The 72,089-nt window shown below is 38.7% G+C and overlaps 1 protein-coding gene, 1 long non-coding RNA gene and 1 pseudogene across 3 annotated transcripts; 1 reads left to right on the top strand and 2 right to left on the bottom strand.

Annotated features, from left to right (window-relative positions):
- Window positions 1–14,446: 14,446 nt before the first annotated feature.
- On the bottom strand, window positions 14,447–19,237 carry LOC146460295 (uncharacterized). Its single transcript, XR_014857670.1, has 3 exons — window positions 18,823–19,237; window positions 17,649–17,758; window positions 14,447–14,725 (listed from the first exon to the last, which is right to left on the bottom strand). It is a non-coding gene; the product is annotated as an uncharacterized LOC146460295 (long non-coding RNA).
- A 14,917-nt stretch (window positions 19,238–34,154) lies between these two features.
- Window positions 34,155–36,365, top strand: LOC146460296 (uncharacterized). The gene is made up of 2 exons (XM_085088466.1): window positions 34,155–34,847; window positions 35,337–36,365. Exons 1-2 carry the CDS (start codon window positions 34,348–34,350, stop codon window positions 35,776–35,778), a joined length of 942 nt encoding a protein of 313 aa, XP_084944592.1. The 5' UTR covers window positions 34,155–34,347; the 3' UTR covers window positions 35,779–36,365.
- A 30,428-nt stretch (window positions 36,366–66,793) lies between these two features.
- Window positions 66,794–70,452, bottom strand: LOC146460297 (uncharacterized; annotated as a pseudogene). The gene is made up of 5 exons (XR_014857673.1): window positions 70,406–70,452; window positions 69,012–69,219; window positions 68,424–68,597; window positions 67,659–67,780; window positions 66,794–67,302 (listed from the first exon to the last, which is right to left on the bottom strand). The product of XR_014857673.1 is annotated as an uncharacterized LOC146460297 (transcript).
- Between the last annotated feature and the right edge of the window lie 1,637 nt (window positions 70,453–72,089).

A 72,089-nucleotide genomic window follows, 5' to 3' on the forward strand; every position in this document is an offset into this window, starting at 1 on the left:
GTTGTAGAGCCACAACGAGAAACAACTGTTGATTTGCTCTTTTTCTTTTCCAGTGGAATGAGCAGCTCCCTCTTTCCACCATCCACCCAAAAGTACCTAAGAAGGAAAATAAACCTACAGTCAACTCCCCATAACTCGAAACCTCGCTAACTTTAACCAATTTTCCCTTCCTTTCAGGTCATCTCACCCTCGATAACTCAAACTCCCGATAACTCGAACCTTTATCAATTTGCCTTAAGGGTGCGGGTTATCGGGAGTCAACTGTAATTTTTTTTAAAGGTTACAACTAACAATAAACTAAATGTATTAATATATAGGTATGCATGGAAACGACCAAAAACAAAACCAGAAAAAAAGGTGAAATATTTCAAAAGGTGATAGAGTTGTGAAAGAAACAAAAGATTAACAATGGTCCTATTTTGTTTGCTGATGGTGTAGAGGCAAGTAGTTTGGTATGTGCCAGATATTAACCACTTCACTGTGAACTTTCTTTCATGAATTATTGTTCTTCTTGTTACAGTCTACATTCTGTAGCTAAATAAATGTGTGAATCTGTAGACATAAATTTAAAACTTTGAAATTTTGTATGGATTGTTACCTGACAAGACCAGCTTTGAGCCTTCCCGTGCATCACTGACACTGCTGGCTTCATAGTGGAAGCAGTGACAGCATCTTTTTTCCCTAGCCAAGGCCAATATTTGCAAACAATATCTTGCCAGAAAAAAGGTTACTTTCCTGGGAATCATATCTTGGACTTGAAGATAATGGGCGTAACCATATATCTCTCCATAGAACATGTTGACTGCTCTCTCTGCTCTACCTGTTTCATCCAGATGTTTCTTCTTTTTTAGGGAATTTCTTACTGCTTGCCAGTGAGATTCTCCACATTGGCTGTTTGAGGTTTACTTCTATCATAATAAGAATAGCAACAACAGTGGTAACATTAGTATTAGTAATAATAATAATTTTCTTCGTTTATTGCATGGTTTTATTGTAAATTTAGATGCAGGGCTAGTCACAGGTGGCCCCTTGCGTGATTTTTGTTTTATATCTGGCATTCAGATGTTAACACACTGCCATAATGATAATGATAACGATAACAATAATAATAATAACAATTATCATAGTCATTTCTATTTCATCTTTCATCCGCAGTTCAAAATATATGTTTCATATATTTACAGTCATTGATCATAATCATAACAGTCTCAGGAGAACTTGGTAAATGGTCAACACTGCTGTAGAGGACTTTTATCCCCTAGCCATGCGAATCAGCACAATGGTCCCAAAATACAGGAAAATATTTTGAAGGGAAGGTCATGAATTCATTAGCTGCGTATTTTTTCTTCAAATAATGTTTCCACTTTTTTGAATTGGCTACTGGATTAGTGTCTTAAAAATAATTTTTCAACGGTAATAATCACAAAATATGCGCTTCGCAGCATTAGAAATTTAATCAAGAGGGCTATTCATAGTTCGTCTTTAAGTTGTTTCAAGAAAATCCTGACTTGCGGCTGGAGATGAGTGCATTTGCCAGCAAGGCTCTCAATAGAAAAGTCACGTTGTATAAACTTACTTAACATGTTTTGGAAAAGTACACCCAAAGAATATACATCACTTTCTTGTGACTGTGCGTGTGTACCTCTGATAAGTTCAGGTGCAATCCAACGATTCTTCAGTTTATGAAATGCTTGCTTTTTCTCTGTTAAATTGTACTTCTTCGTATTTACGTGCAGCCTACTCTTTCCAAAGTCAATGACAACCGGTTTCCACCCCACGGTTGTCTTGTGCATTAATACATTGTTTTCCTTTATGTCGTTGTGGAGCCAAGCGGCTTCATGAACGTACAAAAGGGCATCAACGATTTGTTTGAAAACATTGCCAAGTTTATCAAATTCAATTATAACATGCTCAATAGCCTTACCTAATGAAAACGACCTACTACCCTTCCCATAAAACTGTGTTATCATGAAATAAGGCTTCTCTTTTACACAAACACCAAAAAAAAAATGGAGATTGGGATGGTGTTGTCGCTCAAGCTCTGAAATAACGCCTGCCTCCTTCTACACTTCATACAGGTCATTCTTGTTGTATTCCTTTACTGCGACAAGACAATAACTTCCATTGTAGTGCATGAGGCGTGTCACTCAATACGTTCCTTTTCCCAGCACAATGTCTTTGTCATTAGGAGGAAACAACAGAGAATGATTCAGTTCAGGCACTGTTGGCATCGTTTTACGGGCTGGTTGTAGGCCTACCTTTTGAAGTTGGAAGGACAGCACCGTGTGAGCATAAAACCTCGGTGCAGTGCGTAAAGGGTTAAAAATGCCATCCCAGGTGATAAACAACATGCCTGCTAAATTACAAATCAATGGCTTTCAACGGTACTTTTGCTCTCAACCTGTTAAGTTGAAGGGAACATGCTTAAAATTGCTGTAAAGTACCTTTATTGGTTAGGTTTTTGAGTAAAATTTTCACAGAAACCTACCTTTACTCAACCTCCTTGTGATATTAAAATGCTGCGAATGATACGGGTGAGTTGTTGTGCCCAAATTCAGTAACGATTTGTTTCACCAAATATTCAGTTAAAAGTGAAAGAGATGCCATTTCTTATATTACCTACCATAAATGTCTGTTGTGCCTGTGTGCTCTTCTCCTTTTTCTTTCCCCTCAAAAGAAGTTCTTCCTGGTAAATTTTTCATTACCGACCAAAACTTCATCTTCGTTCGAGTTTGCTTCCCCATACGTCCCAAGCCCGACAAGCTGGACAAATCTGCCACAATGCAACTTTCCTGTGGCTTTTCACCTGTTAATTGAGCTACAATGCTACTTACTCAACAGAAGGACGAGCCATTTTTTTACGAACAGAACGATGGATGTTGCTGAAAAACAATGATGTTGGCTTGATAAAGAGGACAGAGTTAAATGGAAAAAAGGCAGCAGTTGATTGGCTTTGTTGTGTAAATAGTGTGAAAAAAATGAACCTTGAACCTTGACAAAAAGCCTTTATGCACGGAGGGATTCGATTTGAAAAGAAGCAGGAATAAACTTGCGTTTCAGTGTTGTCGCATGTTTTGATCTCGAACTACCATTGGACAAACCACCTCCTTCCCAGGGCTCCCGCTCAAATATCCCAAATAAACAACTTCTGTGCAACTTATCTCTCGACAAACAATGATTTCAGCACAAGAAATCAACAGAAAGCGAAAGGACAGAGAAAGAAAATCAGCACTTGTACCATGTCATTGCCATCTTTGTAGAGGAAAATTGTGTTTGGCGAAGAAAGTCCGCTGACACAAGACCATTTTTAAACGAGATGCAGACACTGGTGTTGGGGATTCTAGTGCCTACCATACGCTCATCTATAGCTAAATTTTGTCTAGGTTGATACAAGGTAACACATCTAGATTTTATAAATGACTCCACATTACGCAATTTATAAGATTTATCCTCGGTTGCTGGATCAACAACATGTAAAAGGGCCATAAGGGCTTTGGATCTAGTTCTGGACATGAGTGCTCTTGCCCAGAGACCATGATACAGGGTCTTTATGCTCCAATACTTGTCTACATCACCCATAACCTTGACAAGACCAAAATAAATGAGAAGCGCAATCAGTTGCTTGATCTCGTCAGCTGTAGTGTCTTGCCAGCTACCATCAGGTCTTGTATAACTCTGATGGGACCCCGAATAAATGTGCTCATTAGCATGACTATTAATGTGGTCATCTATATTATTTATCATTTCTACGGTAAAAAAAGGTAAAAAAAAACTCAACAGCCTTTGTCATGGTGCCCCTGAGTAGACGTTGTCCAAAGTGAATTCCAGCTGGCCGTGAAGGGGTAAAGGGAGGAATGGGATTACCGGCATCTGGATCATTATAAGAATTGAAGGGAACCGGATAACCCAGAGGGGATTCAATTTGTATTACTCTTCGTTGCAGCTGAAGCACATGATGTTTTTTGGTCTGCATTGGTGACCCCTAATACATCCTTTAGCCTCTGTACATACGACACAGTGGCTGCTAGCTGCAGGTATATATTGGCTTTCCAGAACAGCTTTTAGTATTTTACTTCTGACACTTGCCGAGCCGTGGCCGAAGTTGGTTATTCTCACAGTCCATGTCTGCCGTGATGGCTGAACAAAGAAGGCACAGTCTGAAAGAAGGTGATCTAAATCTAATGCAGGACAAAATAAAAAAAAGATGTTAAGATAATTTAAAGTTATTCATCGTTATGTTCAGAAGAAATGAACCCAACTCAACACTTCCAATAACTTTCTTATGCTCGGTGTTTGTAACTTTCCACTTTGTCAGGTGTAAGCATACCGGTATTTATAATCCATCAAATACTTTCGCTTGCATGGATTGGTTTTAACACGACTCAGGACTGAATAAGCCCCAGTAAAAATTGGGGAATATCCCGAAGTGATTTTCTCCAATTTCCAAAACTTTAAGGCTTCAAGTTTGCCAAGATGGGGGAAGGGTTCGCTTTTGTGTCGGAAGAAGAGGTAAATCTGCTGGTCTATAAAGCAGTACCATTAAACACAAAAAAATCAACTTCATACGCCGTAAATGTGTTTGGCAGAAATCTGCTCATAAACATTTTGTCTAATTTGTAACTTAACACACTGTTCAAATACTAAAGCTCGTTGCGACATTTTTACTTTGAACCAAGTTTTACTCTGTTCAACAGTCCTTGAATTAAAAATTCACAAAGAATATAAAAAATGAAACAAGCTTAATTTTAGCCCATCTCATTCTACAGTATTTTTAATTTTCTTTCAGCCTGGCGAAAGGAGAAATTCATCAACAAGCCGTTAAAGGAGTTTACAAAGGAAGAGGTTGTAAATATTTTGCGCCGATTTTATGGCGAAGCTCGCTCACACGTTTATCCTCAAGGCAAATATCCTTAGCCGGGAGTTGATTTAGCTCTTCTGTTAAAAAAAAAAATTGAAGGGTATTCATAGAAAATATTGCAGAAAGCTTACGGAATTGTAGAACGCTAAACTTGGAAGAGATCATGATCAAGTCTGCTCTGCTTAAAAGAAACTCTCACATGATTCAGGCTCAACTATAGAAGTTTTACTGCTTTTTCTTACATGATGTTTTGAATGGGTTGTTTGAAGTCCTGTTACAGGGTTCTTCCAAAACCAGTACACCTGCGTCTTTGCCTTCGTTTTTTTTTTTTTTTTTTTCTGCTTTGGTGAGGAAAGAAGTTCTTCTGCTTCCGATAGAACACTTGCCCAGCTGCGCCTTTTGTTGTCTCTCTTTTCACTGCTATATTTACCTCGTTGTTTGGGAAGAGTCATTCTCTGTTTTGTAGATGTTGAGATGCCACATTGCCAGACATCCATTTACTATGTCTCCTTCTGTAACATACCCTGGTAGTAAAAATTTGGACTTTTGGTTAATATGGGTCCTGTCTGATTATGTCTCCTGGTTTATACTTTAGAAAAACTGCGCACAAAATGGCTGAATAAAGTACAGCTATGAAATGCACTCAATAAAGCCAGCTTTAATACAAAAATTATTTGTTTGCAAAGAGGCGCAGACTACACACCTGTTATTCGTACGGTGAAATTGGCCATTGGATAGAACCTATCGTTCCTTTCATATCCAATGCAGTTATACTTTTCAGTCAGTTTTTTAGGGTTGTTTGCTTGACTACCATTTTGACTTCAGTCCTTGACCACGTCGATCTGTGAAATAAATTCTCGCCTAAGGAAGAAAAATTATGCACAAAGTCAACGTCCTGAGACGTCTTGCATACAATTAACTACAGTCTACAGGAAAAAGAGGTTCCCATCCCTGGCTTGTTTCAATTGCACGTCTCGTATTTCGACTGTGCAAGAAAAAATCGAACAGGGACTTGCAGGTTTCAGATGGTTTAATCTTTTGTTATCTAGCGGTAAACCCATACAAAAGCGCTTCTGCGGTATCTCCATTGTGCCCCCGTTCGGTAATTACAATAGGCATTTTTATAGTTCCCAGCGCCATCTTGGAATAGTAACCGCGCAAACATCATGTTGCGGCTCGTGTTGACCCGGGAAGTACAAACGTAGCAAAATCCCATTTGATACTAACCTGTTTCGTGTCGTCTGTTATATTTTCGCTTAAAATGGTCATAAAATATACAGACAAGGAAATGTTGACGTTAGAGGATATTTTTGGTTTCACGTGACGTCACCGAATTCTACATTGGACAAAAAAATGGATTTGGTCCAAATTTGCACTTGGTAAATTTAAGCAAATTTGGTAAGAAGATATAGTAAACTAGTGGCAAAGGTAGTAAATGCCGCATTTGCAGACGCATTTACAACCCCGTGCAGAAACTATAGCAAATCCGGCATTTACCATCATTGCTACTTGTTTGCTGTATCTTTTCACCAAATTTGCTTAAATTTGCCAAGTGCAAATTTGGACCAAATCCATTTTTTCGTCCAGTGCTAGAATCCAAAACCGGAAGGCCTATAAAATTTTTACCTTCATTTAAGGAAAGATTACCTAAAAATGTCTTTTCATAGTTTCTTAGCTTCATATCGTACTTCCTTTTGAAAATAGAACAGTTTCAATTTCCGAGTTTTCATTGTGTGTGACATCAGGAGGACGGCCGTGACAGAGCTGTTCCGTATCTTAAAAATGCCTCAGTGGGTGATTTTCAGAATTCTAAACAATTTAAGTTTGAGGAGAAATATTTATCTAAACATTCGAAAATTCACAAGGGAAAACAAACCTCTTTTCTGGGAAAAGTGAACGCCAAATATTTTTTCCTATTTCCGGCTGCCATGTTTGTGCCCCTTAGAGGGGCGCCCACGTCGCTTTCGGAGCAGAAATTTAGTCCACTGACACCCCGCAGTCATGCGAGGCAGCGCAATTCTTTATTAGCCTAGCAACTCCGTAGCAGCCCAAGCCAGCGCCTCTGTTTACGATTCATCAGGCAAAGGGCCCTTGTGTTTAAACTGATCAAATTCACCCATTTTGACAGATATTTCATCTTCCCATGAGTGAATATGCCGGATCAAGAAGGCTTCCATCTGACAGCAATCGAAAACCGCGATCTTTTCCTTAACCCAATGCGGTCCTGGGGCCAAAATCGCGCGTGACACCCCTAAAGCCGGCGATTTTCGATTCTTGCTTGCGTTACGCGAGCGTTAAATATTAACCATATGCGCAGTAAACACACACACAAGATCGGGTTACAAGACAAAGTTTATTCAAAGCACATAACTCAAAAGGCCGAAATATGCCAAAATATCGAAAGAGAAAGGCCGAAAGGGTGTTCAAAAGCGAATGTGAAAATCAAAAATCGAAAATTTAATTCGCCGCGCGACATTTTCCGAAATGAAATAAACAACGCGGACAAAAGACAGTGAAAAGAAAGCCGAATTATGCATAATTAGAAGCCAAACAAGACGGCTAATAATAACCAAATTATATTTCTTTGAGTATTTTTCAGGATCACATAGTGGATTTTACGACAGTCGAGGACTCAGGAAACGAAGAAGTTCAACCCAAATTTACCGCATGAAAGATCGCAAAACAATTCACCTTGCACAAAGCCACCCCGCATTGAACGCATTCAGTGGAAGTTTCGACAGGCCGCCCAGAAGGAGTCTTAATTCCCACCCTCTTACACCTGACACATTGTCTCTTCCTACCCTTAATTTTGTCAATGAAATGCTTACCTGCATTTTCCTCCCCGAGTGAAAGGGTCTGAATTTTTTTGCGCTTTAGTGACTGCGCGGCCGAAACGCTAGATGAAAACCCCCCGATAAGTTGCTTCGCAAGCCTAGTGCGAAAATCAACCTGCTTTAATTTAGCCCTCCCTGCCCCGGTAAGAAAATGGTTCTGTAAAATAAAAGCATTACAAATTGAAACATCGATAGAGAACCAAAACAAATACTTATACCATTTCCTAGAAGAACGACCCACAGAATAATACTTACGGAATTGATCGGCGAGGTCAACTCCCCCCATATTTTCATTGTAAAGGCCGATCACGGCTGGCTTGCTGACCTGCTGATTGTGTCTTCGAATGACAACATCAGGGGTATCTGGACTTACATTTGAAGAAATGACACTGACATCCCGTTTGTCATGCCATTTCGTGAAAACTAGCTTACCTTTTTGCCTAACAACCTTTTGTCCGGGACGCAATTTTTGCCGAGCACATGGCGGCAAGTCCTTGCGATTTACCCGGACGGTCGCGCAAGCGAAAGTCTTCTGAACCCGCAAATGTTCCATCAACCTAACTGAACTGAAAAAATTATCGAAATATACATGGTGGTTCCTGTTCATAAAAGGGGTGATCATCTTGGTGACCACATCATAACCCAACCCATGGATGCGCTGAAGCCTGGGGTCCTTACCCAAATAAACATCAAAATTCAACACGTACCCGTTGCTTGAGTCTGCGGCGATCCAAACCTTGATCCCGTATTTCGTTGGCTTTGCCGGCATGTATTGTCGGAAAGAAAGCCTACCCCTAAATGGAATCATACCCTCATCGACTGAAAGATTTTTAGTGGGGCTAAAACTAGTTTCACAATTTTGCCTAACATAATTTAGCACGGGTCTTACCTTGTAGAGACGATCATAGCCAGGATTTCCACGGGCCACTTCTTGGGTCGCATCGTTGAAATGGAGGAAACTACTTAATTCCTTAAACCTATTCTTAGGCATTACTTTCTTAATCCCTACATTACCAAAAAAATCATCAGTTGACCAGTACTGATCTAAACTGGGCAGCCTAACCATACCCATAATAATATTTACAGCAAGGAAAGCTTTAAGTTCAGCGAGCGTAACCGGTCGAAATTTAGCGAGGCGCGCAGGGGAATCGGCAAGCTTTTGGCGAGCGTAAAGGTTGGTTTCTTGCACTATTTTATTCAACAAATCTTCCCCCACAAAAGCTGAAAAGAAATCTACGGGTGTGGGGTTATCTGGAAGCTGGAACTTGATGCCGGAAGCCTCAACAAAATCGGGAATACGAAAGGGAGAAAGTTGATCGGACCACCGAAGTTCATCGGGATCTGCGTCTTCATCACTTACCTCTTCTTCTGCGTCTTCCTCACCTTCGTTTTGATCCTCTTCGCTCTCTGACTCACTGAAATCGAGATCGGAGTCACTGTTAGCATTTTGTTCGTGATTTTCAAACCCATAGAAACTTCCCTCGTCCCCTGAGTCCTCGAAATCTGACGCGCTATCGGATACGTGATCAATGTTATCAGCCATCGTAATTCGATCGCGCAAGCCAAAGACAAAGCGGCGAAGTCAAGACCTCGTGGCTCCTCTCATCACCTGTCAAAAAATGCGCAAAACACGTCATCTGATTGGTCAATTCACCTTGTTGGTATCTATGACAACAAAACAGGACAAAAAAACTCAGGGAGGGTAGGGAGGACTCGTTTATTTTCGTGCGCTTTTACGGCCGGTTTTGGCCGGCATGGCCTTTCATGGGGTGCTTTTCGCGCGGCCGGTTTTGGGCGCCTCGGACTGCAATGGGTTAAAATCAGTGGAAAATTAGGCCAAATTTCGTACCAAGTTATGGGAAAATATGTCGACTTTGTTATTGGAGGGTTATAAAAACTGTAAGATTACAAGAAAAGCGAAATTTTCCGGAGAATTCCACCACATAAGCGACAAAGTTACTTCCATCGAGGACGGAAATCAGCGGTAAGTGTTTTACTAGAAATTTGTTTTGCGACGTGAAGTGAATTTTAATCCTCGTGGTGTTTTGTGTGAAATTCCGCCATCTTTAAATTGCTGTTATGTTCTGGATGTGGTGTCGCATTTGTGATTAAAAAAATTAAAAACCAAAAGCGTGTTAGCGTTTTATTGCGTGGAATGGTGGAAATAAGGCCTAAGAACAAACGCACTGCACTATTTTCAGACTTTATTAGCTTATAACCACAAATTGAGCTCAAACAATTCTTCAGAACTCGACGTGACTTAAAATAAACGATCACTCACAGGCGGAACACCTTCTCGAACTTCATTCAGTTTTTCTCGAAACAATTTCAGGCAATTTTATTTCAATTCAGAGTTTCTGTCCTTGGTGTACATGAACAATTTTTATGGGCTAGGTAGTTAAATACAGGTGACGTGGTCAGTACTTAAATTATGTCCGATTTTATTCCCTAGTTTGAGAGTTGTAAAATTTGCTAGAGTTTTAATTACCTTGGCTTGTGTCCTGAGAAGGGCTGTCTTGCCATCACTGGAAGATCCAGTTTGGACTTGACAAACATAGTGCCCACTTTTTAAACTTCTGGAGACATGTTTCCTTGCCGTATCTGCTCAAATGCATCCTGCAACGTTGGAACGGCTGGCTGGACAGGGGGGACAACAGCTGGTGCAAGTAGAGGCTGCGCAGCCTGGGCAATGCCAGGGACCAGAGGGTGCCTAGGCAGGCAATTGTGATGACCTGAATCCTCATAATTGAGCTCACTCAATTCCCCAGTTAACCGCAGTACCCGTCTTGTTGCTGGTTTAATTTTTTGGTCATCAAGTTCTACCTTGCACACTGGGCATGTCACCGCTTGGGTTGCTTCTAGGGCTTTGGAGAGGCAAGTAGTGCAAAAGTAGTGTTCACATGATGTTTCTAAGGGCATGTCAAGGATGTCCTTACAAATAGGACGGAAAAGATCGCCATTTACGGTTTCTTTAAAATAAAAATTGCCCTTAAAGTTTGGAGGCCCATTAGGTTCCAGTGATTTACTAATGCTCAGAATTTTTGTCTTCATTGCTTCCAAAACTGACAGGGGCTTGTCAGTAGTTGTTTGCGCTGATTTTAGTTCATTGTCAGGTTTCCGACCCCTTTTGATTTTCCGCGGTCTTCCTCCTTTGCTTATTTTTTCGGCGATGGAAAAACCGGTTTTACAATTTTCGTCTGTGTGAATTTCCCAGTACACTGGGCTGCGTCAGGTCTTGTGTTACTTCAGCCATGGCACGTACAGTGGCAGCAAATCAGGCCCGTATTAATTTTGGCTCGCAATCGATGAGACAAATTTCTAGTAAAAAAGCGATCGGATATTTGAAAGTACAAATGCTGGGGGACTGCAAATATAATTATGGTTTGGCTGGGAAAATTTCAGGACACGCTGAAATTATTTCAACATACACCCTTCTGCCATTGCAAAAGGGTCAGCCTTCATGTGGTTTTCGAAACCGTGATATGACACACAACACCCAAATTCCATCACTTTATTATATTATGATTTAGTGCATAAACTATTCAAAAATGTTCATTGTGCATATATTTCTTTCCTCACGTTCCACTGCACATCATGTCTTTGAATAGATTTTAATGTTCTTTGTACTCAGCGCTATTCAAAAACAAAAACAAGAACGTTTGGACTAATATAAATGCCAGCCCAGTCTACACCAAAATTTATATTATCTGATAGAGGGATAGGATTCATTTACTTACTATTTGTGGAAGACATCTTAAGGAAACCAGCCCTTGCAACTTTGCTATCTCCATGCACCACAAAAACGTCTTCCCTGAATACAATCAATCACATAACAAAAACAAATTTTGCACAACATTCACCTTAATCGTTGGTATATAGCTGTCGATATTATTTCGCAAAATCACAGAAAATAATTCAGGGTATAATTCTTTTAACTCTGAAAGAATTTGGCCTTGTAATGAAGAATAAAACAAAACATCTCTATGTGCATTTCCAACAGCTCTTGATAATGTATTGATGGTTTCCACACAATCTTCAGGGGAGTCTCTTTTTATCTCAATCTCATGGTAACACTTGTGTCTTTCCTCGTTGACTGTAGACTTCAATGTATATTCGATAACATCAAACCCATTCCTTCCTGATGAGGGATTAGATGATGTTGCAAGCTCAGGAAATTTCTTCAACATTTCTTTCCTCTCATTTTCGACAAAATCCTTACCATTTGGAAAGTGAATAACAATCCTCTGTGTAAAAGCTTCGAGGTAATTCCCAAATTGGGTGAAACGTTTTCTATTCATGTTTGTACTGAAATACTCCTTCCCCTTCAAAATCATCTTAAACAAAGAATCTGTCTGATGCATCAGACAATTCCGGATTGGTCAATAAAATCATACGACTGTCATATGACCTCAAACACAATGGACTAAATTTAGACGCAAGCGGGAAAGTCCCACTGCATTACATCATTTCCGAGAAAGTGAAACAGTGTTTGGATGGCAATGATGTGAGTGTGTTTCTTACACCTAAGGAAAAAGTAACAACGAAGAGACAAGCTATTGACAGCAAAGAATAAATTTTCCGAAATGGTTTAAAGAGATAGCACAGTATAATGTTATAAAGAAATGGAAAATAAATATATCATAAAATTTCCTACCAAAGCCAAAAAACACATGAAGATGATTATAAAAAAAAGTAAACATATGCAACTGCTAGAATTTGATCGTTTCTTAATGAACAAATTAATGACTAATTTAATTCGTTGCCGAATTTGAAAAAAACGAAATACTTATCGGCAATTTTTTTACCAAGATAAAATCCATTCAGTTTGCAAAAAACGTTTTTATGAAAAAAATGTGAAAACACTTGATCTTATATATTCTAGACGCCCAGTTGAAGTAATTGAATAAATATTTGTGATAGTTATGTTGAAGTCATAATAAATTTCTATGAAAACATTTTCAGAAATCATTATGGAGGTATTTATGTCTATTGAGGGTCTTATGAATATTCGTGTTTTAATGAATACAAACGATGCTATTAAATGTGGCAGCATTTCTTTAACCTAATCCAAAATTTGGCCCGACCTTGGGAAATTTTTTAAATAAGAAAAAAAAAATCATCTACAAAATTAACCGTCAAACAATGACATTAAAAGCGGTGGCTCCATCATTGCTTCGCTCCGCCTGAGCCATATTAATAATAGTACATAATTTAGCAGAAGAAAATATATAATTACATTGTGCCATGTAGTCAAAGGTACTTGCCTTGTATAGCCGCTTATTAACTTGGTTGTCTCCTCTTTGGGCAACAAAACACCCACACTGAACTTTAAAATTAGATAACTTTCCTCAAAATCAAATTGGAAAAAATTGGAAAATTTTCTTGTTGTTTAAACAAAAAATATCGTATTGTCTGCAGTGTAAGCATTATCAACAAAACTAGAGCAGAGTCATTTGTCTTCCTTTATTTCCATTATTTAGCAACCTCCTCCAGGTGCATTGGGCTTTCAAACTTCTATGCTGTGAAAACATAGGTAATAATGATAATCTTAAGGACTATCGCACGCTCTTAAAGAAACTTATGCAGCAGAAGCATTTGGTACTTGAAACTATAGCAACTTACTCAAAGAAGGGCCCTTAGCCTTTTTTAAAGCAGTGATCGGCCTTCATCAGGGCTTTTCCAAGGCCTGAGCTCAAACTTCTCCAGTAAACAAAGAAGCCCTTCAGGGGCATCAAAGCTATAAAAAATATAAGAACATCGAATTAGTACATGGGTAGAAACAGATAAAAACGGGACAATGACACTAAAACCTACAAATTTTTTTAAAATTCAGCTCGAAAAGCCTCAAATGCTGCCTCTTGCAAAATCTCCTTGATTTCCCCCATCTTGTCTTGTCTGCCCTACTCCAGAGACCCTGCCTCAAAATATTGCATTTTCAACTATTCCTAGCAACCGACCCAAATCCTTTCTCGGTCAATGGTACTGACTTCCGGTAAAAATGCGAAACTTTGACAGGTATTAGAATGTTATTGGTACCTTATACTGGCATAAAACATTTTTTAATATTAGTTGTTAAACACGCTAAATATGCCAAAATTTATTTCATTCTGAAACATGAAAATTTGCCTGGGTGGGATTCATTAAGATTTCAGATCTTAATGAGATCTTACGACATTTCTTAGAAGGGAATATCTACTAACATCAAGCGAGGGGTGACACATGATAAAAAATGAAAGTGCCTCTTAAAATGGCTAAGGATACCCTATGACAACAACAATTTATTTTACAAATTCAGATAAAAGTTGCTTGTCACGCAGATAGCCACAAAGCTAGTCGAGGCGAGACAAGATGGGCACAAGAACATATTAAAAAGTAAAAATTACAAGACATGCTGGAAAAACAGAAAAACACCGCTACCCTCTAATTTGTCATTAATGAAATGTGACAGTTTGAGATGGTGACTTGAAACACTGTTTGGGGGGGGGGGGGGGGGTGTCACATATGTATGCTATGGAAGTATCTTTCACTTGAAAGGTGTTTTTCCAAGCAGTGTATTATGAGATAGGGTAAACAGAACGCGATGAGAAAAATGTTTTGTGGAAATCAAGGCAGAGTTCCAAGTCTTAGCATAAATAGGATTAGGATATTTGGTGGCTAGATTAGGGCACCAAAAGTTGGATGAATACCTACCGAAAATTTACTGAGTACCCACCTCCCCCTAACACACAGACACATATTGACCACATCTCCTCCAAAAACAAAGCAGTTACGCTTTTATTGATCCATTTTTTTTTTTGTGTGGATTGCTATCAAGTTTACTCTAATTCAACATACGGTTTCTAAACCGGAGTCTTCTATCCCTCCTTGCTGTGCTGGGATTGACATCAATAAGATACAAGCCATCTCTTCCATCACAAAGGCAAGTTAAATACAATCCATTTACACCGTGTTCATAGGCGTAGAATATTCACTTGTGGCGAATAGACCTCTGCTTGAACAGGAACTCACCAGAAGCCGTAGAGCAATCCTGTCTCTGTGAATTAAATAACATGATATTAATCTCACAAAAAGGTTACTCAAGAAATTGACAGATGTAGCACTTGAAGAGATGACATTTGCCAAGAGACTATGAGGTAAGACAGCGAATCCCTGTGCCCCATGACAATTATTTTTAATCTTTTTTTAGTTCGCGCCATGCTATTTTGGGAAATTATAATCTGCCATTGAGTTTAAATAAGATGTCGTCATTAAAATAGCAACGCAAACAAAAATAGTTTGAAAAAAAATTTCATAGGATGAGGGGCATGTATGGGGGATTCGCTCTCTTACCTCATAGTCTCTTGTATTTGCTCATTTGCTTAGGCGCAAATTGAGTCTGACTAGAACGCAAATGTTTCAGGAGAGGATAGAAAACCCATCGTTGAGTAAGCAAAATTAGGGTCCGCCATTTGTTTTCGAGGACGAATTAAAATTGGAATGAATTTGATGAATCAAGGGCTTTTGCCTCATTGAGGTTAACCCTTTAAGCCTAGCCATAAGCATACTTATGTATCAGTCATTCCCAGAGGTGCCCATACCGTCAAAACTACATACCCTATTAATTCGTTCAAAGTCGATATACTCTTCCAAAATTCAAGTGCAAGTTTTCGCTCGATAAAGGTTTGCAAGAAAAACAAGTCCCTACAGGAGATTATTACACCTCATTACGTGGTGAGCCAATCGAGCAACAGGACCCCATGGCGTCAACAACAATTGCACAGAATTTCGTGGCAAAAGTATCGCATTGCAGACACGTTTTAGACTCCGCTGTTTCTGATCGAGCGAGATGGGGAAAGTGGCGAAAGGAAAACGTAAAAATCAACCAGGAAAACGGGGAAAAACCAAGGCTAACGAAACCGAAAGCCCATCAGCGGAGAGTTTAAGGAGTGCACTGATATCAGAGATGAAATCTATTGGGTAGGTTGTCCGTTTTGATTGCGTGTAATGTAATTTACGCTTCAAGCTAAAGCGATTATTCATTTCGTATCAAAGGAAATGTATAATGAAAGAAAATCGCATTTTTACTGTTATTTAGGTACGATGGTGATTTCTTCGTAAGAAATCTTCAAGATAGCGTGGAGCGGAGCAAAAAGCGAGAGAAAGGACCACGAAAGAACGCGCTATCTCCGGTATTACACATGGGCTCATGCACTTCTGGTGAGTTCTATTTCATCGGTCTAATTCTGCTGATTTTATGCCACTGTTTCATTACAAAAGCGCAGTAAAACGTTATTTGGTTTTATCGCGCTGCAGAAGAAAGAAATCGGCCCAGAGGATGCAGAATATGATATCTGATATTTTCACAGGACGCTTGCAAAGTAACCCTGCAGGACTTTTGCACAGCAATCGACCTCTGTGTACTTGATCCAATAACAGTGGATTAATTTGAAGGCCGCTGCTCCAGTTTTTCGGGATCACCTTCGACAGAACCTTCAACGTCGACTAGAGTTTCTTGGTCGAACCAAGAGCCTTTGCTGCTCTCTGCAAGATCACGTTTTCGATCTTCGCTGAAACCTATCTTTCCCTTTTTCTTAGGCCCTGGCTTCTTCCAGGATTTTATCCACAGGCTCTTTTCGTTTTTTGATGACTTTTCCATGTGGGAAGCACGAAGAATATAAAATTCGAAGTGAGAAATTTTCTGCGGGCGAGATGTAAACAAAATATGCTTATTTCTGAAATAAGAGCTCCTGGATGAAGCGTTTTGCCGCGAAAATTCCTCTGGGGCGTCTCGCACTAAGAAGATTATGGCACCTTTTTTATTTATATACTTTTATATGGAAGTACGTTTTCCTAAATATCTCGCGCTTTTTTCAATATCTTTCAATTTTTTTTTTTTTCAGCAAATGTTAGATAAAATCCCCAAATTCTATTTGGTCAAAAAAAATGTATTTTCACTTTTTCACCCTATCGAACCCAGGAAGTACCCTGAATCAAACCAACAAAAGTCTTACGGCGGGACCAACAAACTGTTCAAATGATCCATGGTACAACAAAATATTTCTTTGGTTCTGGGCTTACTTTCATTCTAATTAAAGCTAGTTCACGCCAAACCTAATCTCAGATGAAATTCAGTACTCTATATTGTGGATCTACTATCTGATTTTTGTCCTCCGTAGATATAGTAGACACAACTTTATTGTCTTTACCGATGAACTTATCATTGAAAGGAAGTAAAAATGCTGTGCGGTGAAGATCTCGAGTACTCAAAATTGTGCGGGCGGGCAGGAAAGGGGGGAATGAATTGACTAAAGAGGTTCATTATTTCCCACTCTTCTCATAGGTAGAGTACAATTGTATACCAGCAGGAATACTTAAAAAAATTGAAATGAGTAAGACACATTACATTTTCATGAGATTGAGCAGGTAGTGATTTTGTTTTTAAACTGATTGATATTTTCGTGGTCTTAAAGGTTAATGCCTTTGTAATGAGCGCATGAATCGAAAAAAAGAATAAGAAGAAAATAAATCGGAGAGGGGGTTATTCTTCGTTTTTTTTTTTTTTTTTTTGAGGAAATGTGCCGGACTGTTCTCCAAATGCCGGTCCTTTCTTCAGACCAAAATAATTTTATTATTGCTAAACATCAATTCTAAAAACCAGCCTCTAAAATCCATGCCAATTTCCAGACCTGAACCAGTGTGTCCAAAAGTAAGTTGTCATCTGCTAGATAAAATCTATAAATCGAAATACTTTTTTTCCACTGAATAGCATTTATCCCGCTGGATAAAGCTATCTAATGGGTAAAATTTTTGCTCGTTTTCTTATATTTGGAGCGGCACAAGCTATTAACTAGCTTATGTAAGAAAGTCGCCACCCCCTATCTGTCTAGGAGTTTATTTCACGTTCTCGCAATCACGGTTGCAGGTTTAAATGGAGATATATAAAATTCGCATTCAACAGCCGGCTCTTTTCCGCTTACCTCGAAAACCGTATTGTTTCCTTTAATAACCTTTAGCGCATATTTCGTATCGTTCCAGCTCGTGAACTGAATACACTGTCTTCCATTAGTCCGAGTTACGACCTCAAATCCTTGTAAAATGAACAAAGAATAACTTACAAACTAATTAACTAAATAAATAGCTGGTGATCAAATACAACTAAAAGCCAATATCCCAGCAAAAGCAAAAGTTGTTAGCCACTCAGACTGTTTGCAGACTGAAAGTCGACGGAAAGTCTTGAACAACAACACAGTTGTTGTTGTACAACCAAACTCAGCTGTAAACTCAACCTAAAGGCTTGCATGGGAAACTTTTCACTTTTTTGATTATTTATGCTTTCAGTATTTAATTATGAGCCTCCGCTTGCAAATGATAGTATATCAGTCGCATCGAAAAATGTACGAAAAATGCGAAATCAGATACACAATTATGCATACTCCAATCAACTATAAAGCGGTTTACGACTGGTTTCTCGTTAGACCGAAAGTAAGTAATAAAAATACTCCGATCAATCACCATGCTCGGAGAACCACGGCCAGTTAGACACCGGGTGGAAGGGATTTTCTTGGGCAAAGGTTGACTATAAGAATGGGAGAACCCCTGGGTAATAACTCTTACCGGACCTTATTTCCGGAAGCATTTGAATTTCACGCATTTGATTGGTAAGAGTACTTGCCCATGCAGGGTTTCTCCCGTTCTTACAGTACACTTTTGCCCACGGAAATCCTTTCCACCCGACTAACTACCCCTGGGTCACCGAGGATGATCAATCACAAAAGGCGTAAACAACACAAGAGCCAATATCAAGCGCGCGCGGAAAACGCCTGGCAGCAACTCACGATTAGTTTTGAATTTACCTCCCTTTGGTTGGGCGCACCAAGGCAAAACCAAAGCAAAAACGGTTTCGTCCCCAACTTAAATCGCTTATCACAAGTTCTAGGATCAAATTACAAGTGTAATGTAACCAAAGAATCCAAGTCGTTGTCTACAATATTTTCTCCAGAACATTCATCCATTTAACTTTCGTTCGTTCGCTGGTTTTATTGTTCATTAATTGGTTTGTTCTTTGTAACATTTACTTCCTCTTTCTTTTTTCTTCAAAACGTTTGTAATCGCTCTCAAATAGGACAATTAAACTAAGTTTTATTTACTTACTGGACAGGTGATTACGTGTGTCTCGCCCGTTGCACTCTACTTGTAATTGTTCGGTATCGGCGTTGCTTGGCGACAGAATGGTGGAAATTCTTATCAGATTACCCCCGCAAGGTGTGTTTATGCCATGGTGTTTCTCTCTCCAGAATGAACTAAGGCTGACAAGCTTTGACTGAACTTCCACACCACCCAACAGAAGGGCAGCCGCAATCTAAGAGAAAAGCAATGGACACATTTAGTTCATTGACTTAACTATTATGAAAGACGAGAAGAGAAATACGGTGACCGGAAAGAAGAACTATTTTTCAGTGTACAACGAGTAATCAGAAGGTAGATTTTAAGCAATACTTCTGTAGCAAGAAATGCCCCTGTTTTCGTGGAATTGTACAGGTTCCAGTGGAAACCATTAAATAGAAACTTAATACACAAGATTTCAACGGAACTATCACGTAATTCATTAATACTTTTAGGAATTAATTGTAAAAAAATATTACACCGGGTGAAAAAAATGATAAGTGATAATTGATAGTCGCCTAATGAAAAGAGAAAGTTACTAACGGATGTTATATCGCTCCCTAAATTAAACCATGAGCTGTGGAAGCACGATTTCCCACTGAGAGAAACTCATTTTCATAGATTCAGTTCGCGTCATAAGTAAAACGTCGTGAAGTGCATATATGTAACGGTAAATGTCGCAATTTTACAAAAGTAAGAACTCCCTGCCACTCCCTGTTCCTCTCCACAGCAGATTATTTCGAATCCTTTGATAATCAGTAAGTAAAACCTGACCGGCAGGAATTTAAATGATGCAAAGATTTTGAGGCGTAGTTATACTTGGGCCGTTAAGTTTTAAGATGTTTTATAACTTTCAATTTCTTTGGGTGCTAATTACTTTCCTAACTGATCCTATAAATCGAAACTTTAGAGAACCCGTGACCCTTTGTTTTAGAGCCAATGAAAATGAAGAAAAAATGAAGGCTACAATGCCTAAACAATAATTCGGACTGCTCCGAATACAACGAATTCTCCCTAAAAGTACAACCGATATAATGAGGTAAGACAAGAGATTAGTATTTTGTTAGTAATTCCAGTTTTGTCGCAGGAAGCATAGATTTAGAGGTAAAAACATTTTGCCATTGTGAAGAACTACTTCTACTCCCACCCTTAATATGATGTAAGCATTTTTGGCGAGCCCTATAATTTTTGTTTCTTCCATATCAAACTGTGATCTTAGCTATTGCTGCGTTAAACTATACGCTGGAGGCTAAAAAAGAAACCAACGCAAGTGTGATACCTAAGGGTAGTTCAAGGCCCCAACTACGTAGGAGGATAAAATCGGGCTCAAAGCAAGAAAGAGAAAGTAAGACGTGTGGGAAAAGGTGGTCATGGGCAATATTTTCGAGCTCTGAAATCTTATGATTCTTCTTTAATAAGGCAAGGCAAGGCTGTAGAATTTGCAATAACACGGCGATATCGCGACAGCGTACTGATCTGAGCGTAAGGACATGAGCATGTATTCCTCATATTTTCTTTTTTTTTTCTTCTTTACCTCAGAAAGAGTCACTTGGTGACCAAATAAAGGTTTCCGTATCGTTTTCGTTTATTGTTAAAAGAAACAGTTGAAAGATCTGCGATAGGAAAGGAGTGCTGACTTTGTAGATAGGAAAGTTACATTTTAAAATGCTTTCTTATATCAGTTTACCTACATTTGGGGTAGAAATTGTAAATGCATAAATATGACTTTTGACAATCATAGTATGTCGCCCTCCCTTTTGCTAGCTACGACTTGGAGCATGAATACGTTAGTTACAATAGACGAAAAAAATATTTAAATAGATTCCAACATGTCAAACACGTTCGGTTGAAAAAAAAACCCAGTATTTTAAAGAATTTTTTGTGCTCTGAGCGTTCTCAGTCTTTAAGACTTAAAGTACAAAGAAATGAATTGCTGTGTGAGCTGAACTAGCGAAGTGAGAAAGCTAAAAAAAAGTGCACACAAAAGACTATTCTTGAATTTCTGGCCACATTTCGCTGACAAATTTTGTTAACTAATTTTGCCCCAAAAAGCGACAGTAGCTTACTTAATTGAGCAAATGAACATCATTATAATCGTTTGTACTTACTATAACAATGAATAACGATTGACTCCGCCATTTCCGTCCAGTATTTTCAGCTACTGAGTATTGCAGACAAGCGAAAAGTCATTATGATTTTCCCAAGGCTGTGTCTCTTTATATACCATTCTGAAGCTGTTGTTGTTTTCGCAGCGGTAAAGCCTGGCCTACCCTTTTTTGCAATGTAATCGATCCTCACGGTTGAATTACCCTTGGTCCAGTATCTTTTGTTGTCATTATTCCGTGTTTTGTTTTAGGTTTTTCTTCTTTGCTATGAGAGGTCACTCTATTTTAAGTACCCACTTAAACGTATAACGGCATTTAAGGTCATCGCAATATATCTTAGCATGTACCTAGCCTTGCCACAAACATCCCACTTCCACATCTCTTCATTAACTTTCCTTTCTACTTATCGCATGTTTTAGTTACAGGAAATTTAAAATGACTCAAACCGATATTATCATAAATCTACTGAAATAGCTGACGTATGACTACACGAATCCCGATCGAACATTTTGTTCCAGTTTCGTGGTATTATCTGAAATTGAGTGGGTGATTATAACCCGAAAATAATATCGTTAGAGGTTAATCTTACTCTTACAATATACAACACAGCTCTACTTAGTGTGGTCAGTACACTTTATTAGCCAAAAATGTATTCAGTTGAGCTAGCTCTTAACTTGTATGCAGTTATGCCACGATAAAGAAAACACAATTGAAATTAAATGATATTTACAACTCCAATAATTTAAAACATCATATTCTACAGGTTAGCTGCTGTAGACTTTTAACCGATTATTAAAGGTCATGCTAGCCTATTGTATGTATCGATACTGTTTCAAAAAGTTGTTTTTGTTTTTATTTTTTGTTTTTTCATTTTAGGTTTTAAGTAATTAAAAATATGGACCAACCGCAATTTTCTTTTCTTCTCTTCTGGTAATTTTTTTTTCTATCTTTTGGGATATTTTGACAGGAAATTCATACCAAAATTGTCATAAAAAAAAAAACACTCAAAAGGTTGACGCATTAACACGAATGTCGTGAATTAAAACTTTCTTCAAAATTGATATTACCTCTTAGGGTGTTGAGCTTTCGTCTGAAATCGAGTGGATAATTTACATGTCGCCACATATCAATCTTACTCTTGGTAGTGTTCATACTCTATAGGTCAGTTGTTGTTGAGACTCAACCAAATATTTAAAAAAATCCTAGTTTATCACTTTTTTCAAGAAACCACGAAGACCTGAAGTCATTATACTTTCGGTTAGCTTTCTCTAAGTACACTTCAAATCCACTGTGAACTAGCCTCACTGTCAAAACCTACTGTAATAAATAAATAAAAAAGTCTTTATTTCTTCACAAGATAAAAAAATACATATCTTATGTCACAATTGAGTGTTTGAGTAAAAAAGTACCTACATAGCCAAATTGTATTTAAAAATTAGTCGATTAACGTAAGAGTTCTTGAATCTATCTGTATTAACTTTCGGATACTGACTTGTGTGGAACACTTTGAGCAAATATATTGAAAGGCATTTGAGATAGAAATCTAGAAAATTAAGTAAGCTGGGCATATGACAATTTCTTTTATTGGGGGGTCTAGAAAAATAAGGTCACTCAATGTTTTCTCTCTCGCTGAGCAGACTACGCTATGGCTTGCATTTACGGGGACAATCTATTTAATATATACTGAGGCCGTCCGCTTTTGGTAATGTTGACACTGACAAGTCCAGCACTGCCGCCGGTTCACGTTGGATGGCTGACTTTGTATTCACATTGACATCTGAGAGTTTCCCACGAAACTTCGATTACAAAATTTTTGCAGAATATTTTATTATGACCTGAACATAAATTTCTTTACGGTCGATGTTTAGCAAAACATTCAAGTTTTTTTATTTATTTATTTATTTTTTTTTTTTTACTTTCTGTGAGTCTACCATACTCAACTGAATGAATTTATTAAGCAGCGATTTTATTATACATAAGTCACAAGCTACGCCTTTATTATATTTGTCAATGTTACTGTTATGTAAATTCAACAAATATAATGCTTCTTCTGAGACTGGGACAGGAACGAGCAGCGCTTTGACGTGTTTTTGTTTTTTTTGTTTTTTGTTTTAGCCCTGATCGAGTTGCCAATTTTCCTTTGACCCCTGCATGGCTATAGCTAACATCTTCCTATATGTTAAACGAAAACATGTAGAAAGAAATAGTTCCATTTCTTGAAAGACCAATTCACCAGAAAATCGAACAAAAGACGAAGACGAAGTGCTACGAGCGCTAAATATAGCGGACGACGGGACAGACAAACTAGATAAGATTATTGCCAAACTCAGGAAACTCGATATCATCGAGACCACTTAGAATGGGATGTGTGACAGAGGTGTTAAGATTGAGGAGGAGGGGAAAACTAAAAAGCAACACCAGCGTAATGGAAGAAAAATTCAAAGAAGCAACCGGACACCAAAGTCAAAAATATGGACACAGTTTTAACTGGGTTGAACGAACAGATTAAGCAGCCGCAAAAGAAGATCAAACATATCAAGGTCTCAAATATAAAGGAGCCTGTGGAGCTTCATTGAAAACAACTTTATGCTGAAGCGTACAACGGAAGAGAAAACCTGATTTTTTTTTTTTTTTTTTTTTTTTTGAATGAAGGAAACCAGTCCTTCGATGGATGAGGACGGAGGCGACACTCAAAAGCTTTGCATTGATACATCGGGAAGGAACGACCATGGCTTTGATTATCCTGCTAACAATATTGAGTTTCAAAGAGTTCATCGTATTAGTAAAGCGAAACCGATTAAAGCCAAGAGGGCTAATTGCAAGATTACTGCGTTTTTCTGACCGAGAAAGGGCATTGAGTCTGAGCAATGCTTAGCGGCTGTCTCGCTGTGATCCACACGTCACGAATCATAGCTAACAGGTAAGTGTAATTGTTCTTTTTTGTGTTTTTTTTTCTTCTTCTTCTTCTTCTTCTTCTTCTTCTTCTTCTTCTTCTTCTCTCCATCGTCCCTGCTTTGCCCTCGAAAGTCACGAGGGTATCTGTAACCTTAATTATCCAGGTAAAATAAAACCCTTGCTATTTTACCAAGGGAAATTTATACTGGGGAAGTCATTTTCACCCAGGGTGGTGTGACCACGTCTATTATTCACATCGTGACTAAACAAAAAATGTTTTTTATGTAACCTTATAATTTACGCAAACAACGAGGAAGTCGTTGTCGTTCTCAAACAAATATCACTAACGATATGCATTTTTTATTTGAGAAATACTTAAAAGCCCAAGACCAAACCGCAAGTACGTAGGTCATATTCATTGCATTCTACGTGAAGAAGTCCGTTCAATACCAAATTGTATGAAGGGAGCTATATTTTGCGATATTATTAGTCCTTGTTGTGAGTTAAATTGCTAATATGGAGCTATCCTGGATGAGATGACAACATTTCGCCAGTTGACAATTTCGAGAACACTCTATTTAAGTACGAAGTTGGGATTATTAAAGAGATATGATATTGAAGAAATAGCTATATTACAGAGTGCGTAGGTACTTGAGGTCGCTTATAGGATAAGATGTAAAATGATTATCACGGTGTATTTCTAGAGTAAATATGTCGCTCCAAATTGATTATTTAAATGACTTCAATCGACAAATTCTCTTACTTGCTATAGAGCTTGTATTCATCAAAAAACCTATACAAGTCAATTATCATTAAGCTTTCTGATTTAATCAAATAACATTTACAAACTAAGATGACACGGCTTGATTTCATCACTTCAGTAAGTCGAAAATAGGATATTTTCCAACATTCAAAGAGAACTGATATCTTCTTATGTTAAGACTAACCTGTAATGTGAACAGTGTAATTGTCAAGTGATTGAAAGATTTTAACGAACTGGAAAAAAAAAACCCAAGAAGGTTTATGAGAGCAATGCCAAGTATAAATTCACCAAAAGTTACTCCATCATCGCTTTATGTCTGTATAGAGCCACCTTAAATGTCTTTCAAAGTCTGTAATTGACTTTGCGCTTGCTTACATGTATATCGAATAATTTCCCGCAAATCGCAGACTAATAGTATTCAAAGAGAGCGGAATAGGCTTGACGCAGGTTTTAAAAACAAAAACAAAAAAACCATAAGGTATGTAAATCTGCTTTTACTTTACGCAATTCTACTATCTGTAAACAACTTGAAATCTATTGAGTGTGGTACTTATTGTATCACATTAGAAATAGACTCAATGATTGCTTCAAAATATTATATGTATGATATTGCTCTCGTCCTAAGTGGTGTTGGGCATAATGATGTTTCTTTAAAAAAGCTTTTTTAAATTATGTTTATACGAATTATAGACAAAAATATAAAAAAAAAAGTCATCCTTAACCTCTAAAGAGATCTCCTTAGTTTATTTTGTTTTCATAAATGACATTATTTGTTTTACTCAATGCTGCTAACTAACCATTAATGAAGCCGTGGATCGTTAAGGCTGATTTAGACGGTACACTGAGCTATGTGGTATGAGAAAAGATGGCTGTGTTAATCACAATTTCAACTTCCTTACGATTTTAATACTGTTCGCAAGAAGCTAGCTAGCAGCGTGTGCTAAAGAAATTGTACACGAATATCCTTATGAAAGACACCACTTTTCAATCACGCTTGATTGTAGAAAGATAGTCAATCTAGTCTTAGCCGTTTGAACGTTTTAAACTAGTTATAATTGAAAAATATTCTGCTCTTCGAGCCCGTCTCGGTTTTTCACCATAAAGACTTTGGAAATTTTATTGGAATGTTTGGCTCAACCTTAACCTTGTGAAAAAAAATTAGTTGCAAGGAAGCATCGATTTTTAGACATGTTTTAGAAACCAACCCTTCAGTATTGGTATTTCTTTCTGACCCGTTTTCGAAAGGAAGAAAGGTGAGAGAAACAAGAACAGCTGTCACCATAGTGCGTGCACCGGCACATTGAATTTCTAAGGGCGTCTGTTACGCTGACTTTTCCTGTCTTCTCTTGGATTTGATACTCAAATCGCCTTGGAAACTTTGGATGACTAAAAATTAACTTCGTTTCCAATGGAGTTTCGAAAAGCTGCTAATCACAGTAATTAATATCAATGAAATTAAATGACTAAATATGTTGCATATGTGTTGTTTTTTTTTTTTTTTTACTTACTCTAAAAAGAAAAGACCTTATCGTGGCTTTTCTGTTCATCTTTTGTTAACGGCAGTAGTACTGATCAATAATTTACGGATAGGTAAATCATCCGAAATGTATACCGTTATGTATAGAGGTTTTGTACTGTAGAAATAATTATGAAATGTGAAGCAAGGTTTAGCTATTGATATTACGATTTAGTCTGGTGAATGAAGCCAAGTAAACTTCACATAATGTACCAGTAAATGTGAGCACCTTTACTCTGCAGGCGTGAGACTCGTGCATTATGCGTGAGAGTTGGCAGGTATACATTCTGGTTTATGTATGCAGTTTAAACTGTACACGCTTCATCGCTTGATTGGTGGACATTTACTGTTTTTGCTTTAAAAATTAATGTAGTGCCACTGCAAGGGCCCCTTCTTCTTGTGGCAGGACACCGACTTCTGATGTGGCCCAGACGGCCACAATTATAACATCTCCCTTTGAAAGAGAATAATTGAAATTAATTTTAATTCTAGTTAATATCAATATATGGACTGACGTACTTACTTTCTCTGTTACGCTGCCTCAATCTGTGAGAGAACTGACGTGAACCAGCTTCTCCTCCCCGCCTGAAAGCCTCATCACGAGCCTCCCTCCTTCGAAGCTTGCTTGTGACCCGGCTTAATTCAGTAAGAATGTCAGCTCGAGACCTCTGTGCTTCTTTATCAACTGGTGAGCGATGTTTTTCTTGTTTCACTATTTTCTATTTGGCTCCCTACGTTATTTGTTTGTGGTTCTTCTGCCATGGCAATGTCTTCATTGAGGAGCCTTCTCTCCCCCCTCCGGAGGAGGCTCTGGCAATGGATCATTTGAGGCATTCGCCACACTATTGCGCAGGTTTTCTGTAGCCATCTAACAAAAAAAGAAAGCCATTTAATGCAACTACAACTGGGACACATTTAAGACCACTAGACCACTTATATCTCCTAAACGAGCACGGTGTCTTATCTTTCATATTGCGCGCACATTTTCACTGACTATCATGAAGGAAATGATCAGGAAAAGTTTAGAGTAGATCTCACTTCAACTTCTTGAACGAAAGAATCACCTTAAAATGATTCCAGAATGACAATTGTAGAAACAAAAACATTGACTCCATGTTTTGTTCTGAAATGTGCAGTACAAACATTGACCATACTTGATCGCACAAAATTGTTTAAATAAAAACTGAGTAAAATGCAAATTATGCAAAACAGAGTTGTTGAAATTGGTGTTTTTCCAGTAGAGGGCATTGTAGTTCAAAGTAACTAACGGCCGAATTTGGGTTTCCGCTTACAGCACATTCTGCAACATTTTAGGCAAATAACTGGCGGCCGAATTTGGATCTGCTTACATTACGTACTGCAACATTTCAGGCCAGTAGCTAAGGCCGAATTTGGGTCCACTTCCGTTACATACTGGAACATTTTAGGCCAGTAAGTAACGGCCGAATGTGGATCCACTTACATTACATACTGCAACATTTTAGGCCAGTAACTAATGGCTGAAATTGGATCCGCTTACATTACATACTGCAACATTTTAGGCCAGTAACTAATTTTAGTCCAGTAACTAACGGTCGAATTTGATATTCTCTCTTTATCCAAATGTCTGTTTTGACTTGTCGTTAGACTTATGTAAATTTCTTCACTTATCAGCAATCTTTTGCTGGATGCCAGTTTTTCCTACCCAGTTTTTTCCACTTCTTCGGTCCACTTGAAGTGTCTTTTGAGTTGACCTTGGAATGGTAAAGAGGTGCATTTAAAATATTTCCAGGGTACAACGCAATGAAACTGCCTGTCTAATGGAAAATATGGCAGAAGAAGAAGCCGGCTAAAATCACTCCAACTGCAACTTTTGCTGATAGTTAATCTCTCCCTTGAGTTTTCGCAATTACTAAGTTTCATTTGATCAAACTATAATTAGTAATAATTGTCACATTTAACTAGTGGAAAAATTTTCAGAACCTTGAGTAGGAAGTTTGAATGGAATCATAGAACGCATATAGACCCTTAGATAAATATTATTGAAGTATATAGTTACCTTTTATGGCTGCCAGAATCATTGGGTTCAAGGGAGACTTTCCGTTTGTGCCCTTTATGTTAGAGATGCACATAACTTCTTTTGGAATTAGATTGTCCAAGAGGTTCAGTGCAAGAGCTGAGGAAGAATGTGAGTGAATGACAATGTCGTCAACTTTTTTTTCTTGTTTTAACACCAACCTTGGGGTCTCAAATTATTGCTGTTAATAAGATAAAGAAAATTGATTCATGAAATTCTTTAAATGTTCTTTGAATATCAGTAAATATTGATTTTGCATATCACTATTTACTGCTAGGTAATCAGTATATCCTTTTTCCACAAGTAAACAGGACAAAAAGAGTGACAATAATAATAATAATAATAATAATAATAATAATAATAATAATAATAATAATAATAATTATTGCACCACTCATCATAAGCAACAGGGACTGTAAACACAGGACATATTTTGCTACATAAACTTACTTTAACTGTAAGAATGAGTACATTTCACTCTTAATTCACAATAATGTGTGCGTCTAGTTTGTAGGATTTATTGATAACTCACCAAACTCATCCACTGGACATGGAGATTCAGTTGCATTTGAGTCCTAAAATGAATCATCAACAGCGTCATTGCATTGCATAATAGTTTTACAGCTTATCAATCATTGCATCAATTTGGTAGTTTCTAGTCTCTTCTGCACATGTCCAAGACATTCTTCCTTCTGAACTTTAACCTCAACATCAAACACGTGGTAGCTATCTTTAACCAAATTAAAGCTCTTGCTATCTCCATGCCCACAATATTCACGGTAAATAAGCTTATTCTTACGTAAGATAGGGAAAATATCCTCAAGGCACCCTCAGGTTCCAGGCAGAGCAGAGCTACAGGTGTCCTTCCAATTTCAAAATTGAGGGACCACGATCTTTAGGCATATCCTTTTTTGTGTTGAAGTTAGGCACACAGCCTTTTCAAGCAGATAAGGTTAAGTATTAATCAAGACTACTTAATAATAATATTAATAATAATAATAATAATAATAATAATAATAATAATAATAATAATAATACTCCTGAGTAGAAATTATGAATAAACAGTAGGTAAAAAATTGATAAATATAAAATCACAGTAAAATCCTAAGATAGAGTTAACGATGTAACAAAATTAGATGAAATGGTTCACAAAAGCTTCTTAAACCCAGGTTATTTTAATTTCTTATAGACACTGGAATAGTGTTTTTTGCTTGCCTGTCCTTCCATCCTCATTATCTGAATGGTCCAAAGAAAGACATCCAAAGTTGTATGATGTCCTGATTTATCTCCTCTCCAAATAATCTGCTTTCACTTTGAGTTCTGTAGCACAGGTCACCTCCTCGATGTGCCAAAAAAGGTCTTTAGAAGTCTACACCATGCCAAAGTGAGGGCAATTCAGACCCACAATTTGAGGGCATTTCGGACCAGCAATTTGACTACTTTGAATGGCTCTATCTCGTGTCCTTTTAAACGGTTTTGCTTCCTTTTTTTGGTGATATGCATTAACTATTGCTTATGTAGATAAAGCTGAGTGAATTGAATTTGCCCGTTTATTTTTAGCGTTACAATTTGTTAAGCGTATGCAGACTTTAGAGTACCTTTTGGAGAGCAAATAAGCTGCTATCTTGTTTTAAACTTGTGTTAGCCACTTATGGAGCTACTGTGGTGTAAAAAGATTGGTTTCCTGGTCCCCCCCCCCCCCCCCCTCTCACTTTGATGTAATCATTGAGGGTATTATCCTGAGACCTGATGCTTAAATGGTAGTATCAAAGGTCATTCAGGGGGTTTCATCAAATGACCAGCTTGACTCATTGTCGCCAGGATCATATGGCACACCTGTTGCTTTTTAGTGGGGCACTTGCCGGGGGCTGGTTACCCCAGCTCGTGTGGTATCCCTAACTAGAATGAACAGGGGCCGAGGCTTATGGAAACGAAACGAAGATAGTTGACTTTTTACAAAGAGGTAAAATATTTACAATTTTATCTACATGACCGTATTTACAATAGATAATTGGAATAAATTATGTTAATGTTTACATTTCTTTATTCATTCATATGTTAATTCACTTCAACTGTGTTCAGTGAATTCTTTCAACTCAACTTTTTTTTGTTTTTCTTTTTTAATCCTGTTCTTCTTCTTTTTCTTGTGAACTCAACGTCTTAGACAAAGTTACATATGGTTGGCCGCAACAGGTGATTTCTCTAAATGGAATGGCGACGAGTGCGTTGTGGCTGGGTCTAGGTCCCCACTGTTCTTGATCTTGTTGGGGGGAGGGTGGACAGCGTATGCGTTAAGAATAAATGACATACAGATGGAAGTGTGGGTTGTGGCAAGTAGGTGCTTGTGACAATGAATGCAGTGTAATGGCTACTCCAAACCAGTGAATAGGTGCTGGGAAATGGTTGTGAGGTGTGGGGTGGAATGCATGCCAGGTGATGAGGGCATGGGGGCAGTATTGGTGGAGCGTGTGATTGAGGAAGTGGTGGGGCAAGGCTGGATATGGCAAAGAGGAGGGGTAGATGATCTTGGGATGGGATGGCATTAGGGTGAGCTTGGGTGGGTGGTCGAAGGGGTGAACTTGGGAGAATGGGGATTAGAGGAGGAGGTGGTCCTGGGTAGATGGTGGAAGTGGTGGGGCGTGTGATTGTGGACGTGGTGGGGCGAGTCAGTATACAGCGAAGAGGAGGGGTAGGGATGAGCGGTCTTTGGTAGATAATGGAAGGGTGGGGTGATGTTAGGTGAAGTTTCTTGGGGATAGGGTCAAGGGGAGCAGAAGGGGACATTGGAGGTGGCATGATGGGAGTGAAAGTAACTAGTGTGTGATAATGGTTACGGAAACGGATAGGTGAAGATGGGGTCGGGTGGGTGATAGTTGAAATGGTTAATGGACCTGGGGTGGGGTGGGTGGTAGTGAATGTGGTTTGAGGATGCGATGCGTATGGGGTGGGGTGTACGGGCGGGTGAAAGTTGGGTAAATGTGGTGTAGGTGGGGCCTGATGCCTCTGAAAAAGTTCAGTATGACACAATCGAGTGGGGTGCTTGTGACGGAGGGTGTTTGCGTGGATGCACTGGTGGTGGTGATGGAGGGTGTTTGTGTTGATGTGCTGGTACTGGTGCTGCTCTCCTCTTATTCTGATTTCCTTTTTCGGCATTTTCCCAGTCTAAAAGTTAAGCGACTAAAACTAAAAAAAAACTATTTAAGATATTGAGCTCTAGTTTTCACCAAGAGTAATATTAAACAGCATGCTTTCATTGTGCTAAGGTTAAGTAGCAGGTGTGAGAACTACCTCATGTAATCGGTAGCCAAATAGCTTTTGTTAAAAGTTACATGTAAAATTCATTAAAACTGACGTGCAAACAAAATGTCAACTTCCTAAGACCATAAAAAAAACCGATGTGGCTAAAAAAATCCAAAGCTTAGTTCGCATTAAACGCTAACCATAGGACTAACTTTCCTGCTGTTACCGGCACTTGGTGAGATGCTTCCCTTCAACAATTCCTTTAAAACCTTAGAGAGTGGAGCAAGAAAGGTAAAAAAACCCAAAGAGAAAATTCAATTGTAAGGCGTATCGTTGAAAGGAAACACGAGTCTGCAATTACCTAGCCCGCAAATCCAATATTTTGGGCCTTTTGCAGCCACAAAGCAAAGCACCAAAATGGTTTGCGATTACTTGAACATTTTGTTGGGTTCCCACACAGAAAACCAAATTCGAAATGTTTTTTCAAGAAAACCCCTGAAAGAAAGAAAGAACACTTGTAAACGCCAAAGTTCACTGTATCGAAAGCTGAGTGGAAGTTGATGCTTGCCTTCATGGGTGTTTGAACATTTCAGCTTTTGCGCACGCTAATAAGTATGTTACCACACTGTGATGTTTTGAAATGTTTTGGAGTGAAACGTTTGTTACGCTTGCATAATTTACTCTTTTAATCAATGTTTGGTCCGTTAGAGCCGATACAAAATGGGAATCATGACTACTGTTTGTATTAATGTTGAGCAAGGCAGCGAGAAATTGCCATATATAAAAACAATCAGCATTAGAATATTCACACATTCCTCGCGCTTACCTTTTGCTGCTCCTTCTCCTTCATGCAAAGATTTCTTTTCGATTTACAAGCTGGTGATGGCTCCTCTTTTCCGCAAATGCTTGGTAAAGATCCATGGTTGACTTCACGGCCATAACTTGGGTGGAAAGCCCAAGTAAAACAATGTTCCTCAAAGTAAACCAAGCAAAAAACAAAAATTGCCCGTGGGCAAGGATGGAAATTCTTCCTCTTGGTTCGAACAAACCGGAGCCACGAATCTCTTGTACTATTGGTTGGACTCGTGTGCAATGTAATTCCTGCTGCTTTGTTGGAGCGGTTACTACAACCCTGGACAACACAGCGACTTCCACCATTTGAAAAACGAGAGAATTTTCAAAAACAGGAGCGCAAATCGTAATACGAAATTAGCCATGTGGGGATAGCTCGAACTGCGAGTTGAGAGAATGACGTCACTTGATTTTCCCGCGAAATTACAACTCTGTTGTCAATGGAAACCATCTGCCATTGGTAACCAGGCTGCAGGAACATGGCGGTTCAATGGCGGATGAAAATAAACGGAGTTTGAGCGCAAAAAAAAACACTTCCCTTCATTGCACAAGGATATACTTTGGAAATGATAAACTTCAGGACATAAGCTACCAATCAAGTGAAAATTAAAGGTATTACAAAATTTGCTCGTAGTAGCACTTTAATGTTTCCTTAGTAAGATCTTAATCGAAATTTGTACCAAGATCTTACAATTATTCTGATTAAGATCTTCCTGCCTTACAGTTATCTCGCTAAGGTCTTAGCAGAAATAACAATAAGATCTTTTAAAACAGTTCTTATAAAGTTCTTGTACAGCAAAAACGGAACCTTCTTAATAAGATGTCACTTTAATTCTTTATTAAGATCTCATAATGATGATAAGACGGAATTTCTGGTGATTGGGACAAGGCAGCAGCTGTCAAAAGTGAACATTGACTCACTTTGCGTTGGCAATGCGACAGTCCTGCCATCATCCGAAGCCAAAAACCTAGGTTGCTGGCTCGATAATCAGCTTAAGATGGTCAGTCATATTAACAAGACGTGTAAAGCCGCCTTCTTTTATTTGTTTAATATTAGAAGAATAAGGAAATTTCTCAGTTCTGACAACACTCAAGTTTTAGTTAATGCATTTGTTACTAGCCGCCTCGACTACTGTAATAGCGTTTTATATGGCCTGCCTACTACTGAACTGCAAAAACTCCAACGTGTCCAAAACGCTGCTGCCAGGCTTATCTGTAACGTAAGTCGTTTCGATCACATTTCTCCAACACTGAAAATGTTGCACTGGTTTCCAGTGAAGTATCGTATTGACTTCAAGATATTGTTAATTACGTATAAGGCTATCCATGGACTCGCTCCAGCGTATCTTAGCGAACTTATCACCCTAAAGACAGTATCTAGATATAGTCTTAGGTCGTCCGGCGAAGTCCTCCTTCAACCGCCCAGAATCAAGACTCCGCGTACGCTGGATGATCGTAGCTTTACCGTAACCGCACCAGCGCTCTGGAACAGTTTACCGAACGCAGTTCACTGCGCGCAAAGTGTTCAATCTTTTAAGGACAGGTTAAAAACTCATTTATTTCGTCAAGCCTTTGACCTTTATTGAGAATTGTATTTTAGCCATTGACCTTGCCATTGTAATTTTAAATTATATTTATTTAGGATATCTTTATTGTAAAGCACGCGAGAGCATCTGTTTATGATTCTCGCGGTATGTAAATGATAAATTATTATAAATTATTATAATATCTCAATTACAAGAATCTTGACAGATCTAAGAATAAATAAACATACCAGCAAGACTCTCACACTGACTGTGATAATCTCTTTACTTGCATTGTTATTAACATTAAAATTTGTTGTGACATCTTGCACATCTAGCCTACGTGTAGCCGTACCCACCCCCCGAAGAAAAACGGGAGGAGGGAACGTCTACGAAGACCTGGCGCTTATCTTGTTATGTGACGTCAGAGCTTTTGCATGAAAATGTATAATAGTTTCTCATTGGATAATCTATTTCACATTTCTTTGGAGGACACACATTGGCTTAAATTGTGGTTGCCTCGTTCTCATGACAAAAAATGACAACAGAGCCAAGTTTCCAAGATGGCGGACGTGATGTCGGAAAACGGGCAAGCGAACAAAACGTTGTATAACACGGCTGTAGATCGAGTATGTGCGATTTTTGGGATAGAAAAGTTACACTCGGAGCAACAGAAAGCCATAGATAAGTTCTTTGAGCAAAAAGATGTCTTCGTTTCCTTACCGACCGGTTATGGAAAATCATTTATATTTCAAGCGATACCGGTGATCGCGTCTCTTGTTTGGAAGAAACCGTACACAATTTTCATTGTGTCACCACTCAAGGCACTTATGGAAGGTCAAGTGCAATATCTAAATGGGCTTGGATTAAAAGCTGTGGCACTAAATGAAGAATCCGACGAGGTTATAATTGAGAAAGTTATGAAAGGTGACTATTCCCACGTGTATGATTCTCCAGAGAGTTTTCTCGCTCAGGATACCTGGCGCGATATCTTTAGTTCAACCACCTTCAAGAATCACTTGGTTGGAGTCGCTATAGATGAAGCACATTGCATTAGCCATTGGTAGGTTTTATTAAAGTCTTATTGCAATAAATCTGAAATTCTAGCATACAATGAAACGAATTTCGTGGCTTATACGTGAAAAGTCATAGATATGTGAAAAGTCAAACGGATTTTACATTTTTCTAAGTTCGTGAAATTTCTTTACGTTGAGTGAACTTTTGCGAATTGAGAATTGTACATATATTTAAGTAGTTTTTTTAGTTCCTGGCAGGTCCACACCAGCCTTTGGGTTGCCACAAACCGACCTGCCTTAACAAAAATTATATGTATGTATGTATGTAGAAGAAAAAGTAGTTCATATTTTTAATTGGCTAGGGATTTCCAGTGACCTTCACTTCTGAATGGAAAATCAGCAAATTTAATATCTTGCTATACCTCTAGAACTACAAATTTACCATTTCATTTCAAATATTTTAAAAAATTGTGAGCTCTGTCTTCATCAAATTACTTTTGTTTAAGTATGTAAACACAACTTTCCATTTTCAACAGGGGTCTTCCTGGTGAAAGGAGTGTACCATTCAGGGAATGGTTTGGAAATCTCGGGGAATTAAGATCCCTCATCTCGGAGAAAGCAAGGATGGTTGTAGTCACTGCCACTGCCACTAAGATGACAAGGGTGAAGATATTTGACACCCTTCACCTTGGTCCAGAGACTGTTCTGATTGAAAAGAGTCCTGATCGGTCAAATCTTAAGTACAGTGCTATTTATATAACAAAGAGCATGCCTTTTGAACAAATTTTTGCAAATGTAATCACAGAACTTAAGGATAAAGGAAAAAATTCAGGAAGGACAATCGCCAAACTCGAAAGCAGTGTGCAATACTTTTCAGAACATTTACTTTATTCCTGGGGGAAAAGCTGTTCAATGGCGACAAACAACCTAAGAATAGAATTGTGGAAATGTATCATGCAGGCACCCCGGCAACTGTGAAAAAGCACATAGTTCAGAACATGTCTCTTGATGATGGCCACATCCGCTGCCTTATCACCACTGTTGCTTTTGGGATGGGTGTAAACTGCAAAAAGGTGAGGACAATTTATCACATGGGTCCTGCAAAAAATATTGAATGCTACTTCCAAGAGAGTGGAAGAGGAGGAAGGGATGGTTTGCCAGCTGTCTGTGTTCTTCTGCACAATGGCATACTAGCTAACCACTGCAAGCAAGACATCAAAGACTACTGTAAGACAGAAATGTGCAGAAGAGACACATTGTTTTCACCATTTGATGAAAAGCCGATGCAAGTTACCCCAAAGCATGACTGTTGCGATAACTGTGCAGCCGATTGCTCCTGTGGTTTGGATGATTGTGAAGGTTCATTTAGCTTGAATATGTCAGATGCAGTAGAACTACCTGGTTATTTGCATTTCAAAGAGAGACAAGTGTGTACTCAAAACAAAGTCTACTTAAAAAATGCTTTAAAACAGTACAGGAGAGATGAGATTCACAAGCAAATGAACAAACTGGAAGAGTTGGTTAGTTGTCCAAATGTTCTGCTTGAGCTTGGTGACTTTTTCATAGATCAAAAACATTTTTTCGTTCCATGAGACTGGCCTTGCTGTACTCCTGTCCCTGAAAAATGAATTATAAAATACACGATATAAGATCCACCCATTAGAAACTTTCGAGAATTGATTTACAAAACAATAGCAATATATACTTGATTGGACTGTTTACCTAATAAATATATCTTACGGCATGTCCAATAACCAGTTTTTCTTTGGCGGGAGCTGCATATTTGTGACATGAAGATAAAATGGACGGCATTTCAGCTTCCATTTACACAGCCTTTGCATTATGGTGGAAAAATTAGGTTTAGTACTTCAGTGTTTATTGAAAATGGCTGAATGAATTAGGGACGCATTGCTTTACACATTGATCCACACTGCAAATCTTTTCACAAAGGAGTGAAGTGATGCGCTAACACAGGGTCAACAAAAATTTTGAATGACATGGATACCTTCTCTGTTAACAAATGCAAAGAATTTCCCAGCTAATTGTGAAGTTTCAGCAAACCGCACCACACTAGCATGGCCATACACCTCCATGGTCTTAGAGCTATTGTCGTCTGTAATAAACAGGCATTTAACTCCTAGCTCTTTCAGATTGTTCAACTATGAATAGAAATACAAAATATAATAATAATAATTAATATTTGTATGGCGCAAATTAGCATGTGTATATGATCAAATGCGCCTAAATATGTTAGAAATATGACGTATGATACTTGAAGGCAAACCAGAAGCATCGAAATAAATATTATTTTTGGCCTCATGAGTATATTCAGTTCTTTGGTGGGATGAAGGCATGATAAAGTGATACTGGTTCGCGCTAGTTTCCCTTCACATTAGGAAAAGCCCAATTCGGCGTTGACGTTGGCACTCAAATTTCTACATAAAAAACTGTTTATTTGACTTATCCATCAACTTTACTCTGCGGTCTTCACCCTTGGACATTTTAAAGGGTAATTCATTGATTTACCTCATGATTGACTCTTCTTAATGTCCTTTTTCTCTGCTCCTTTGTGAAAAGGACCTTCTTCTTCTTTATCCTCCTGTCAAAGTGGTCTCACTCGTCTGCGGTGAGATTTGTCTACCATGCCTCTGCCAAAAAGGAGTTTCCTTCACTGAACGTCATTTTAGGGATTCTGTTAAGAAGTTGATGGTTTACTTATCAAGTAGAATGTCAGAACCAACGGGGAAGGCATAAATTCAAAATAAAAGGTTCCTCTGAATTTCACGACCCTTTTTCATACCTATTTAGTTGGAAAGAGGAAAAGATAACTTAAGTATTCCTTATTCATGTTGTTAAAATGTTCAAATATCGACTAGTTATTTTCTATATCCCCCCTCCCCCTCCATTTCATCTCCAGGGAAAACAATGTCTGCTCAAACATACCATCAACTTGAGTTGTTTCCTTGCAGGAAAGGCGAAAGCCATCTTGAAGCAACTTTTTTACGCTGCAAGATAACAAGAGAACAACTGAGAGTTAACTCATAGATCCACGGATGACAGCAAGAAATACATTGCAACATTTACGGTAACAGCTGTCAATGCTTTATGAGATTTTATCGGAATTTTAACCGGTATAGTATTCTGTCAATTTTGCTTACTCATTAATGCAACATGTAGTTGACATTGACCTCATCAAACAACATTGAAAGCAGGGCCTTAAGCATTACTTATTGCTGCCTATACGCCTGCTCCAAAAAGCTCGTAACTCTCAAATTTAGGAGGTAATTACTGTAATCTCGTCAAGGAAGCTCCCTGTCATTGGCAGCGTTGGTGAATGTGTCTTCAGTTGCTTTGAGGACTGGCAGCAGTGAGTGATTGCCTCCCAACAAATGAAGAACTTTTGTTTTGGATACGGCATTGTTGGTTTGTTAATTCAAGGCACAGCAGGCTTCAAAAGTTTTTGCATCTATACAGAAAACTAATATGCATTAGGACCCCAGTATAACAAAATCCCCATTGTAACAGACACAAGCCAGGCCTAAACTTTGTTACGCTGATGCAACAAATCAGATGTCCTCACACATCTGAAGTTGATTTTGAACCAGATCAACAGAGATGGAAATTTACCTGTGAAGGACTGTACTGTGTTGAAGTGACATCTGCGACGCTTTATCATCTCCGTGTCTTACTGTATTAGTTCTTTGAACTTCTCAAAAATTATTACATTAAATATTAACCAAACCCAGTTCGTTATGGTTATGCCACTGCAACAAACCTATTTTTACACACCCCCGACACTTCAGGGTTGCACTTTTACTGTGAGACATGGTTTTGAATTAATATATCATTTTTAATACTGTACAAACGTGCGTCGGTTTAGAAAAATAATATCTTAGTGGGTCCTATTAAAAAAACAAAAAATAAAATTTGGGTGTAGCGACGCAATTTACAGAGATAATTAAGCTTCAATACACGAAAACAAGTCACATACATCTTTATTAAACGTTATTTATAATTATTTTTGCTTATTTAACTCTGAAAATTCATCGTCACTCCCAATTTTCCTTTTGGTTTTCAAAGCTCTCGCTCAAATCTGCTTTCCTCAGACAGTCATAAGCCCCACAAAAATAACCTCAGTCTGTATTTAAGACATGGACTTAAACCATATTTTATCCCACGGACATGGATGCTACATGTGTAAAATCTGATTGGTATACGAACCGCAGCCTCGTCCATATCGGAAAGAAGACCAAGAAGGTTTTCCACGAAATTATTGAGTACTGGCATAGTTGAAGTTTCCTTAGCCAGAAATTGACTATGACTTTGTACAACCTCTTCTGTGTGGTATTTTTTTGACAAAGAACCTAAGGTGCTCAGTGAAAAAGTCCCACAAATCTTTGCATTCTATCAGGACACATTTTGTCAACCTGTATATTGAAAGTATAATAAGTAATCAAAACATAAACCAGGCTCTGTTGCTAGGCACGATACCGGGATAGCTATTTGCACTGCTGGGTCAGTAAGGCCTGGTCAGGACAGACAGGGGGCAAATAGAAACAAATCTAGGTTTGACTGCTAATATGGTGACCGATTAGAAAGTGAAGTCAGAATGAACAATATTTAACAGTGAACCGAGATAGAACTCGAGCCTGTTAGATATCAGTTGTGTCTTCTATAATGCTTTTTCTTACAGCACTTACATGTCAAACTTTTGACGTAATTTCATCTTGATGAGGAAAAACATTTACTTTCAAAACAAAATTTCACAAAGATATTCAGTCGATGTAATTTGTATAGTTAAAAGTTTATTTACATAAGTAACTGTTGTTAGCGATATTGTTGTATGTAAATACCGGTAATGTACCTTGGTTGTAAACAGCATCAAGGTTGTGTAATTCCATAGGATTTGGCAATGTACACCTTGTCCTAAAATGTTTTCTACTTAGGCAATGGTCTCTTCCATTGCAGTTTCGTCCTCTGCAAGGCTTGCGGCAATCGATATGATAACTCCGATTGCGTGGCTGGAATGTTCTAATGCCTTAGACAGCTTTCCTTCGTAGTTGACTTGCGAGGAAAGTGGATTAGGCCTCACCAATCTTGGAAAAGGAATCAACACCACTCCACTTGATTCCCTAAGAAAATGAAAATAAAAAAGAAAAGGTCCACTTAACTACGCATTTAATTAGGTTATTAATTCAGACTGATACGAGACTTTTCTAAACAGACCTCAAGGAAAAGAGTTCCAATAACTAATTATGCAAAAATGTAGTTTCTCTAGACCTTTAAGAGTGGAAATGTACCTATGAAGGTTTTATGTTGAAGTGACAGGTGCGATGCTTTATCATCTCCGTCTCTTACTGTATTAGTTCTTTGAACTTCTTCTCAAAGATATTCAGTTGATGTAATTTGTATAGTTAAAAGTTAATTTACATGAGTAATTGTTGTCAGCAATATTGTTGTAAGTAAATAATGTACCTTGGTTGCGAACAGCATCGAGGTTGTGTAATTCCATAGCATTTTGCGATGTTCACCTTGTCCTAAGATGCTTTCTACTTTTGCAACTGTCTCTTCCATTGCAGTTTCGTCCTCTGCAAGGCTCGCGGCAATCGATATTACAACTCCTGTTGCACGGCTGGCGTGTTCTAATGCCTTAGACAGCTTTCCTTCCTACTTGACTTGCGATGAAAGTGGATTAGGCCTCACCAACCTTGGAAAAGGAGTCAACACCACTCTACTTGATTCCCTAAGAAAATGAAAATAAAAAAGAAAAGGTCCACTTTGCTGCGCATTTAATTAAGTTATTAACTCAGACTGATACAAGACTTTTCTAAACAGACCTCAAGGAAAAGAGTGCCAATAACTAATTATGCAAAAATGTAGTTTCTCTAGACCTTTAAGAGTGGAAATGTACCTATGAAGGACTTATGTTGAAGTGACATGTGCGATGCTTCATCATCTCCATCTCTTACTGTATTAGTTCTTTGAACTTCTTCTCAAAGATATTCAGTTGATGTAATTAGTATAGTTAAAAGTTAATTTACATCAGTAATTGTTGTTAGCAATATTGTTGTAAGTAAATAATGTACCTTGGTTGCGAACAGCATCGAGGTTGTGTAATTCCATAGTATTTTGCGATGTTCACCTTGTCCTAAGATGCTTTCCACTTTTGCAACTGTCTCTTCCATTGCCGTTTCGTCCTCTGCAAGGCTCGCGGCAATCGATATCACAACTCCTATTGCACGGCTGGTATGTTCTAATGCCTTAGACAGCTTTCCTTTGTACTTGACTTGCGAGGAAAGTGGATTAGGCCTCACCAACCTTGGAAAAGGAATCAACACCACTCTACTTGATTCCCTAAGAAAATGAAAATAAAAAAGAAAAGGTCCACTTTGCTGCGCATTTAATTTAGTTATTAACTCAGACTGATACGAGACTTTTCTTAACAGACCTCAAGGAAAAGAGTGCCAATAACTAATTATGCAAAAATGTAGTTTCTCTAGACCTTTAAGAGCGGAAATGTACCTATGAAGGACTTATGTTGAAGTGACATGTGCGATGCTTCATCATCTTCGTCTCTTACTGTATTAGTTCTTTGAACTTCTCAAAGATATTCAGTTGATGTAATTTGTATAGTTAAAAGTTAATTTACGTGAGTAATTGTTCTTAGCGATATTGTTGTATGTAAATAATGTACCTTGGTTGTGAAGAGCATCAAGGTTTTTGTAATTCCATAGGATTTGGTAATGTACACCTTGTGCTAGGATGCTTTCCACTTTTGCCACGGTCTCTTCCATTGCAGTTTCGTCCTCTGCAAGCCTCGCAGCAATCGATATTATAACTCCTATTGCATGGCTGGCATGTTCTAATGTCTTAGACAGCTTTCCTTCGTACTTGACTTGCGAGGTAAGTGGATTAGGCCTTACTAACCTTGGAAAAGTAATCAAGGCCACTCTACTTGATTCCCTAAGAAAATGAAAATAAAAAAGGAAAGGTGAACTTTACTACACATTTAATTAAGTTAACTCAGACTGATATGAGACTTTTCCAAACAGACCTCAAGGAAAAGAGTTCCAATAACTAATTATGCAAAAATATGGTTTCTCTACACCTTTAAGAGTGGAAATGTCATCAGAGCAAATGGAACATATAGGTTGATGGTGCGAGATGTCAGCCAACAATAAACAGCTGTTCAGTGATGGTGTTCAAAGTAATTGGTTAAGATATTGTCAATAAAAGTTGCACTACGATAAAATTCTCCAGAGGGATTTATGGTTTGGTGGTTCAACAGGTTCAGGTTGAAATCGCCCATTATATAGCATATTTTGTTGTCTCTTGAGGCTCTAACTAAGATTTCATTGAAGTCGGTAACGAAAACATCAACACTTTGGTTTGTTGGTCTGTAAATTATGCCGACAGGAATTGTCATTTCTGATTTGGCTAAGTGGTCTCAGCAACTATCAATATTAACATGAGCATCAGGGTTTTTTTTTTATTTGGGGGGGGGGGGGGGCATATACATATGTAAGACAGCAGTCAAGGTAGGAAGTTAAGGGAATAAAAAGAAAGTAGGATACAAGATTGTGATCATATATGGTGAACAGAGCCATTTTGGAATTCATACAAAATCAAAGCAATTCCTCATTCCCTAGGTGACTTAATGGTGAAATATTGTTGAAAGCCATTGTAGAAGTGAATAACATTTATCAGCACTTACTAGAAGGCCTATCCTCAAAGATTAATCTGTCCAAAACAAAATATGGAATCTTTCCTGCTTAAATACTTCAATTTTCAAACAAAATCTCTTCGGTCAGAGCATTGCAAGCAGCGGCTGTTGACAGCTATGAAAAAGAGGTTTCTCCCTTTTTTTTTTGATCTAATTCAGCTGGTCAATTTTTTTTATAAAAGGAGACCATCAACTAGTATCAGACCTAGAATTGACCTACAACATGTTAAGATTAGTATCATGCACACCTTCATGTGGATCTTCTTCCGTATTCTTCCTATCAGCCACTACATTGCTGTCTGAAACTATAAACAATAACATATTTGGTATTCACTTTATTTTCATCTTGTTAATTACAGACGTTTGCGCACAAATTTTTCAGATGATAGATTTTTTACAAAATATTTAGTGCAGTCAGATAATCAGTTACTTCCAGAAAACCCCCAAAATGGGAGGTCACTGACCTCGTTTCAGTGTGGAAAACTACTCTGTTTTTGAAAAATTGGTGCATGTAACTCAGCATGGTTTACAGGGGTTTATAGTTAAAATATCGAAGGTGAGTCAATGAAGGCAAACCATCTCCTAGTCATTTTTTGTGAGAGTATGTCTGTTGGGTAAATAATTCCAAATGTTGTCAACGTTTTCACAAAACTTAACCCTTCAAGAGGCTTTTGGTCCGTCACACAGATAAAGAAAAAGAGCAAAAAATAACAGAACTTGGTTATGCATTTAGCAAAAAATTCAAACTTCTTATCTATAGATTGCTTCAAAATCACATCAACATGGAGTGATCCTATATAACAATGTGATGCTGGTCAGCGGATTCAGTATTTTGACAGCTATCAATTAATTATAACATAGATGTCCAATATCAAATAAGTACCTATGGTACCCATTCAAGCTGTTGAATTCTGCGAAGTTTGATTGCGGTAAGGTCTTTTGGAAGCACTGATGTGGATACAGTTAGTAGCCCTACTTCATTCATAATATTATTTTCCTCCATAGTATCTATCAAGCAAGACTGCAGTTTCGATTCTGTCACTGAATCTCATCAGTGGCTGTGTTAAGGTTTTGAGGAATGATTTTGAGGGATGGCTTCATTCTGTAGAAAGTGAGGCATGCAGCCATTTTGATGCATCGAAATGGCATGTGATTCTAGATTCTAGGCCCTTCTGGTTCACTGTCGCTGTGGTTAGTTCTCAGTCCTCCATCCGCGAGCGCGTCGAATGGGTAGGTTTTACAGCTAGTAGTTTGGTGTAGTTTACAAGCTTAAAGGACGCTAAAAAAAATTATTCCCCTAAAAGTCGTTGGTTCACAAATCACGCGTAAGTTGATGCATATTTCACAGATCACGAAATAATGGAAAACCAGTTTCCCGAGGACAGAAAAATGTAGATTCACGAATCCCTAGAGCCTAAACAAGTGCGCTGCACATGAAGATATATCTTTCTTTCAGTAACAGCACTCCTGTTTGGAATAAATCCCTTGAAAAGTAAAGTGCCTTATATACAATCCTCCGATTCAAATTGCAATGAATCCCAAGTCATCTGCAAATTGGGGAAGGTGACCACTCTGGTAAAAAAAACTTAATAAACTATCAACAAAACACTTTTTGGTTGTGATGCAGTTTGTTAGGACACAACTTCATAATCCAAAACTACAAGTGAAATGTATGTGGTTTGCATAAAAACATTAAAAACTTCAATATTGATTGCTTGAATACAACACTCTGTCAGGCCTTTTATTGGCATATGGCAGGGAATCAGACCTTGAGGTATTTCAAAAGAGTATATTGTGGAAATAATTTCTCATAGAATACATTGATCCATGCAGTATTTATTTTTTCACCAGGTGGCTGTGACTTTTCTTTCACCTTATAAGTTTATGATTTCCATCAATGTGCCAAAGAGCAAGGGGTCCAGGGACCCAGTACTTTCGGCGACGAATAGAGTCCCTCCACCCTTGATGTACACCTGTAGGGTCAGTTCTGAGAAGTGACTGCGGAACTCCTTCCCATTGAACTCTAAGAGCTTTACTTCTCAGATATCCCTTCCTCATTCTTATGCCAATTCCAGGGTGTTCTCTTTGAGCTCTTCTAGTAATCCTGTCCATGTCATCATCACAGATGTCACTGTACGTACCTTATAAATCACAATAGATACTAATGAATATGACATATGTGATATTGACATTATTTTGCCAGATGAAAGAAAAGACTCAATCTCAGAAATCAGTTTTTGTTTACAACCTGTACGACCTTTTATTGACTTGCCTGTATTTATAGACAAGGGAAAAATCTGGATCAGGAAGTATCTACATCAAAGGACATTGCAAAGCTGCTGTAACAGCGAAGGGGGTTCCCATGGCAATACCAAACGGTTGATGGTATATGTCATTGCTAAATTCCGATTTAAGGAAATTATTCTCAAAGACTAATCTGGTTAACTGAACCAAGAGAGGAGTCTGAGCCACCTTGGCCTCTCTAAGCAAAAGGTCAAGAGCAATAATTGCCTTCTTAGTGTCAATGTTAGGGTAAAGTGATGACACGTCCGCCGTGACAAGAAGGCAATTAGCGGGCAGCTCTAGTGTCTCCAAACATTGGATCAGTTCACCAGAGTCACGTAATACCGTAGGCATAATAATAAAAGGTTTAACTAACTCATCTACAAAAATGCTAATGGGTCTGGTAATGTAAGAGTGAGAGGCCGCAATGGGCCTCCCAGCTATAGGTGACTTATGAATCTTAGGAATAATATAAAATTTAGCAGGATCTATGCTCCTAGGAAGATCGTCGATGCTGCAGAGAAACTTAAGTGAGTTGGGGGGTAAAAAATGCGAGTAACTATTTACAAGTTTTTCGCAAGTCTCAATTACCTTTAGGCATCTATAAGTCCAGTCATCTGCTGTGACTTTAGAATACGTTTTAGTGTCATTGAGGTGCTTGAGAGTCTCTTGTTCTACCCATTCTGTGGAGAGGTGAGCAGGTCCGAGGTTGTTGTCTGTTGCTAAGACACGGACCAAAGGGTCTTCCTTGATCTTTCGCAGGCCATCTCGCTCTTCGTGGGATAAATTAATTTTCCATAGTGGTCTGTTGTCACTTAAGTTTGTCAGCAGCTCTTGACGGATTTTGTACAGGTTTGCCTCGAGGTCAGGATCTTCCCGTGGTGGATTCCAGCCTGATTTCACGTATAATTTAGGGTAAAAATCAGGGTCATCGGGCTTGTCAGCATACTTGTAATGTAACTGAACGCTGCAACAGAAATCCTGTACTTGATTTTCTAAAACACGAGCAGCAGGTGGTCGAAGCATGAGTCTAAATTTTAGACCCAGGCCAAGAGTTCGAGACTGCGTTGCGGTGAGTGTGACGTGTGATAGGTTGTGAAATTCCAAATTCCGTGGTAACAGGTCCAAGATCGGTCTTCTAGCCATGTTGTCAAGCCATTTTTCGTAAATGTCTCTCGAGTCTATTTTACGACACCGTTTCCTCAGCATCGCACGTTTTTTGACTGCCGTCCAGATGGAGACTGGTTTCCAGAGAAAGTAACTCGAGGTTTTCGCTGCCTCCGTTGTTTAGATCGGCTGCGTCTGTTTTGTGCTGTATTATTGTGGCTACGACCGTCCTGGCTAGGATTGTGCCGTTGCTTCCAATTTTTAGAGCTGGATCTGTCACTTTTGCGGCCTCCAGCATTAGACCTATCATTTTTACGGCTTCTAGAATTCTTACGTGAAGCGTGGGTCTCTTTTGCTGGTGGAGAGACAGGCTGGCGTTTGGACATTGCTTGTTGCACAGCGTACTAAACCATGTCATGGATGGATTGCTCATTCACGGCAAATTCCGTCTCCATTTTCTCTGCGCTTTTTTGTGGCTTTTGAAGCTTTTTTGACGTCCTCTGCCACCCGCTTAGAAGACCGTGCCGCAGCGCACTCAAAGTAAAAGTCATCCGCGAAGCCTTTCACTGATTTGACGAATTGGCCCGAATTGCCGTCCAGATGGAGACTGGTTTCCAGAGAAACTAACTCGAAGTTTTCGCTGCCTCGGTTGTTTAGATCGGCTGCGTCTGTTTTGTGCTGTATTATTGTGGCTACAGCCGTCCTGGCTAGGATTGCGCCGTTGCTTCCGATTTTTTGAGCTGGATTTGTCACTTTTGCGGCCTCCAGAATTAGACCTATCATTTTTACGGCTTCTAGAATTCTTACGGGAAGCGTGGGTCTCTTTTGCTGGCGGAGAGACAGGCTGGCGTTTGGACATTGCTTGTTGCATGGCGCACTGAACCATGTCATGGATGGATTGCTCATTCACGGCAAATTCCGTCTCCATTTTCCCCGCGCTTTTTGTGGCTTTTGAAGCCTTTTTGACGACCTTTGCCACCCGCTTAGAAGTCCGTGCTGCGGCGCACTAGAAGTAAAAGTCATCCGCGAAGCCTTTCGCTGATTTGACGAATTAGCCCGCATCAATATCCAAAGAGGGTTCCAATTGTCAATGGCATTCAGGACTTTCGCTGTTTCTTCTGTGCACTGGTCTACAGTTTGCTGTTCTTCCATTTGAAGGGCCTCGATGGTGGCATCAAGAAGCGTCAGTTCGGCCTCTTTAATAACCATGTTAAATTTCTGTTGAAGATTTTCGACATTTTTGATGCCTTTAGCGGTGACGCTATGAATCTTCAATCCATTAGGCACCTTCCCGTCACTTTTGTTTGACTCAAGTCTCTTTCTACGGTCTTGAAGGCCATAGAGCTGATTCTCAGCATCGATCAAGCTGTGAACGAGTTTTTTCAGAACGCGTTGAAAGTGTTCATAGATCCATGGTTCAGGATCTGGCGATTCCTTGGCGTCAGTAGCTCAAAGATCTTCCACGACTTCATCACGCGCGCTGCTCTGTCTTTCCACAGACTCTTGTCGTTTCCTGAGCTTTAAGGCTTCTTTGCCTTTCTTGAGTCCAGAGCGATCTGAAGTGTTGCTGAACATGTGGCTTCTGCTAGTGTCGACTTAGACAGTTTTTTCAAAATAAGTGCTAGTAAGCAGCACACAGCAACGAATCTTGTCAATCCGACCGGTTTCGTGTGATAACTACACACTTCGTCAGGCATTGAACAAGCAAGTTTTGGGAACTTATTTTATACCTAAATTTTACAGTACAAATGACGTTCCGCTAGGGTGTGAACAGCAAAAACACCCACAGACACACGTGCAGGATGTTACAAAAATCCTGCCGCTAGGTCTTTAATGTATAATTTTGGGGGTTAAATCCGTGAGCCCCAAAATTATACATTACACACCTAGCGGCAGGATTTTTGTAACATCCTGCACGTGTGTCTGTGGGTGTTTTTGCTGTTCACACCCTAGTGGAACGTTATTTGTACTGTAAAATTTAGGTATAAAATAAGTTCCCCAAACTATCTTGTTCAATCCCTGACGAAGTGTGTAGTTATCACACAAAACCCATCGGATAATAAAACAAGTTGACAAGATTTGTTGCTGTGTGCTGCTCACTAGTACTTATTTAAAAAAAAATTTAAAAAGTTCTCATGTCAAATTGATTACATCGTTGTTGTAAAAATAATCAGGAAATAAAGTCAACGTTCAAATAAGGGAATAAAAGAACTCATTTTCTGTATTTGATGAAGTAAAATCTCCCAGGAAATCTTGATACTCGTTGTGGAAAAGCTGCTCAGCTCTTAAACAATCAAGCTAAAAACTTCTGATGGTTCTTGATGAATTGAAACACTCATTGTCAGATTTTAAATTAAAAATGTTACTCATGCTGCACTGATTTCTCTTAGCTGAAAAACTGAAACTGGAAAAATCAATAAAAGAAAGCAAATCTTGAGACCCAAGGCTGTGATACCATTTCCGGTCATCATTTCCCGGTTGTAATGACATTCATTGTTTCTTGAAGTCCAACTACTCCTATTGTAGCTATACCCTGGGGCTACATCACTGCGGATTACTTCTGCCAGCTTGGGGACCAGAAGTGGAAGTGCTTTCAGCTAAATACTGGCCAGGTTTGTATTCCCCTGTCTTTTGCCTCTGACGATGATTTTGGAACCAATTTATTACCTGTCAAAATCCCAAAATTTAAACAACACAGGTCATACACATGGGCTAACAAGTTCCGTAAGTGTCTGCATGTACAGGGTGTTTCAAAAGTTTGTTCCGATTTGTTTTCTTCTAACGTTTCATTATTTATTTAAAGTACCTCTTTCAAAATTAGGTATATTATTTTTTGCTTATTTTTCATTTGATCATTCAAATTATTAGTAACCAGAATGCCCGCTTTTATTTTTAATGACATTTTCTAATCGCCTAGGCATAGAATGTGCGAGTTCCTTTAGCGTGTCAAAAGTCACATTTTTCCAGGCAAAGCGTAGTCGCCTCTTCAGCTCTTTCATCGTTTTGGGGGCTGGATCTTTGTACGTTGTCTCGTCAATGATACTCCAGATGTGCTCAATGGGATTGAGATCAGGAGAGTTCGCTGGCCAGCCATCCTTGGCTATAAAGTTTGGCAGATTCTTTTGACACCATCTCTGAGTTGTCTTTAAAGTGTGAGCTGGTGCTCCATCCTGAACGAATGTCATTTTTTTCTTTGAGCTAAACAGCTTCCTCTCTATCGGGCCACCTGTAACCTGACGCCTTGATGTTAACGGTTTGACTTCTTTCTCAAGGATTTGGTTGATGTAGTATTCAGAAGTTACGGTTTGGCCTGTGGGTAGCATGAGTAACTTTGTGAGCCCACGACCCGTCATGCCACCCCACACCATCACCTTTGCACTTTGCTTCACTTGGAAAGCTGGAGGAACATCACATTCCTGCGAGCCCCATACAATATCGTTTTTTGGATTTGGGTACTGGAAAAGATATTTAGGACACTCATCTGTGAATAAAAAAATTGTCCCAATCCTCTGCTGTCAGCTTCGCGTATTTCTCGGCAAATCTCAAACGGGCTTTTCTTTGCTTTTCGCTCAACAGAGGTATTTTCTTTCGCTTGATAGCCTTCCATCCTTTCCTAGTCATGTATCTCCACACCGTTATGCTCGAAACTTGGATATTTTTCTGCTGAATATTCTTGGCAATCTTCCTTGTTGAATTGTGCCGTTTGTACTTCGCTTTCTCGATTGATTTTCGAGCACAATTCGTCAAAACAGACGGTCGTCCGCTTCTTGGTTTGTCTTCGAAGCACTCTCTCTTCGACCACTTGTTCACCCAACGTTCAGTCTTGTTAAACAATTTAGCGATTTCTTTGACTGAATGACCAGATGATCGTAATATGGCTGCTTGAGCTCTAGCATAAACAATGTCTGACTTCATTTTCGTAACAGAGAAAACAGAAAGTTCAGGAAAAAAATCAGAGAATAACAACAAATTCGGGAAAGGAACAACATGCACAAAGGGCGTGAAAAAATGGCGGGAAAACACGCGTGTGTACATTTGGCGCGAAAATCGAAACAAAGGCATCAAGTTGACAATTAAAATTGCTATTGCCACCCATTTTAATAAATTATCTACCTCAATTTATTGAAAAAGTTCTAACAACCAATTGATTTGTTCAAGAAACAAACAACTTTAAATTGGAACAAACTTTTGAAACACCCTGTAGTCTACTTGGGACTAAAAAATGGCGTTTTTTTTTTTTTTGCTTTGCTAGCTAATAGCAGTTGTTTTACAAACAGTTATAGCAGTGCCGACAATTCAAGAGTTTCTTGCTGAGCTTGCAATACATGGCTTCTCTAGCAAATTATCCTCCTCGGGCAACTTTAAAAGTACAGTAGAATGTGTAAGATGCGGTGAAAGTGTCACTTTTGGAACAGGACAGGCTCTGCGGGCTGTGAGCAGGCATTCAAGAAAAAAAAACATAAAATGAAGGCTGCCTGGACAATAAGCGACAACTACACAGTTGTTTTCCTCCGAAGAAAAGCTAGGGATCCTGTCAGATGGATAATCATCTGAATCATGTTGTAAATTCCTGCTTAGATTAGAAACATATAAACAAATCTCGTGCAGAAGTTGTCAAAACTGAAATTGTTCATTGGCTTTAAATTGACAGAATAATGAAACAACTTCTGTGACTTTGCATATATATACCTGATAGTGTAAGCCACACCAAACCTCTGTAAAACAACTCAACTCTGTGTTCTCACACGTACAGTGTCACCCTGGGTTGGCTCCTCTTTGGTAGTTATTTCCTCCTGTGAAATCAATTGCTGTTTTAATGGTCTATTTAGAATATTATGTCTTTATGAGTAGGGGTATTATATTTTAAAATTGTCAGTTAACAAAACATCACCAGTATCCTGTTTTGCATTCTAAAACAATTTAAAGATTTGAAGTTTTCAAAGATACAGAGCATACTGGGGCCATGAAACTTTAATCTAACGTACCATATTTCCCTGCAGGTCACCAACATCATAATTGGCATCCACATCCTGTTCTGCATTCTAAAAGAATTTAAGAAAAAGGAATATCAGAAATAAAAAATTTAGCCAATTACAAGGTAAGGTAAGGTTCATGGATAACGAACGCCATGTTTAATCTGTATTTTATACTCAGTCCGCAGTCCATCCTTTGTTATATTGACAGGTAAAATATGCCTTCGAAAATTTATTAGTGGTGATCCATGGACCGGGTCCACAAGGTGGGGTGGTCCATGGACCGGGGTCCATGTTTTGTATATGTCCTAATTTTCATTCAGTCAACAAAACAGCTTTGAAAAGTGCACGAGCTTGACCCTCGACACTAACCTCGCGCGCCCAAACCCACTGAAGCAGAACTGATTTTTTACCTCAATATATCTGCAATAGTCTTTCAATGAGGGCAGTTCGTAAAAAAACAATCTGGATTTAGCTGTTTGCCTGATATCACAGTTCTCACAAAGCCAAGAAAACCTGCAGGAAGTTTGAATGAAAAGTTGTTCAGTAACAAAACACTATTAAACAGGAACACCCCCTTGGATAATTCAGGTCGGGCGCAGACATTGAAAAGAATCAAAATCTAAAATGAACTAACAAAGGTAAAGAACAGGAAAAAATATAACAAAATTTTTAACCAGACAACAAAAAAACCTTAAACTTACACAGCATTCGTTCTTGAGCCTTGGCATAAGTAGACGGGCTCAGCATGGCTCTCTGACGTTGAGCATTGACCTTTTGGGTGTGGAAATGCTTACAGCGTCCAGAAAGTTGCGTAGGCAGGAGAAAGCTGATAAAAGTCTGCAGCGTAGGGCTTGCGCTTTTGAGATGAGCAATCAGGTCAGGCAAGCGTTTCTTCTTGTCCTTCTCGTAATTCTTGTGCTACGCCACTGCAGCTGCCCCCCCCAAACGCTCAGATCATCATCTTCAGATGATTGTCTAGGCACCTCTAGGGAGCTGTTTGCTCCAGCGGCAATCTGTTTCGGTTCTTCAACCTCCACCGAGAAATCAGGGTCTTAGGTGACCAGACCAAAGGAAAGAGGGGAAGAAGAAGAAGGAGCGGTGTGGTTGAGTGAAAATTGAATTAAGTGTTGCAGGTAACTGATTAGCGGGCAGGCAGGGCAGGTAGAGGTATTGATGGCAGCATAGTTAAACCCTTTGTGACCCAAATTAATTTTGTTATTTGAGAAGATTTTTCTACCAATAATTACAAAAAATCACTAAAATATATCCCTTTTTGAGATATGACAATAATATTTTCACACAGAAGATACCAATGTATTCAGTTTGTGATGATTTTGACATAGCTACATTATAATTGACACCTGTCAGATGACGTCAACGAGGAAACTCTTTTACACAAGAAAGGGATATCTTTTTGATTATTCTATCACATTATTCTTGATATAAAGGGTAGCCATAGAAACACCTGACTTTTTTTGACCAGAAAATTTCATGCAGTTATTTAGGTTTTGCTAGCTTTTCTTTTTGTTGAGGGCCATTTTGCAGCACCAAGGTCTGCTATGTTCACCTTGTAGACCTGAAAGCATAAAATGATATCGTGTGAGTTTCTGTACTTTCAATCATCCTTTTCTTACCGAACTGATCCAACGTATTGAGAGGCTAAACATAATTCAAATTACTGATTATCTCACCTTTTCTTGGGTTGCATCTGGTAGGTCCACTAGTCTGCCTAGGATTATTTCCCTCACAACCCTCTTCAAGGAGGGAGGGAACACATAATTGCCTATCCCCAACATGGGCCCCTAATGTCTGTTTGCTTCCAAACAAGAATGGAGGAAGAAAGAAAGAAAAAACATGCCAGAGGTGTTGGAATTGCGATTACAAATACTGTAATTATGTTAGAACGAACACTTGCAATTGCCAAAGGACGACAATGAAATTCCCTAAGTTGGAAATTCCACGATTACAGCTCAAAAAATCCACGATTTATGCACCAAAAACAAAGAATTACTGCCTTGTATTTATTTGTTCACAAAATGAGTTGTAATTGTAATTACAAAGAAACGGAAAGCAGGGGTTAAACAACGACATGTACTCACTTCAGGTCAATAGTATGAATCATCAAGACTGAATTCTCAACCTTGAAAGTTACAACCTACCCATAACTTTGCCCACAAAAGTCTGTAAATTCGTGAGCGGGCATCATCCGCCTTTTCGTCTGCCTTCAAGGAAAAGTTCTCCAGCAGGGAAATTAATCCCTCTGGCACGTTGAAACTGAAACAAATCGCAAAATTCAGTGCAAGAAAAGCATTGTTAGCGCAAAAAGCTCAAGAGATTAACCTACCCATTTCATGTAAACTCGGCTTGAAAAGCCTCAAATGGGGCTTCTTTGGATGCTTCTTTGACAGCCATATGAGAAGAATCTGCCACCGCCTGTGCCGCCATCTTGTTTAGTTCACACTCTTCCAGAGGAAAATTGCTGTCCACAAATTGAGAACTTCTGTTTTTTCTCAGTAACTGACCCAGATTCTTTGTCGGTTAATGGAGTCAAGTTCCGGTAAAAAATGCAATTTCATTGGAAACAAAAGCACATTATTTGCATATTAGGCACCATAAGTTATAACCTGGCTAAAGAATCTCCAGATCTGAAAACATGAAAATTGGCCTGGGCAGGTACCTTAAGATCAGTTTCATTTAATCTTTAGCTACAGCAGGGCTGTTTGTGTAAACAAATCTCTGGAAACGTTTCAGTGCTGGACTCTAGGGTTCGCTTTGAAAACTCGACCAAGAAGCTCCAATGATGAGCTTCAATAAAAACAAACTAATCCCTTTTGGTTAAATGAAACTATACAAAATTCAGTTGTTATGAAAGTTTGGATTCATTTACAATACCTTGCAGCTAAAGAAAAGTATTTGCGAGCCAACAATTCATACAAGTGTAAAAAAAAAAAAACCACTGAGCCTTGCAGGAGGACTGAATAAAAACTTCCTGAGGTGAATGCACGGGAAAAAACTATATTTCCTACATCAAACAATGCGAACATCAGTTTTTTTATGCTACCTCTAAGAACAACCGATTCCCATTAGGAAATCATGCACCATAACAGGTGGGAAAAAAAGGGGGAAAAAACCCCTCCAATTCCCACATCAAACAATGACTTCTCATCAAAAAATGAACAACTAGAAAACGGAGTATTTATGCTACTTATAAGAATGGCTGATTAACATTTAGCTGGCCATATAAGTCCTCAACAAAGTCGGTCTCTGTCCTGTAGACTTTACTCTGACAATCAATAGGCCCGAAAATGGGCATTCACTGAAATGACTGAAAAAATCTATGGATATAAAACTCAACATTCACGTTTTCTCTTTCATAGTGTTAATGATTTCACATGTAGATACCTCAAGAAATTGTGGTGGTGTTGTTCTTGCATGCCACAGGCTGTACGGTCAGCTCAAACAGCAAAAGAAATCTTTGCTACGAGCCATTTATTGTTTGAACAGTAAATATAGAATAGAAAGTCAGTTGATCGTTACTTCAAAACATTAATTAAAATAACTTGTTTGTCTCAGAAAAGTGGAAGCTTAACTGCCCTTTCACCTCACGGGGCACAGAGAGCAACGACAACGACAAACAATAGGACTGCTGTTTTTTTTTTTTTATGCAAAAGCTGTCTTCAACGACATGTCTACTCCCGAGAAAACCACAGAAGACTAAAATTTCTCTAGGCAGTTAGAAATGGCCTCCAATGCAAGTCTTGGGGAAGTCTCCTTCGAATGCACTCCAGGGCTGCTAGCTTGGCCTCCCCACTTTCCTGACTGTTCACGGTCTTCGTCACCTTCCTGAGTTGTTCCCAGAAGAGAGAGCCCCCGCTGGCTATTTGCATGCAGAGAAGTTTGGGGATTTGCTTGCCAAGCTCACCGATCTGTTTCAGACACTGCAGCCGGTTTCTCTGACAGTCCAGGAGCTCGCACAGCAATTTCTTTACCTGGCCCTTTCTCTGCCCTCTTTCAGTCGGCAGCAATTCCCGTGGAACGGCCATGGCGTAGATTTAATGGATATCCACCAAAGATGCAAGGCGTTGGCTGAAAAGGTCGCCCTTGCTTAACGAAGCCCTACCATACCAAGCAAATTCATCAGATCGAGGTCACGCATGAAAACGCTGCATAGCCTCCAGTTTTCGCTGTTGGCACAGGGAGGCTGGTATAGAAGGAATCCACCCTTGGGAGTTGCATAAGGGCACTTGTGATTAGGCACCTTAGGCATGGATATTTTCCTAGAATAAAAAGTGACACCATTGAGAATAAGGGTTGGCTCTAAAATGTAAGAATTTGTCAGCTGCCACTGGGTCTTTTGGATTATACAAAGTAGTGATCTTTAGGTATTATTCATCTTACTTACCTGATGGTAAAATTCATAATCCCCAAACAGAAACACCACTTGCTTTTTGTCCCTGTGATTTTTAAGACAAGAAATTGAATATTATGAAATGATTTCATTGATTGATTATGTGCTTGTTTCTTCAATATTTGTCCAATTTCATGCAACTAACCTCCAACTGGCTTCTTGAACGATCTGTACTTTTGCTTTTGTAACATTGTAAAGCAGTTTTCAGGATTGCCCATGAGTCCTTTGCTTGAAACATGGTGAAGACTATGGTGTTGGTTTTTGAATTTGGCTTGTCCAGGTTTGCAATCTGGAAGGCCATCTTGAAAGAACCACCACCAGCATCTCCCCCAAGTTTTATGTGGACCTCATCTTCTGGGATAGCATTTTCCCACATCAATTGCCCAGCCCTTTTATTGTGGGAAAGACAAAGAAAGTATTTCAACGTAATTTATTAACATGGAAAAAAAAAGGCTGTTGTTTATAGAACTTTAAAAATTTTGTTAAGTAAGTGCAATTTCTTACTTTTCATTGTCATCCAAGGGAAGTTGTACGAAGCGGTTGAGATCAGTGACAGAACCGCATTCTGCTTGTCTTATCACGGTGTCACATCCTGGTTTTTTGAACTCGAAAGGCACCATCTCACACATCAGGTTATCAGGGTCGCTAATGGACTTTACTTGGAGGCGCTGGTGTTTTTTACCTTCAGAGGCTAGCCCCCATTGGTTAAACCATCGAGTCATTCAACATCGGAGTTGACTTAATTGTCAGGAATATGGAGGTTACCGTCCAAATGAGCCAAACACTCCTTTACTGTGTAGCGCCGCTGAGCACTAGCCATGTTTACAAGGCCCTTTCTGGAAGATGGCAACTTGCGCTTTAAGTTGCTGAATGATTTTTACTTTTGTGAAACCTGGGCCATCTTCTCTATGGAGAAACTTGATTGGGTACTGGAGAGAACTGATGTGATTGGCAATGGTGGTGGCACCACATTGACGCTCATCCTAAAACTGAATAAAATTGAAAATTGAATTAAGAGGTGCACGTTACTGATTAGCGGGCAGGTAGGGCAGGTAGAGGTATTGATGGCAGCAGAGTTTAAACAAAAAAGGTTGATGTTAACTGGATGTAAGGTTTTTAAAGTGGCTTTGGCAAACCTCGCTTTCATTGAAGGGTGGACTCTCCAATTGGTGAATTAGAGAGAATAAAAAGAGATTAAAATAAGAGAAGCAGTGTTTTCCGTAGTGACACAGAGCGGAGTTTGACCTCGGGTTGGGTTTCAGTGTTTTAAAAAATGCCGTGGCGCGCACCATTAGCAAGTCAATCAGTCTGTTGCTTGGTTTTGTTAGCTTGCCTGCTATTTGTGTTTTGTTAATATGGTTAAGGGGAAAATAGGTGACTCGGGCGTGGCATGCAATGAGGATCATAGATGAAAGCTTTTTGCCAGCATCAGTGTAGAACTTGATTAGGCGCAGGGGATTGTGGGATAGCTGTAGAGGCTAGTTTTATTGGGGCTGTGGTGGTTGGGAATTAAGGCTTGGGGGGTTGAAAAACTTTGCCTCCGGTCCTATAGAGAGTAAAGTTTGCGCTGGAGTGGTTTTCAAATTAGTGCAAAGCATAGGTGGTTGGCTAAAAAAGGATGAAATGGGGTTAGGGTAGGTGAAAGGTTGGCTTAGAGATCAGAGTGGGACTTGGTTGAGGAGTCCAGGGCGAGAAGTCACGAGTTAAATGCAGCAGACAGCTACGATAGCTAAGCATTTACATTTCCAGGCCTTGACATTTACCGTTAAATGGTGGTGAGTGAACGATTTGTTGGTTTATTTAAGGTGTAGTGAAGGTAAATCAGGCCTGCGTTTGTTTGGTTAGTTAGGGTTAGAAATATAAACGAAATCTGTTCTGTTGAGTAAAAAAATTCCGCAGTCGTGTCGTGTTGTGTAGTGTATCCAGCAGATTTTCGGACTCTTAAAAAGGCATTTTTTCTGGTTTGCGTCGTGGCTTTATTTTGTTTGCGGTGAAGTGGGTTTGTTTGAATTTGGCCTGACTTAAAGCCAGATTGAGCGTAGGTGAAAAAGTTAAGATGTAAGTGCGGATGTCTACATGCAGTGAGAGCCATGGAGTAGCTCTTGGCCGTAACGACGGTGCCTACAAAATACTGAAGTATATTTACACGATTTATGACTATGTGGGAAAAGGAGATCTTAGCAAGGGTTGCTGTAATCCAAAACAAAATTGGGTGTAACCACGCATTTTTTAGAGATAATTAAGCAACAATTATTCTAAAAGGCACTAAAATACAAAGCAATATGTGGCGTTATTTTCCAAATGAAAGCTTTATTATCTCTGAAAAATGCATGGTTACCCCCAATTTTCTTTTTGGGTTCCAAGAGCACTTGTTAAGTTCTGCTTTCTCCCCATAGTTTTAAACCGCACAAAAATGTTGGTTGGCCTCACCCATAGGACACTCTATTATCTCGAGATGCGCAGAGCACATGGGTAGTAACAAAAGTAGGCACCATCCTTAAATCGGCTGATACAAATTTACACTGAGCCCCGCCTAGTGAATGATTTAAGATCAGTTTAATTTCATCTTTAGCTACAGCAGGGCTGTTTGTGTAAACAAGTCTCGGAAAACGTTTCAGAGCTGGACATTTTAGTAGGGTTCGCTTTGAAAACTCGACCAAGAAGCTCCAATGATTAGCTTCAATAAAAAGAAACTAATCCCCTTTTTGTCAAATGAGGCTATACAAAATTTAGTTATTATGATAGTTTGGGTTCATTTACAATACCTGCCAGCTAAAGAAAAGCATTTGCGAGCCAACAATTCATACAGCTGTAAAAAAAAACAACCACTGAGCCTTGCAGGAGGACTGAAACTTCCTGAGTTGAATTCACGGAAAAAAACTTTATTTCCTACATCAAACAGTGCGAACATCAGTGGAGACTGCTACCTCTAAAAACAACCGATTCCCATTAGGAAATCATGCACCATAACAGGTTGAAAAAAACAAAGAAGGAAAAAAACCCCTCCAATTTCCACATCAAACAGTCACTTCTCATCAAAAAATGAACAGCTAGAAAACGGAGTATTTATGCTACTTATAAGAACGACTGATTAACATTCAGCTGGTCATATAAGTCCTCAACAAAGTCAGGCTCTATCCTGTAGACTTTACTCTGACAATCAATAGGCCCGAAAATGGGCATTCACTGAAACGACTGCAAAAATCTATGGATATAAAACTCAACATTCACGTTTCCTCTTTCATAGTATTCCAAAACTGAATAAAAAACATAATTTGTCTTAATGATTTCACATGTAGATACCTCAAGAAATTGTGGTGGTGTTGTTCTTGCATGCCACAGGCTGTACGGTCAGCTCAAACAGCAAAAGAAATCTTTGCTACGAGCCATTTATTGTTTGAACAGTAAATATAGAATAGAAAGTCAGTTGATCGTTACTTGAAAAAATTAATTAATTAATTAAAATAACTTGTTTGTCTCAGAAAAGTGGAAGCTTAACTGCCCTTTCACCTCACGGGGCACAGAGAGCAACGACAACGACAAACAATGGGACTTTTTTTTTTTTTGCAAAAGCTGTCTTCAACGACATGTCTACTCCCGAGGAAACCACAGAAGACTAAAATTTCTCTAGGCAGTTAGAAATGGCCTCCAATGCAAGTCTTGGGGAAGTCTCCTTCGAATGCACTCCAGGGCTGCTAGCTTGGCCTCCCCACTTTCCTGACTGTTCCAGTCTTCCTCACCTTCCTGAGTTTTTCCCAGAAGAGAGAGCCCCCGCTGGCTATTTGCATGCAGAGAAGTTTGGGGATTTGCTTGCCAAGCTCGCCGATCTGTTTCAGACACTGCAGCCGGTTTCTCTGACAGTCCAGGAGCTCGCACAGCAATTTCTTTACCTGGCCCTTTCTCTGCCCTCTTTCAGTCGGCAGCAATTCCCGTGGAACGGCCATGGCGTAGATTTAATGGATATCCACCAAAGATGCAAGGCGTTGGCTGAAAAGGTCGCCCTTGCTTAACGAAGCCCTACCATACCAAGCAAATTCATCAGATCGAGGTCACGCATGAAAACGCTGCATAGCCTCCAGTTTTCGCTGTTGGCACAGGGAGGCTGGTATAGAAGGAATCCACCCTTGGGAGTTGCATAAGGGCACTTTTGATTAGGCACCATAGGTATGGATATTTTCTTAGAATAAAAAGTGACATTGAGAATTGACCATTGAGAATGAGGTTTGGCTCTAAAATGTAAGAATTTGTCAGCTGCCACTGGGTCTTTTGGATTATACAAAGTAGTGATCTTTAGGTATTATTCCTTTTACTTACCTGATGGTAAAATTCATAATCCCCAAATAGAAACACCACTTGCTTTTTGTCCCTGTGTTTTTTAAGACAAGTAATTGAATATTATGAAATGATTTCATTGATTGATTATGTGCTTGTTTGTTGAATATTTGTCCAATTTCATGCAACTAACCTCCAACTGGCTTCTTGAAGGATCTTTACTTTTGCTTTAGTAACATTGTAAAGCAGTTTTCAGGTTTGCCCATGAGTCCTTTGCTTGAAACATGGTGAAGACTATGGTGTTAGTTTTTGAATGTGGCTTGTCCAGGTTTGCGATCTGGAAGGCCATCTTGAAAGAACCACCACCAGCATCTTCCCAAAGTTTTATGTGGATCTCATCTTCTGGGATGGCATTTTCCCACATCAATTGCCCAGCCCTTTTATTGTGAGAAATACAAAGAAAGTTTTTCAACATTATTAATTAATATGGAAGAAAAAAGGCTGTTGTTTATAGAACTTTAAAAATTTTATTAAATAAGCGCAATTTCTTACTTTTCATTGTCATCCAAGTGAAGTTGTACGAAGTGGTTGATATCAGTGTCAAAACGGCATTCTGCTTCTCTAATCACGGTGTCACATCCTGGTTTTTTGAACTCGAAAGGCACCATCTCACACATCTGGTTATCAGGGTTGGTAATGGACTTTACTTGTAAGCGCTGGTGTTTTTCACCTTTAGAAGCTAGCCCCCATTGGTTAAACCACCTGCCATAAGAGCAAAAGATAGAGGTTGTGGGTTAAAACCTTTTGCTTTACAACATTAAGATGTTATCATTGGGTGCCTTTAAGAATATCTCAAAAGAATAACTCTGTTTTCATTGTTCTTGTATATTGTGAATAGTTTGTTTGCACTTATTTGGAAATTGATACTCTGTAAGTGGCAAGTACTTCTCCTTACATTCATTGATATCAGTGTGAAACTGGACTTTGTTGATAGGATTCAAACAACATTGAATCCAATGCTTAAAGAAAGGCATGTTTCAAGGTCATCCTCACGAATTTTCACACCAAAGGCACTAAAAATCGTATCTCTCTTATCCGTGCAAGTAAAACTGTTTTCATATCGATCTTTCGCCTTCATCAATCTCCCACCACAAATCTGATTATTTGTTGATGTTCAGTAAAGCCAAAGTTGGCCATTAGTGTAAGTTCACCTCAGCTTGGAAATACAGAAGGGAGATTGAAAATATACTCTGAATATAACAGAGATGAATTGACAAGTATTTTGTTGGCTTTATTAATTGTGAAATGTTAAGTTCGTTTCATGCAAAGGTGTGTGATATTCACAGTTTCAAGGGAAATGCAATATTCTAAGCCCATCACGTGTGCCGCAAAATGGAGCACGTACTGGAAAGATAAATTGCAAAGAAACTACTTTATTAACGAAATTGATGGTAATTTATTCAGAAAATGGAGAGGCACAGGTCATTGTCAAAACCGTTCAACGAAGTTATACTCGTCTGATGCGTGGGTTAATAATTTCTCACAAGAAACAGAACAGATGACGTGTGCGCACCGAGGAAGGAAATTGGGAAATTGACGAGCCGCAGCTTCTCTTCGTTTTCATTTTCTCTTCGATTTGAACATATTTCATGTTTAGGTAAATTGAATGTAGTTCTCAAATGCATCTAGTGTGCTTAAAATTTCGATTCAGTGCGAATCTTGCACATAACGGGTAGTAATTTGAACTCGAAGAAGACGCAACTGCCATCTTTAATGTTTAGGTAGCCTCGTACGTCTGGCATTTATACCACTTACACCAATTCGGATTAAAACGGGATAGTATAGAAAACACAGACAAAAGATAGGGTAGACACCAGAGGTACTTCTTTATTTCTGCGCATGCAATTCAGCTTTCTACAAGCTTTGCGCATATACTTTTTGTCTTCAGGGTTATCTGTGGGCTCTCACAGCCTTTGATCTTTTTGAGCCCTCATCCCAATAATCACAGCGGTCTCAATCATGAATAGTCCACTTGACATGTGCGAACTAAGTTTCCACATCGATGCGTTCTGAAACAGCCATGTTGTGCAGGGCATTTTAATATTGCTCAAAGTCGGCTCACAACCCAGAGGAACCATCATGAGTGCCCCAATGCGAGAATATTTCTGGGACTTTTCCTCCACAGTTTAAGACAGCCTTTGTACTGTGATATAATCCAAGCTACCGCTGCAACTTCCATGCTTCATGCATCATGCTTCCCCGTTCTTTTGTTTGACATCTTCTCTTTATAGTCGTTCCACTTAAGATTCCGCTTTCTCTTGGACATGACTGAACAGTGCAAAACAAGCTCAATATTAACCGATTTCCACTTGATCGCTTGATAACTTTCTCATTGATGTTACACACACTTGCACTTACAATGCATCTTTCCTATGGCACACATAGGCCGCTCCATTTTTTTATGCAATGGCACACAAATGTAGTCCATAGATACTTATTTATTTATTTATTTTTGCAATGGCACATGTAGGATATGCTCGTATCTTTTTTATTTCCTTTCTTTTCTTTTTTGAGCAAATTAAAAATAATAATTAAAAAACAGGAAAATAAAAAAATAATTAAAACTAAGTAAAAAAATGTTTGTTCTTTTAATAAAAAAATAAAAGATCATTTTTTCTAAAAATGTTTTTTTCTTCATAAAAATCCAAGAATGTTTAGTCATTCAACAGCACTTTCGTATGGCACACATGGGCCACCATACTCCACTGAGGAATCAGAGTCGTAGGTGACCAAGCCAAAGGAAAGAGGAGAAGAAGAAGAAGTAGAAGCCATTTGGTGGAGTGAAAATTGAATCAAGAGGTCCAGGTTACTGATTACCAACCAGGTAAAGGTATTGATGGCAGCAGAGTTCTAACAAAAAAGGTTGATGTTAAGTGGATGTGATGTTTTTAAAATGGTTTTGGCAAGCCTCGCTTTCATTGAAGGGTGGACTCTCCAATTGGTGAATTAGAGAGAGATAAGCCCTGTTTTTACACCCCACTTTCTTCTTAGGAATCACTGAAGTGAAGTGAGTTACAGAAATCAGAGAAAATGAGTAATTTGATCACCTTCAAAGTTAGCTCATCTTTTCCTGGAGATTTCTTTGTTTTATAATCGTTAAATTGCAAAACTAACCCATTATCTCTTAGCATCTATGTATGTATGCCTTCGCATTTATCGGCACCGTTGATTTAAAGTGTTCTCGCTGGACTGATACAGCACGAACCACCTCCTTCCAGGGAAGCCAGCGATTCTGAGCTTCTAATTCTTCCCTTCTAGGAGGCCTTTGCAAATCGCCCCCTTTCTGGAAGATGCTAGCTTGTGCTCTAAGTTGCTGAATGATTTTAACTTTTGTGAAACTTTGGTCATCTTCTCTATGGAGAAACTTGATTGGGTACAGGAAAGAACTGATGTGATTGGTAATGGTGGCGGCACCACATTGACCGTCATCGTAAAACAGAATAAATAATAAATAAAACAGAAGATTATAAAATTAGAATTGGGAAAGCAGCTTCCCTTGTGCTTGGAAAAAAAGTGATCATGAAAATCAAGCTTATGAAAACCAAAGATGGATTGTCTCGATATCGTAATTAAGTATTAGGACAAGATAGGAAAATTTTTTCTTCGATATTAGTTAAAGGGTTAATTTTATTAACTATTATTATTAGTATCATTATTATTATTATTACTATAATTTTAGGGGCAATTTTGGAAAAGTACTTCATGCAAAACCTGCGTTGAAGTTTTTAGAGGTTGGGATGTACTAAGAATTATTAATGTAATTTTTACAAGAAGTACCAACTACAAATACCGGAAACTTACGAGAAAGGAAATACAGGCACAGGAAACTTAAAAAGAAATGCATTTTATTAAATTTGACTATGACTGATATGAGCTCAAAGGGCAATTTAACCTCTGGAAAACACCGGACTGTCAATCAGGCCCTAACCTAAGACTAATTTTTGAAAGGCAAAAGACTAATTTTGATTCAGTCAACAAAACAGCTTTAAGAACAGCAGGAGCTTCACTCTCGATCCTAACCTCGTGCGCCCAAAGCCACTTAAACAGAACTGATTTTTTACCTCAAGATATCTGAAGTAGTCTTTTGATGAGGGTGGTTCTTAAAAGCTTTTCGCTTGATATCACAGTTCTCACAAAGCCAAGAAAACCTGCGGGAAGTTTGAATGGAAAGTTGTTCAGTAACAAAACACTATTAAACAGGAACACCCCCTTGGATAATTCAGGTTAGGCGCAGACATTGAAAACAATCAAAATCTTAAATGAACTCACATAGGTGAAGAACAGGAAAAAATGAAATAAAAACCAGGCTACAAAAAAATTTTGAACTTAAACAGCATTCGTTCTTGAGCCTTGGCATAAGTGGATGGGCTCAGCCCGGTTTTCTGACATTGAGCATTGACCTTTTGGGTGTGGAAATGCATATGGCGTCCAGAAAGTCGCGTAGGCCGGGAAAAAGCTGATAAAGGTCTGCAGCGTAGGGCTTGCGCTTTTGAGATGAGCAATCAGGTCAGGTAAGCGTTTATTCTTGTCGTTCTCGTGATTCTTGTGCTATCCCACTGTAGCTGCCCCCCCCTCCCCCCCAAGCTCTGATCATCATCTTCAGATGACTGTTGAGGTAACTCGAGAGAGCTGTTTGCTCCAGCAGCAATCTTTTTCGGTTCTTCAACCTCCATCGAGGAATCAGAGTCGTAGGTGACCAGGCCAAAGGAAAGAGGAGAAGAAGAAGAAAAACAAGAAGGAGCCATTTGGTGAAGTGAATATTGAATTAAGAGGTGCAGGTTACTGGAAAATAGTTTTGGCCAGCCTCCCATTCATTGAAGGGTGGACTCTCCAATTGGTGAATTAGAGAGAGATATTAGCCCTGTTTCTTAAACCCCACTTTCTTCTCAGAAATCACTGAGGTGATAAGAGTTACAGAAATCAGAGATCATGAGTAATTTTCTCACCTTCAAAGTTAGCTCATCCTTTCCTGAAGATTTCTTTGTTTTATAATCGTTAAATAACAAAACTAACCCATCATCTCTTAGCATCAATGCATTGCACCCCCTGAGCTCTGTGATGTCCCTGCTACCAGGCTCTGAGACAATTTTAAAAGAGTTCAGATTTCAAGGCCCCTCAATGGCGGGATGAACACATACAAATTTAAGATTACCTGGTCAAAGCAGTCTCTTGCCTTCTCATTTATCCGCACGGTGGATTGAATGTATTCTTACCAGGCTGATACAGCACGAACCACCTTCTAGGGAAGCTAGCGATTCTGAGCTTCTAATTCCTCTCTTGTAGAAGGCCTTTGCAAATCGCCCTCTTTCTGGAAGATGCTAGCTTGTGCTCTTAGTTGCTGAATGATTTTAACTTTTTGAAACCTGGGCCATCTTCTCTATGGAGAAACTTGATTGGGCACAGAAGAGAACTGATGTGATTGGTAATGGTGGCACCACATTGATGCTCAACCTAAAACAGAATAAATAAATAAAATACATTATTATAAAATTAGAATTGGAGAAACCAGCTTCCCTTGTGCATGGAAAGGAAACAACTGATCATGAAAATCAAGGTTATGATAACCAAATGTGGATTATCTCAATATCTCCATCGAGGAATCAGAGTCGTAGGTGACCAACTTTCCTGTTATCTGTCGCTCCGATTTACAGTTTGCTGTGCACGCGAAGGCAGAAGTGCAAACAAAATTGTACATTTTTGTAATGTGTTCATCCAGCAGCTCAATGCTGGTTGAATTTAAAAATGAAAGTAATGCTTCTAATAAGCATGTTTCCTCTGTTGTCCAAGACCCCTGCTTCATTTCGTAGTTGTTCTCTGTAAGAAATTTATCAGTCCTTTTCCTTTTTAAACTCGATGGACTTGAGGTGCATTTAATGTTTCTTTTTTGCGGAAACAAAACATTGCTGACTTCTCTTCCATACTCATTGCTGCACCCATGACAACCGCACTTATTGGAACTTGGCCACATTTCTTTATAACATTTGCATCTTGTTCGTCTTTTACCTATGTTGTCAGTACAACTTTTTACTTCTTCACCACCTTTTTTTTTTGTTTTGGTGGCTCCACAGCGACATGAAGATTGGTTGTCAATATCGTTGTTGCTAGGTGGTCAATTCCCACAATTAAAGCATTTACAGAATGAAGTACAACATCTGTTACCGATAGGACATGGGCAATGTGTCTCCTTCCCATCACTTCCAGAAGTGCAAGATAGGTTTTCCCTTGTCTTACTTCTTTGCCCACAGTAGCAAGCCTCTTTTTTTGGAGGACTGATATTTGCACTTGGTTTTTCATCAGCGTCTATAAGTGATAATTTAGAGGTATATTCATTTTATTAATTCTTGCAAACCAGCTATATATCCGCCACTTAAATCTCTGATATAACTTAGAATAAAAAATCACCTATTAATATTAACAAGAAGCAAAAGAGTGCCCTGGCAAATTATCAACTTGTCCAAGTGTGCATCCATTGACATAGCTATATGGATGCTATTTTGTGCATGGGTCAAGGAAAAAAAAAGTTTCCCAGCTTTCTATTGTATACATTGATTTGTTGCCTTTTTTTTAGATAGGTTTCAAGAATTGCATTATGAAAACGGTCTTCTCAACACGGCTATTACCGTGAACAAGAACATCTTAACCCTTCCACGAGATATGAACATAACTTTCCATGAGCTGCATTTTATTTCGAGAACTGAGAATTTATTCCATGGCCGGACATGATCAACCCAAAGTGATTTCTCAAATTTGTGAGAAAAAGTAGTCGCTACAGTCGCTTTTTTGAAATTATTGTTATTTGCCATTTCCCCAAAATTTTCGGAAGTAAACTGAATGAAACACGACTTATTCTCGGTTCATTCCACTTGAAAATTTCTGAAACTAAAAGAACTGTTGGTGTAACTTACCATGTGTTGGGTCAGTAGCATCGTAGTGCCCAGCTCCATAGAAATGATATGCAACATAATTTGCAGCAGCCTTTTCCAACTGAAAACGCGCTCGTTTTAAAAAAGGGTTACAGATTCCGCATACTGAAAATGTGTACTTTATGACTATGTGACCAGAGAAATTCGTGTTTTGGAGGTTTACATGCCCTTTAAGTTTAACCTGCAAAAACAGAAGTATTGGTGGATTAACCTTGAAACATTTTTTAGTGTTAGTCCAGGCCCTTAGCTTGCAAGTTGAGGTAAAGTATAAGCATCCTAAAACTTGTGGGCAAGGAGTTAACAACAAAATGTTTTAATTTAATCTATGTGTTGTTTTTATTTGTAATTAAATTTACCTTCACAAAAATGTCAAGCATAACAAGAACAGCAAGGAAGTTTAGGACAAACTGGTTTTTGTTCTCCCTCTAGCAATTGTCCATTTGCATGTAGAGGGTATCTGGCAAGTCTTCTTCCATGCTGCTCAGCTCCAAAAGTATGATATTAATAGTAAGATTTTAATCATGGGGAAACTGCAACAGGTCAAAATAGCCTTTTGGTTGTCTCCCATGGTTTAATACTCCAGTCAAGTGAGTGTGTAGCTTTCTTGCACTGGCATAGGCATGTGGAATCACCATTAAGCGTGGCAGTAAAAGTTTTGCCTGATCCATGCCATCGTGCGCAATGCAAGCGTAGTCGTTTGGATAATTCTTTGCCTTGTCCCTATGGTGATAGTAGAGTTTTCTCTCTCTCCTGTGACATGAATATAAAGAAAGCGATTTTGATTACATCTTTTATTAGCTTTAGTGAACTCAGAACAACCTTTGTTAGTGGGAAACTCACAAGGGACTGATGCAAGAAGTATCTTTCAATTACCATTTTTCTGTGATCAGACCTTCTGAAAAAAGGTCTAAATGCAATGTATTATTAAATACTGGTATTGTATATATTAAATTTAAAACAAAGGATCCTTGTATGTATAAATTTTACTTTTCAGAAAACGTGAACATTGAAATTATAAGGCATACAGCTGTTCAATGAAAATATTGTAATTTATCTGCAGTTAATTTCAACAACTTGAATGATTGGGTTAAATATGCACAACTTACATTTGCAAATCATTGTGGAAATCAAACAGGTTGTCCAAATACTTTCGCACATCTCTATCTCTCGCTTTCCGTTTTTCCTCCCCCAATATTGTGCAGAAGTCACATCTTGTGAATCGGTTCACCTACAACAAAATATATAGGCTACTTTTAAGACCATTAGATGTATAATATATGCGCGTGTATGCTGTGTAAGGTGAACTGGTACCTCGATCTTCGCTGGAAAAGAATCTCATTTAAGCAGTACAGCTCAGTTAGCTTCAACAGCTAATAATTATATTCAAATCTTGTGAATCGTTTTACCTCAAAACAAAATAATATAGGCTAAATAACTTATATTATTAGACCTTTACATATATATGTACATATATATGCATGTATGCTGTGTAAAGTGGATGTCCATTGCAGTGATAACTCCAATTTTTTCTAAAAAATCATCTCATTTAAATTAATACAGCTCAATTAACAGCAGTTAAACATGTAGAGCTGTGTTAAAATAAACACCAAAATGGGGGCACAAATAGAGATGGTTTACTTAAGTAGATGCTGGGGTGAATCTTATTGCTTATTCGTTACCTGCACATTAAAAAATTATAGAAAATATTTTAAAGCAAATAATGCCATTCAGATTTGGAGTTGACTATAATTAGGTCACCTAATCTATTGTCACTTCTTTACGGAACTACTAATATAATTGGTGGTAATTGATGTCTATAGGCTCTCAGGTGGTGATATTGGAACATAAATTTAAGCTGAACAGTGCTGCACCTTGGGTATTTTCACATTTGGAAACACTTCCCTCAAGAGATGGCAGAAAGTGCTGTAATGGACCACATCCTCATTGTCATTTTCCAAATCAGCTTTCATATAGCCATACATGATGGGCTTGTCTAAATAGCTTGGAAGATGCAATGCACCTGTGTCAGGCATTTTATCACCTACCTGTGTAAGAAAGAATAACATCAAATAATTGAGTTTTAGCCATCATGAAGCCCTTAGGTTACCTTTTTGTGGTAATGTTACACTTCCCTAAATTTATGTAATAATTATTTCCCTCTGCACTTGCACACTTTATATACCATGATAAGAAACCCAATCCTTTATCAGTTATGAAATTGATACCATGAATGATGAACAGTGAACTCAAAGCTGCCTAACATCAACTAAAACACAATGAAAGCTGTATGCGGCAAATGCCCATTAATTGGGCTAGAAATTATGTTTAGTCTTCAGAGAGCCTAGCCATAAATTTCAAGGGTCCTGAACATATGTTTATTTCAATCCTTGATTTCACTGATCCCGATTCTTGAAAAACACTCATTAAAAAAAATGTTACATATTTTTTACAAAAGTCACCTTTTTAATGAAGGTGTCCATCCAAGTCTCAGCCAGAAGCCTCTTGTGTGTTAGGTTCCTGCTCCGAACTTTCTGCAATGTCCTAACTCCATCATGGAAGTTGCGGAATGTTTCACGCAAAGCTGCTGCACTTATTCCAAATACCATGCGATATGCAGTGCTACATACTCTGTATCCCGACAGATAGTAAGGGATGCTTTCAAGATCGCTAATTCAGTTACGCCCGAGTAACTGAAAGTTACCCGTTTAGCTCAAAAGAACTAAATAGGGAGCATATTAGACGAGGCAAAACGCTGCACTCATAAGACTTTTTCCCTCATTAGACTTAATGATGTCCTCAGGAAAACTTTGCTTCAGGAAGCCAAACGAAACGCTAGGTCTAATGGCTTAGTTCTAATCTCAGAGCGCGCGCCGAATTCAAACCCAAATCGTTCTGTGGTTAAAAGTCGTTTGAGAGATAATGGGGCTAGGTTAGCAAAACAGGGAGGGAGGGAGGGGGGGTAGAAAAATTTTTTGATTTTATAAATATCTGCTAATGACCCTTTATATTTTTTTTCTTATTGACTTAGAATAAAAAGAAAACAATTGAAAAAAAATAAATAAGTAAAATCTCACAAGAGAAACTAACGTAAGGCAATATTTCTGGAGCCATGTTTTTCAAAAATGCAGGTATATATACAAGTATAGTTATAAGCTCCAATATTCATACTTCTCTTGTTTATCATCACCATGATCATTTTTATCATTTTATTTAAGTTACCTTCCTTAAAATAATTGTACAGGCAAAAGCAAAAGGTAACCGAGGGAGGATAAAAAAAGGTTACACCATTCCAGACATTACAGGCGAATTGAAAAATAAAAGCAACTGATTCGATAGCAAATTAGACAGTAGCCAACAATCTACCACACTTAAATAATTCCCTTTTATGCAGATGCCGTTAATAATTTTCACTCATCAACCGGTAGGATCTACATGTAATTCAACCATTATTTTCAAATTTCAAAACCACTAAATACCAGAAATTCTGGCCGTTGATCACATTGTATTCAGAACACTAATGTGGTGGGCGAAAATACAGAAGCCTGTATGGAAGGAAACACACATTTTAGAATAAGCTTAACTGAACGAGCGATTATAAGCTTTTATATTTTTAATTATTTCTTCTTGACGAAGTAGCAATTCGTACAAATTAATTGAAAGTGAAAAAAAATGACCCCAAATTGAAATGTCTCGTACCTTATGATATTTCTTCGACTGAAATATAACTCACTAAAAGCTACATCCCTCTGACTATTTTTAGTTCGTTGATCAAAAAGTTCACAGCGTACTTACACATGAAATGCCTGGTTACATTGAAAACAAAAATGGCTGCCAATCTACCAAACTGCCTCACCAGTAGCTTGCGTCGCAGACCTGCTTCGCAGACGAACTATAATACATGGTTATTACCGAGTTTTATAGTGCGTCTGCAACGCAAGCTACTGGTGAGCCATTTTGGTAGATTGGCAGCCATTCTTGTTTTTAATGTAATCAGAGATTTCATGTTTAAGTACGTTGTTCATAACCACCGCAGTCGACTCAGAATTTATCGAATTTTTTAACAGTAACGAAACCGGAAGTGTGGTTCAACAAATTCCGTTTTGCAAATTGAAATGTAAATGTTATGACATTGCTGTAATATCTGCAGCTCATTTCTTTACTGAATATTGAGGTTTTTGACTATATCTAATTTATTGAGCGCGAGCTAGAAAAAGTTGATGCGAAGTCTCTTTACGTGATATACCATTGCTCCGGGTTTAAATGTCTTTTTCCCTTATTTTTATTTTTCCTGTATTTTTTATTGTCAAATTCAGTTAAGGAAGGCAATTTTGATATTAGAGCATCAACATTGTTCCAGAACCCTGGTTGCCTAGTTGTAGATATGTGACGTTCCCCAATGCGATGCATTTCCAATTCGCTTTTTGATACAGACTCTTCTCAATGTTCGCAATAAACTCTTTTGGAGGATCGTGGTTGCTCTCTATGCCTAAACCTGGCCACTTTTCAAATTCTCTAAAAAATGGGGCAAATTTCCTAGACTGATCCTCAACTTTGATGAAAAAAGGCTTTAATTTTCTGACATTTGCTTGTTTCCTTTCTTGGACCTCCTGGGCTTTTCTTCGATGTACCCTTTCGCTCTGTAAGAGTTAGCACTACAATAAGTTTGAACCTTAGAATATATTCTCTTTGTCTTCCAACACACGACACACATTCTCCTTTCATCACCAACAATGGGTATGTGTTCGGTCAGGAATGGCCCATGGTCAGATGGGGGAGGGGCTGGCTTTGCAGAGACGTGGACCAGCGGATGGTCATACTCAGCAAAACCACACAGCTGCCTTACTATCTCCTCTCTGAAGTCAGTGAGAGAGTAATCAGCTGTGCGTTTCAAAGCTGGCTCGTCAGAAAATTGTGCCTGGTGTTCCTTGAATAAAATAAAACTATTCACAACCGCCATATCTATAAGATGGAAAAACAGATTGTTTCACCTCTTAACACACTTTCTCAAAACATTCTGAGTGCTTAGGATCTGGTCAGACCGGTCAACTGCATTCATGAAGTCATTGTAGTGACCAATGGCCCCAGGTTGTGGAACCTCAACAGAGGTCCACCCACCCGATGCAGTCTTTACTTTCCGGGTGGCTTGATTCCTGACATTTGCATTGTCAATAGTGGTTATCACTGAGACTACCTTATTATCTAACCACTGTATTGCTAGGCAGGGAGGGTCCCTTTCCCATATCCTTTCCCTTAGCCCATTGTTTGCCATTGTTGAGATTTACCGGAAAATCTCTCCTAGTTTTTAAAATAGTTCCTGTGGCCGCGACACCATGAGCAAACAAGTGCTTGAAAAGGGTAACAGAAGTATAAAAGTTGTCAACATATAAATGGTTACCTTGATTGACAAAGGGGTCCATTAGTTTCATGACAACATCATAGCCAAGCCCATTTGCACTGACTTCCCGCCCCGTGGCCCTACCGATATAGACATTGAAGTCAATGGTATAGCCATTAGAGCTGTCTGCCAGTACCCAGAG

The sequence above is a fragment of the Pavona decussata genome, unplaced genomic scaffold (genome assembly GCF_977016875.1).
Source record: "Pavona decussata unplaced genomic scaffold, jaPavDecu1.1 SCAFFOLD_214, whole genome shotgun sequence".
NCBI lineage: Eukaryota > Metazoa > Cnidaria > Anthozoa > Scleractinia > Agariciidae > Pavona > Pavona decussata.

Excerpts from the sequence above, each read along its gene's own strand:
- LOC146460296 (XM_085088466.1), top strand. The coding sequence starts at position 34,348 with ATGGCGGACGTGATGTCGGAAAACGGGCAAGCGAACAAAACGTTGTAT. Across the intron at positions 34,848-35,336 it reads GCACATTGCATTAGCCATTG|GGGTCTTCCTGGTGAAAGGA; the intron begins GTAGGTTTTATT and ends CATTTTCAACAG.